The 66,310-nt window shown below is 52.4% G+C and overlaps 6 protein-coding genes across 11 annotated transcripts in view; 5 read left to right on the top strand and 1 right to left on the bottom strand.

Annotated features, from left to right (window-relative positions):
* PLEKHG2 (pleckstrin homology and RhoGEF domain containing G2) overlaps nucleotides 1-5,924 on the top strand; it is a 13,349-nt gene extending 7,425 nt beyond the window's left edge. For all 3 annotated transcript variants that reach the window (XM_060083466.1, XM_060083463.1, XM_060083465.1), the window contains exons 17-19: nucleotides 60-236; nucleotides 345-1,269; nucleotides 1,352-5,924. In XM_060083466.1, the coding sequence (XP_059939449.1) occupies nucleotides 60-236; nucleotides 345-1,269; nucleotides 1,352-2,922 (2,673 nt within the window). In that variant the 3' untranslated portion in view covers nucleotides 2,923-5,924. The remainder of the gene's footprint in view (nucleotides 1-59; nucleotides 237-344; nucleotides 1,270-1,351) is intronic.
* A 1,357-nt stretch (nucleotides 5,925-7,281) lies between these two features.
* RPS16 (ribosomal protein S16) lies at nucleotides 7,282-9,862 on the bottom strand. Of its 2 annotated transcripts, XM_060083711.1 has the most exons (5): nucleotides 9,753-9,862; nucleotides 9,514-9,615; nucleotides 7,777-7,873; nucleotides 7,628-7,675; nucleotides 7,282-7,489 (listed from the first exon to the last, which is right to left on the bottom strand). In XM_060083711.1, exons 1-5 carry the CDS (start codon nucleotides 9,798-9,800, stop codon nucleotides 7,344-7,346), a joined length of 441 nt encoding a protein of 146 aa, XP_059939694.1. In that variant the 5' UTR covers nucleotides 9,801-9,862; the 3' UTR covers nucleotides 7,282-7,343. The 2 variants fall into 2 exon arrangements, with proteins under 2 accessions (XP_059939694.1, XP_059939693.1); XM_060083710.1 differs by having other exon boundaries at nucleotides 7,628-7,873.
* Nucleotides 9,799-13,594, top strand: LOC132479577 (uncharacterized). The gene is made up of 5 exons (XM_060083120.1): nucleotides 9,799-9,971; nucleotides 10,103-10,179; nucleotides 12,046-12,195; nucleotides 12,330-12,373; nucleotides 13,340-13,594. Exons 1-5 carry the CDS (start codon nucleotides 9,799-9,801, stop codon nucleotides 13,592-13,594), a joined length of 699 nt encoding a protein of 232 aa, XP_059939103.1.
* A 2,884-nt stretch (nucleotides 13,595-16,478) lies between these two features.
* On the top strand, nucleotides 16,479-43,199 carry SUPT5H (SPT5 homolog, DSIF elongation factor subunit). 2 transcript variants are annotated; one of them, XM_060083277.1, is made up of 30 exons: nucleotides 16,479-16,554; nucleotides 16,826-16,903; nucleotides 21,326-21,491; nucleotides 25,073-25,138; nucleotides 25,667-25,678; nucleotides 26,204-26,273; nucleotides 26,370-26,438; nucleotides 26,548-26,613; nucleotides 26,906-26,936; nucleotides 27,675-27,743; nucleotides 31,611-31,862; nucleotides 33,049-33,138; nucleotides 33,247-33,317; nucleotides 34,895-35,000; nucleotides 35,232-35,325; nucleotides 35,414-35,550; nucleotides 35,983-36,138; nucleotides 36,238-36,384; nucleotides 37,248-37,394; nucleotides 37,481-37,606; nucleotides 38,489-38,573; nucleotides 38,897-39,016; nucleotides 39,101-39,203; nucleotides 39,287-39,414; nucleotides 39,506-39,611; nucleotides 40,066-40,224; nucleotides 40,343-40,511; nucleotides 40,627-40,830; nucleotides 42,595-42,690; nucleotides 42,778-43,199. In XM_060083277.1, exons 2-30 carry the CDS (start codon nucleotides 16,829-16,831, stop codon nucleotides 42,919-42,921), a joined length of 3,264 nt encoding a protein of 1,087 aa, XP_059939260.1. In that variant the 5' UTR covers nucleotides 16,479-16,554; nucleotides 16,826-16,828; the 3' UTR covers nucleotides 42,922-43,199. The 2 variants fall into 2 exon arrangements, with proteins under 2 accessions (XP_059939260.1, XP_059939261.1); XM_060083278.1 differs by lacking the exon at nucleotides 25,667-25,678.
* A 1,258-nt stretch (nucleotides 43,200-44,457) lies between these two features.
* TIMM50 (translocase of inner mitochondrial membrane 50) lies at nucleotides 44,458-51,523 on the top strand. 2 transcript variants are annotated; one of them, XM_060083565.1, is made up of 12 exons: nucleotides 44,471-44,601; nucleotides 44,752-44,877; nucleotides 45,531-45,687; nucleotides 46,214-46,245; nucleotides 46,461-46,482; nucleotides 47,954-48,012; nucleotides 48,105-48,224; nucleotides 48,627-48,731; nucleotides 48,843-48,941; nucleotides 49,925-50,081; nucleotides 50,423-50,529; nucleotides 51,314-51,523. In XM_060083565.1, the coding sequence occupies exons 1-12, from the start codon at nucleotides 44,494-44,496 to the stop codon at nucleotides 51,413-51,415; spliced, it is 1,194 nt and encodes a 397-aa protein (XP_059939548.1). In that variant the 5' UTR covers nucleotides 44,471-44,493; the 3' UTR covers nucleotides 51,416-51,523. The 2 variants fall into 2 exon arrangements, with proteins under 2 accessions (XP_059939549.1, XP_059939548.1); XM_060083566.1 differs by lacking the exon at nucleotides 44,752-44,877 and having other exon boundaries at nucleotides 44,458-44,601.
* Nucleotides 51,524-56,635: 5,112 nt separating this feature from the next.
* On the top strand, nucleotides 56,636-65,543 carry DLL3 (delta like canonical Notch ligand 3). The gene is made up of 9 exons (XM_060084416.1): nucleotides 56,636-56,704; nucleotides 56,832-57,113; nucleotides 57,968-58,025; nucleotides 58,956-59,198; nucleotides 60,126-60,343; nucleotides 61,425-61,647; nucleotides 63,192-63,771; nucleotides 64,022-64,106; nucleotides 64,449-65,543. Exons 1-9 carry the CDS (start codon nucleotides 56,636-56,638, stop codon nucleotides 64,452-64,454), a joined length of 1,764 nt encoding a protein of 587 aa, XP_059940399.1. The 3' UTR covers nucleotides 64,455-65,543.
* The last annotated feature ends 767 nt before the right edge of the window (nucleotides 65,544-66,310 follow it).

Genomic DNA, 66,310 nt, shown 5'->3' with positions numbered 1-66,310 from the left:
TGAGGGAGGAGGGGGATGGGGCCCGGGACTCCCGCCCTCCTTCCTTTCCTTCCTCACAGCACACTGGCAGTGAGGGGGAGCTCTACCCGCCCTTAGAGCCTCTGCCACCAGTTCCAGCTTCTGAACCCCCTGAGGACCTGGAGGACACTGGGCCCCCCACGCTGGACCCCTCTGGGACCTCAATCACTGAAGAAATCCTGGAGCTGCTGAACCAAAGAGGCCTCCGGGATCCAGGGGTGAGCCGGGCATCCCCTCACGGTGTCCTTGGGGCTCTGGGCCTGCGCAGGCACAGCCTGGGGGTCAGGGGGGCCAACCCACCCTGATACCTTTGGCTTCTTCCTCAGTGCCCACTACAGCCACCCCCCCATGACATTCCCAAGTTCCCCGGAGATTCCCAAGTGCCAGGCGACAGTGACACCCTCGCATTCCAAGCCCTGCCCAGCCGGGACTCTTCAGAAGAGGAGGAGGAAGAAGAGCTGGATATGGATGAACGGGGCCCTTCCCCACTCCACGTCCTAGAGGGGCTCGAAAGTTCCAGTGCGGCTGAAATTCCTGACATTCCCAGCCTTTCCAAAAATCCTGATGTACCCAACCTCCCTGAAATTCCCAGCCTTTCTGAAATTCCCCAAATGCCCCGCCTTCCCAGTCTCTCTGACATCTCCAGTGTTTTTGAAATGCCCTGCCTTCCAGCCATACCTAGTGTCCCCGACATTCCTAGTCTTTCCAGCGCTCCCACCCTCCCCTGTGACTCCTGGCTCCAGGGACCGCTGCAGGAGCCGGATGAGGCTCTAGCCACCAGGAGAGAACTCTTCCCTGGAAGCAGTTCTGGAAAACTGGGAGAGCCCTCCTCAGAAAGCAGGGCAGGGCAAGAGGAGGGTGAAGGAGTATCATACCCAGATTTCCAGCCCCGGGATGCCACCCAAGATCAGGAATTCCCAGATGAGCTGGAGTTCCGCTCTTGCTCAGAAATCCGGAGCGCCTGGCAGGCACTGGAGCAGGGGCAGCTGGCCCGGCCAGGTTTCCCAGAGCCACTGCTGATCCTGGAAGATTCAGATCTAAGTGGAGGCAGCAGAAGCGGGAAAGCAGGAGCCCCAGCTTCAGAGAGGTCAGCGTCCCGAGTGCGAGAGTTGGCCCGGCTTTACAGCGAGCGGATCCAGCAGATGCAGCGGGCTGAGACCCGGGCATCAGCCAACGCCCCCCGCCGCCGGCCACGGGCTCTGGCCCAGCCGCAGCTGTTGCCCTGCCTGCCCCGTGAGCAGGCTGAGCCAGGTGAGGTCCAGGTGTGTGGTTGGCAGACACAGCCCATGTGGGGGCATCCATCCTAACTCGATCCACCTTTCTTTGCATACAGGGCCCCTGCCTGCCTTTGGACATGTGCTCGTATGTGAGCTGGCCTTCCCGCTGACCTGTGCCCAGGAATCTGTCCCCCTAAGCCCTGCTGCCCAGGTTCAAATTGCCACAGCTGTGACTAAGCAGGGAGGCTGCCTGGACGGCCAGGGTCTAAATGTTTCAAGTTTGCCTGAGCAAGACCATCTGGGCATCCAGGTTCCAGCTGCTACCCCTCTGCCTGAGCAAGGAGGCCTCTGGAATATCCGGATTCCAGCCACCACACCTTTGCCCACGCAGGAAGGCCCCCCCAACGGCCAGATGCCAGCTATTAAAACTTTGCCGGATCAAGAAGGCCACCCGGAAATCCAAGTTCCAGCTGCCACTCCTTTGCCCGAGCATAGAGGCCACGTGGATATACCGGTTCCATCTACCACCTCTTTTCCTGAGCAAGGATGCCACGTGGACATCCAAGTTCCAGTCACCCCAGCTTTGCCTAAGCGGGGAAGTTGCTCTGATGTCATGGTTTTAGCCGCCACTCCTACGCCCGAGCAAGAAGGCCACCTGGACAGCCAGAACCCAACCAACACCCCGTTAACTAAGCAAGGAGATTCTAGGGATGTTCCGGTCCCAGCCACTGCCTGTGGCCAAGCCGTCGATCCTTTGCTTATACACAGAAGCAGCCTGGACCCTCAGATCCCAGCTGACACCCCACTGCCCTTGCAACATGACCTCCCCGACATTCAGGTTCCGGGTACCTCACCTTTCCCTGCACATGGAGGCCACCTAGACCATCAGACCCCAGCCAACACTCTGCCGTCCTTGCCCCAGGACCTCCCACACGTACAGGTTCCAGCTGCCACACCTTTCCCGCAGCCACAAGGCCTCACGGACACCCAGGTCCAAGCCCTCCCACCTTTGCCCCAGCAGGGAGGCCTCCCGGACATCCAGGGTCCAGCTGCTGTGCCTCTGCTTGAGGAGCAAAGCCTCACAGACCTGCAGGTTCAGAAACTGACACCTTTGTTGGCGCAGAAGAGCCTCACCAACGACCACGTTCCAGCTGCCCCGCCTCTGCCTGGGCGAGGAGGCCCTCGGGACATTCAGGGCCTGTTACCCACCCGAGTCCAGACCACGGTGGTTTTGTCTAAACAAGGAGGCCACGCGGTCTCTCACGTTGCCAGGTCAGAGTCTTCAGACTTGAGCCCACCCCACAGTCCCCAACTCGCAACCCGGCAGCTCCTGGGCTCCAACGCAGCTGCCCTCTCAAGATACCTGGCAGCCTCATACATTAGCCAGAGCCTGGCGCGGCGGCAAGGGCCTGGAGGAGAGGCTCCCCCAGCTTCCCGGGGCCCTTGGTCCTCCTCCGCCCCCACGTCACGGGCACCTTCACCACCACCCCAGCCTCAACCCCCAGTGCCCCCAGCCAGGAGGCTCAGCTATGCCACCACGGTCAACATCCATGTCGGGGGTGGCGGTCGGCTACAGCCAGCCAAGGCCCAGGTCAGGTTGAACCACCCTGCTCTCTTGGCAACCCCCCAGGAATCGGTGGGCCTTCGCAGAGCCCAGGGGGCTCCCGATGCCCCTTTCCACATGTGAGCCAGGATGTCGGGCTTCTTGAAAAGCAGAGACTTCAACCAGATGCCACAGACGCTCAGAATTCACCCCGAAGTCCAGACGCTGAACGCAGGTCTAAAAATTGCCACAGCTTTCCAACACCTGGAGTCTTTGGCGAATGGGCCTTATTACTTAACCTGGATTAACCCAGCAGGGATGGGGAAGGGGATGTCATTAATATTTTGTTAATTAATATTATGAAATTATGTATCTTTCCCCATTCTGGGGGCCGTGGGGGATGACAGAAGACAACAATGAATGGGAAGGTCTGATACAGCACCAATCAGTCGTTCTGAAAATTTGGGGAATCTCAGACTCCTTTGAGAATTACTGAAGACTGGACCCATTACAGTTTGGTGTATGATTTTAGAGGGTTTATGAACTGCTTGATGCCTATCCAGGAAGGCCAAGTTAAGAAGCTTTTTCCCAAGCAGATCCCTCAAAATTCATTCCCTTAGTTTATCCAGTTGATGTGTCCCACTATCATCTATTCCTCTCATCTACTTAGCCAATTCTATCCACCCAGCTATCTCTCTGTCATCTCTCTCTGTCCATCCGTCTTCCAGTCCATCATCCCACCCATGTCTTGCTTCATTCAACTTTCTCTACCCTATTCATCCATCATCCTACCCCACCCCCCATCTAGCACCCATTCCTCCTTCAATCCACTCATCTATTATCCCACCTGTGCATCTTCTCCAACCAACTCTCTCCATTCATCCATTTGTCCCTCCGTATTCCCATCTATGTCCATTCATTCATACATCTCATCACTCAACCATCTCCTAATCCATCAAGCCAGCCGTCCATTTAACCATCTCTACCACCATCCATCCAACCATTTTAATCTCTTTACATCCATCCCTCCTTAATTGGATTCTTCTGGGTCTTGGTACTACAAAATTTCAGAGACAGTTCCCTGCTAATGCCAAAATGGATCAGGTTTGGGGTTCTGGCAGAAGTGTCCCACATCTGCCTTACTTCTCTTGGCAACCACTCTCCACCCTCCTAAGTATTCCAGTTCTTGTACCCACCCATCGAATTCTTGTGTCAGATCTCTTAACTCCCTCTCTCTAGTTGGGGACCTCTACAGTGCCTCAATATTCCCCCACACCCCACAGTAATTCAGGTCTTAGGGACAAAGGCCTTTATATTAAGATCGTTCTGTCCTCCCAGCAGTGGTATGCCCAGTGAGCAGCACAATTTAAGCAGTTTCTTTGGTGGAAGCACTTAACCTCTTGTGCTTTAGTGCATCATCTATTTAGTCTTCCCTGGAATTCTCTCAGACACCACAGCATCATGGCTGAGTTGGAAGTCCTAGCTTTTCTAGTACTTGCTGTGTTAACTGCCCTCCGAGCCTGGGTTTCCTCATCTGTACAATGAGGACAGCAATATCTGCCTCGCAGGATCATCGTAAAGTTTCAGTGAGCGTATCCTTACTTCCCAAACATATTTAAGCCTAACTCATCGAGGCAGTGTTCAAATCAGATGCCCCAGGATCCAGTCCCAACCCATGGAATGAGAACCTCCAAAGGCAGGAGCCTAAGAATCTGGTTTTTAACAGTCAATTAACGGCAACAACAAAAAATGCTGTTATAGTACTAACTGCATACCACAGGCATTAGTCACTTTATTTGAACTCGTTCACTTTGAGTCCTCACAACATCCCTAAAAGGCAAGTGAGGATGATTTTTACTCCCCACTTTAGAGATGAGGAAACTGAGGCACAGAGAGGATAAGGGACTTGCCCAAACAAGTGGGAAGGAGCAGAACTGGGACTCATCCACACTGCCAAGCCCGTTGGCACTTTTACTGAGTGTGTCAGTCGCTATTCTTGTCACTGGGGGCACAACAGGGAACAATTCCATGCCCACAAGGGGCTTGCAGCCTGGTGCTCCAAAGGCCCTAGGTAATTGGTCATTAGCTGGGTAAACTGAATAAGTCCTGGCTCAATACGCATTAGCTGCCGGCTTCTATTCAGTTACTGAGTGGTCACCATGCCATACACTGGGGCCTAGGCTGAGTCGGCTTCTTGGCCTGGACCTGCTCCACCGCAGCCTCCCGACAAAGGTCAGGACTGAGGCTGGCCCTCCCCTCTTCCGCCCCCGGCTGCACATTCCCAGCTGAAAGAAAGTTCCCAGCCTGGCCTGGGCTCCCAGCGGTGCCGGAATTCCTGGTATTTGAGGAGGCAGCGGGGAGGAAGGAGGCTGTCTGCTCCAAGGCTTGCAGTGAGGAAGGCGAGGCAAGCCCCCTTGGCCACTCCAGAGGCGGCCCAGCTGTGCCTCTGGGAGGGGGCTAGGAGTCTCAGTAAGGGGGTCTCCGGACCCCGTGGGAAAACCCTGCGCACTAGGCCTGCGTCGGGCCCTCCTACTCCCTCTGCCCCTGAATTCCATTCCTCCTGCCTGCCCAACTCCTACCTCTGCGTCATGACCCCAGCTCCAACGCCTCCTCAGAATACCTTTCTTGCTGGTCTACTACAGCCTGCCTTTTGTAAACTGTCTTTAGAGCTGCATTTAAGACAGGCTTGAAAAGGGAAAGGGCAGCCGTCCACTGCCTTCTCTGAGACATTGCTGCCCTCCTTGGGATGTTTAGGTTAATGCCAGCCAAGCCCAGTTACCCCGAGTTAACTCCAGCTCCAGTGCAAAACTTGGTGAGGTAGTTACTTAGCCACTAGGCTTTCTCACCAGCTAACACGAAGACACCTGTCGCCAACCTCACAGGGATGCTGTGAACACTTCGCCTGGCAACCAGCTGGAGCTCAATCAACCCCGCTCCCCGTCTGCAGGCAGCACTTCATTTGTATGTTTTCTCTGTGCACCAATGCTGTCCCGCAGAAGTTTCCTGTCAGTGATGACGTTCTCCTCAGTGCAGCCCAGCTTGGCGGCCACACGTGGCTACGGTTTGGGTAGGGCAGACATACAAAAAAGGGCAACTAGTCAGTAAATCCCAAGATCCTTCTTGTATAAAGAAAATTTGTGAAACTACTCCTTGATTAAGTGTGTGATGATGTTCTTGCCAGTACGCTCAGCAGGGGGAGTAGTGAGGAAGCCCACCTGGGGGCAGATCGCTTAAGTATCCAGGTTGGCTGCAAAGGCTGGTATGGAAGCACAGATGCCCTTCCCACCCCAATGATGTTCACTAGCTTCCGTTAAAAATGGGGAAAGAGGGCTTCCCTGGTGGCACAGTGGTTGAGAGCCCGCCTGCCGATGCAGGGGGACATGGGTTCGTGCCCCAGTCCGGGAAGATCCCACATGCCGCGGAGCAGCTGGGCCCGTGAGCCATGGCCCCTGAGCCTGCGCATCTGGCTCCACAATGGGAGAGGCCACAACAGTGAGAGGCCCGCATACTGGGGGGGGGGGGAGGGGAATGGGGAAAGAAACTGAAGGCAACTCAGTTCACAAACAGCACTTCCCTATACATATACCAGGGCCGTCCCACAGAACTCTCTTCCATGACGGGAATGCTCTATCATCTCTGCAGCCCAGTGGTAGCAACTGAGAGCCCATCTATGTCAGCTGTTATCATCCCATGGCAGACACAACAGATGAACAAGTCCTCAGACCTTTATGTTCCCAGGCCCATAAGGACAGTCACCACACTGAGCGTGTAACTGGGACCTGCTTTAAGGAAGCCATGGGGAGTGGCAGACTTCTCAGGAGTTACTGTTGACATCCTGAAGGATGTGGCCAATCGGGGGGAAATCATGCACCCATCCACAGTGGGGTGGTTACAGCCCCCTGCCCCAATGTCAGTCCTATCTACACTACAGGTTGGCATTAAGAAAAATTCTTTTCCCAACACAGGCATGGATGGCTCTTAGTTGCTGACTTAAAGACTCCATCCAGGCAGTTTCTCCTCACTTTGTAGTAAAGATTATTGATCTTCCACATTTCCCCTGCTCTTCCCTGACATGTCATTAAAACAACAGCAAAGAGACTTGCTGGTGGCGCAGTGGCTAACACTCCACATTCCCAATGCAAGGGGCCTGGGTTGGATCCCTGGTCAGGGAACTAGATCCCACATACCGCAACTAAGACCCGGCACAGCCACATAAATATTTAAAATAAATTAAAAAATAAAACAACAGCAAAAAGATTGGGAAAAAAAAAACTCACAAGGATACCCCAACACAACCAATGACCTAGAACCACGCCCACCTCAGCTGTGCCAACACACTGAACTCTACTGGAGGTGCACAGAAACTGAGACCAGGTCTGCTCCCACCAGCCTCTCCAACCCAACCCATCTCCTACCCCGAGTGGTAGCCTCTAGAAAGGCTTCTGGGGCATCTCTTGCATTCCTTTTAGACAAAGACCACCACAGAAGACCACAACATAGTCCTTAAAACCTTAAATCCCATAACGTTTTTATTATAAAGGTGAACCCTGATCTTTATGATGGGCTTATCGGTAGGATTTCTGGTAGCGAGCACGGGCACCAGGACCTCCAAACTTTTTGGATTCGCAGCGACGGGGATCAGCTACCAGCAGGGTCCGGTCATACTGGATGAGGATGTCTTTGATCTCCTTCTTGGAAGCCTCATCCACGTCTGGGGATTAAAGTATGGGTGAAGATTTAGATATGCCAGGAAGTGTCCTCCTGCTCTTTGTGACTAAATGCAAGAGTGCCAGAGCTAGACCTTGACCTGCCCCCACCCACCTGATGGGAAGGACCCACCCTCACTCACATTTCTGGTAATAGGCCACCAAGGCTTTGGAGATGGACTGGCGGATTGCTGTGCGAAAGAAACACACACACAAAAAAGGTACATCAGCTTTAGGAACACCCAAGGGTAGGACCCACCTTCCACCCATGTGCCCAGTTCCTGGGACTCACCGTAAATCTGAGCTACGTGACCACCACCCTTCACTCGGACACGAATGTCAACACCAGCAAATCGCTCCTTGCCCAGAAGCAGAACAGGTTCCAGTAGCTAGAACAACAGAAAGCATGACAGGATTTTAGATCACAACCCGGGCAGCCAAGCCACCTCACTGAACATTCCTCCCCAACTCTCTCCAAGTAGCTTCGGCCACCACTGGCCTCAAAGTATTAGTGGAAGAGGGCTGGGCTGTTACTCAAGGCACTCGGCACAGCCAGCAAAGCAGGGAGGTTTCCAGAACAGAAGAGATTGCTGAAGGCAACCTGAAACTTGAGGTGGGCTCCCTCCTCTGTGTTTCCCTCTGGACATCAGATTACCTATCTTTAAGACTGATTCTTAGAATGCTGGCACTTTAGCCCAACACTAAGGAAAACCTCTGCAGCCACTAAGGCTGCCCCAAACAGTGAAAAGCCACTCCTGAGCTATGTCACATGCTTTCCCCACCTGAGCTCTGTGCCCTCCCTTTGAGCCTCACAGATTTCCAGATTACAACTATGTTATAACCCTACTTTGTTTTCCCTACTTCAGGCCTCAGCTCACAAGTCTCCCCCGACCCTGCTCTGACGCTTCCACCCAGGTTTGAGCCAGAAACCTTCTCTGGGTTCCTCTACGGCAGCTCTGACTACTTTGGAGCAGTGTCTGGTACTGGGGTCCAATGTGTCTCCCCCACTGGATTGGGAGCTCTGTGAGGGCAGGCCCTGAAGCCAGCAGGGTCACTGATTTGTCTCCAGCGCTCAACACAGGCTGCACACACAAAGCCTTTGAGTAAACTGACAGTAAGAATAAGCCACAATACTCAATTATCTGCTATACAAAGGAATCTCAGACACCACCTTATCAAGTTTTAACTAACCCTGCAACGGAGACGTTACTCTCACCTTTAAAAGCAATAGACTTGACAAATGCATTCTCACACACACGAACAACCTCACAAGGAGAGTCCAATTTACCCTCACAACAGCCCTCCAAGGTAAGAATCATTCCTCTTTTACAGAAAAGGTAAGTTACTGCCTCAAATCACACAGCCAGAAACGGCAGAAATCAAACTCGGATCTCTGTCCATTCTGAGCCAAAGAAACTGAGACCTTCCAATAAAACTTTATTCAGGGAGAAAAAAAAAAACAAACTGAGGCTCAGACAGGAAGAGGAGGAACTCCTTTCACAGCCAAGCACAACAAACTCAAATTCTTGTTCTTATAATGCTTATTAACTATGTACAATATTCTAACTCTACTTTAATCACAATGTTTTGAAAAACAAAACATTGATTCCTGTTGTCGGAGAGTGTACTATGCTAAAAGTCAAAACATTAAGATATAAACAACCTTATGTCCCCCATTAACTTACTGCAAGAAATCAGACCACATAAACTCGGGTAATCCCCATGCCATCCGGTCCCCAAAATTGAGAGAGCTTCCAAATAACCCAATTAAGCACGTGTTTAATCTTCAACATCCACGTTTCCACTCTCAATTCAAGCTTTTATAACATCGCCTGAACCCCCAACACCCGACTCCATTCATCGACAAATACCCCATTTTTCTGTCCCCTACTCAGCTTCTAAACGTCCCACTGTTGACACCAGACCCTTCAGCTTCCAAGATCGACGAGCTCCAGGAACCCACTTACTCCAACATCTCCATCTCCAGAACCCTCCACTCAACCCAAACAACCATCCTCAATTCCGGCACCTTGTACTGCAGCGTGCGAGGTTCGATCATCTCCAGGGGTCGCCCGTTCACCTTAATGAGGCCGTTACCTCTTTTACAGTGCGCCACGGCCGTGGCCGTCTTCTGCGGAAAGCGAAGAGAAAACAACGGAGCCACGTGAGCTCCGGGCCCCGGCTCCCAAGTCGACCCCAGACACCTGCCCACAAGCCTCTCCCCGACCCAGGCCTCCCCTCGCCCATACCATCGGGAGCCCGGCTTACCTTGCGTCCGAAGACCTGCACCGACTGCAGAGGGCCCTTGGACGGCATGGCTGCTGACGTTCACAAGAGCTCCTCACCGCGCGGCGCCGCAACCGGAAAAGGAAAGTACGGGCCCTCCCTGGCTGCTTTTCAGGGTCTGCGCAGGCGCGTTGTGCTCACCTTCGCGACAGGAGGGAGTTTTACGGCTCGTGGGCGGGGCTTTGGATTGGCGGCGGGAAGGTGGGTCCAGAGAGCGGAGGGGGCGGGACCCAGGAGCGGAAGGGGCGTGGCTTGAAGGGTGTCGGGGGCTGACAGAGAAGGGTGAGGACAAGCCGAAATTCACATCCTTGGTCTTCATTGATCACCTCCAGTTCTCATTTGCATTTAGGCTCTTTAATAACCTCTTTCCGCTTCCATACGCAACCGATTATCACCCTCTTCGAAGGAGGTTTGTGTTACTGCTTCATCATCGGCAATCTTCTTCCCCTCTGGAGTTCCCTTCCGAGAAACCTGGCAGGATTCAGACTCCCCCTACGTCCTAGAACCCACCTCCTTAGAGAGTCCCCCCAGAATCCTCTTCCTCTTAGAGCTCCCTACCCCGAAGTCTGGCTTTCACCAGAACTTCCTTTCTTTTAGAGTCTCCTCCTGCCAGAATTTGTCTCTAAGAGGTCTTCTCCCAAATCCCCCTCCTCAGAATCCTCACACTAGACTCCTTCTTTCCCTGAATCTCCCTCCACTCAGGGCCCTTTCCCCCCACATAATTCTCCCCAGAATCTTTCTCTCCTCAGACCCACGAGCCCTAGAATCCCCCTTCTTAAGAAGCTCCTTCTCCCCCAATCCGCTTTTCCCGCAACTGTCCCCCTAGAACCCGTTTTCACAGAATCATCACTTTCAGAGGCCCCGCCCTCAAAATCTACCTTTCCCAAGAATTTGTTTTCCTTCAGAGCCTCCTCTCCCCAGCAATTGTCTCCCCTGAAATTTGCCTCCCCACTAGAATCCCCCACTCCTTGGAGACCCTCCCTCCAAAATTCCACTCTTCAGAGTCTCTGAGAACCCTCTTTCTCCAGACCCCCCCAAATCACCCTCCTCTCTAGGCCCCTCCCACACAGAATTCTCTATCCCAGGGGTCCCCAACCCTCAGGATCTAACGCCTGGTGATCTGAGGTGGAGCTGATGTAATAATAATAGAAATAAAGTGCACAATAAATGTAATGCACTTGAATCACCCCGAAACCATTCTCATCCCCACCCCAGGTCCTTGGAAAAATTGTCTTCCACGAAAACGGTCCCTGGTGCCAAAAAGGTTGGGGACCACTGCTCTAACCCCAGTCCCCCCAGCCCATCTGAGGAACCTCAGGATTGGGTAGCTCCCTGGCTCCCCACCACTCAGGATGCTCCCTCCCTAGCCCAGAGCTTCCTCTCAGGGCTGCAGGGAGCCCACCGTTGCCTCAGTTTCTCTGGCAGCACTGGGTCTGGAGTCCAAAGTGCAAAGGGGTGTGGTGGCTCACCTGTTCCTGGAGGGCCCAAGACAGGGTGGAGATTGGTGGGCGGGTCGGGGGCCAGAGGGAGGATCCTGCAGCTCAGAATCCAGCTCCTAAAGGGTGAGAGAGGGAGAGGAGCCAGGCCCCGGGGAGAGAGGAAGGGAAGACCCAGAGGCTGACTTGGAGGGACCCACGGACAGATACACAGCACAAGAGAGAGACAGGCACACTTGGAGGTGAAGGCAAAGACGGGACCAACAGAGGAGAGGAAAAAGAGAGACACCAGGTCAGTCAAAGATAGAGCCAGGAGACACAAGTGATAGAGATCCAGAGGCAGAGAGGCCAACCCTCAGAGAAAGAAGATGGGCAGGTACAGGCAGGCACGAAGATTCCAAGACACTTTCAACAGAAATAGAAGTAGAAAGCAGAGCAGAGACTCCCAAATATGCACCTGCAGACACAGATAAAGGCTAACACTGGCGTTTTCCAGTGAGAAGACAGGCCACAGAATGCACACACTTTCACACACTCTGTACTGCCTTATGGGCCTCTTTGGGGGGTAGGGGAAGCTTCCAAACTCTCCAGTCTCTCCACGGTGATCCTCGTAGCCTCGCTAAGTCTGGTATCTTGGGTGGGGGGGAAAGAAGGGGGTCTGGGAGTCCCCTGACCTAGGTCCTCCCTACTCTAGGGTCACCATCTCCCCCAGCCTCTTGGAGTACATTTCCTGGGTATCTGTGGATTGAGTAAAGCTGGAAGGGAGGGAAAGGGGGCAATTCCCCTCACCTATTCCAGTTTTCCAACTTGCTCCCACTCTCTGTACCTCTCATTTCCAGGACCCCAGGCCGGAACCAGAGAAAGTCTGGGGGTGGGCAGGGTGCCCATCTGGACCATCCTCCTGCTGGTGCCGCCCTTGGGAGGCCTAGGACCACCCTTCTGCCCAAGGGAGACTTTCTACTTCCTCATTGCCATCATGAAGGTGCTGATGAGGAGGGAGGGAAGAGCCAGCAGACAGGGGCAGGCTAGTTAGGGAGTGGGTGGGGGGCATGTTTGAGGAAGGGTCAGTCTCCCCCCCCCCACCCCCAAGATCTGATTTTACTCCCTACCCGGCCATTGTAAGGAAGCAAAAATGATGGCACTCTTTACACCGCAGATGATCTTTTGGTGAGTATCTCATTAGCTCCTTACTGAAGTTGGAAGTTTAGGGAGAACCCACTAGGCTCAGAACACGCACATGTTAAGGCCAGGAGACAGGCAGGCTGGTATTCTGGCTGACCAGCTCCTGACCCACCCCAGCCTTGACAAATATATATGGCTGCGTTGTGTCTTCACTGCTGCACGCAGGCTTTCTCTAGTTGCAGGGAGCCGGGGCTACTCTTCATTGAGCAGCACGGGCTTCTCATTGCGGTGGCTCCTCTTGATGCAGAGCACGGGCTCTAGGCCTGTAGGCTTTAGTGGCTGTGGCACTTGGGCTCAGTGGTTGTGGCACATGGACTTAGTTGCTCCGCGGCCTGTGGGATCTTCCCGGATCAGGGCTCAAACCCGTGTCCCCTGCATTGGCAGGCGGATTCTTAACCACTGCGCCACCAGGGACGTCCAACAAATATATTTTATTCACTGCTGTCTCTAACACCTACTACAGTGACTGGCACATAATCACAACACAGGATGATGGTGATGATTACAGCTGTTCTTATATAGTGCTTACCCTGTACCAGGTACTGGGCAGTATATTAGCTTAATTACTCTTCACGCTGACCCTATGAGGTAAACAAGGCCATCATGTATGGATGTGAAGGTGTACACTGCACAAGAATCCCACATCTACAAGGACAGTATTCTCATCCTGGATATATTTGTCAGTTTCCGACAGACGGCAGTAAAGTATCTTGTTCTAACAAAATCAGCACTTAGAAGTACTTTAAGGAAGGAGTGTCTTTTTCTAACTTACACAGGTGCACTTCCAGTAAGGTAGAAGGTAGGGATTATTCAGAGCTCCACTTTACAGATGAGGAAACTGAGGCTCAGAGAGGTGAAGGGGCTTGTCCCAGGCCACAGGTCAGAAATTGTGGGGGTGAGGACTTGGGATCAGCCCTTGCCCAGAGACACCAGATCATTCTGTCCCCACAGGTGTGTCCTGCTGAGGCTCTAGGCTGCTTCTGGCTGGAGCTGTCTGTGATTGGGTTTGAGGAGGGCCCATCCATGGAGACTGCTGTGTTCCGGCTACAGCGCCTATTGGATGCCCTGGGGTCCTGGCTGTGGGTGACTGGCTGGGGCCCTTGTCCACCCTGTGGAGGATACCCTCAGAGACCTGTCCATCTTTTTCTGGCCAAACTCTTGGAGTTAAAACAGGGGGCTTGTGCTCAGCATCTGCCCTCAGCATGAACCTGGGAGGATACAGACTCCCTGGTACTCCCGGAGAGGCTGCGTGGAGAGAGGGAGAGGAGATTTGGTCTCCAGCCCCTGTTCCCAAACCCCAAGCCTTCTCCTTCTAGGCCAGAGGACCTCACCTGGAGCCCCAGAAGCCAGGGGAAGAGGAGAGAAGGTAAAAAATAAGGTGAGATCTGAAGCCTGAAGTCTCTGACCTACTGGGGCAGAGGGTTGGATAAATTGCCCACACCTGTCCCCGTTGGTCTCCGTCTCTTTCAGACACTCCCTCCTCTCTCCTCTTCCAGGAAGGGACCGAGAATTGCACACCTGTCCTCCAAACTCATCCCCATCCCTTGAGGACAGGAAGAGTCTTGTGGCTCACATTCCTGGCTGCAAATAGTCACCACCTGGAAAACTTTTAAGTGATGCTGATGGCCAGGTCCCAGCCCAGAGAATTTGACAATTGGTCTCTGGTGAATCCTGAACATCTATATATGTATTTTTTGAATTTCATTTATTTTTTTTATACAGCAGGTTCTTATTAGTTATCTATTTTATACATATTAGTGTATATATGTCAATCCCAATCTCCCAGTTCATCCCACCCCCACCACCACCCCCTGCCACTTTCCCCCCTTGGTGTCCATACGTTTGTTCTCTACATCTGTGTCTCTATTTCTGCCCTGCAAACCGGTTCATCTGTACCATTTTTCTAGGTTCCACATATATGCGTTAATATACGATATTTGCTGAACATCTATATTTTTAAAATCAACTCTATTGAGGCATAATTTACATACATTTTTTAAAATATAAATTTATTTATTCATTTATTTATTTTTGGCTGCGTTGGTTCTTTGTTGCTGCGCGCGGGCTTTCTCTAGTTGCGGTGAGCAGGGGCTACTCTTCGTTGAGGTGCGCGGGCTTCTCATTGCGGTGGCTTCTCTTGTTGCCAAGCACGGGCTCTAGGCATGCAGGCTTCAGTAGTTGTGGCACGCGGGCTCAGTAGTTGTGGCGCATGGGCTTAGTTGCTCCGCGGCATGTGGGATCTTCCTGGACCAGGGCTTAAACCCGTGTCCCCTGCATTGGCAGGTGGATTCTTTCTTTTTTTTTTTTTTTTTTTTTTTTGCGGTACGCGGGCCTCTCACTGTTGTGGCCTCTCCTGTTGCGGCCTCTCCCGTTGCGGAGCACAGGCTCCAGAAGCGCAGGCTCAGCGGCCATGGCTCACGGGCCTAGCCGCTTTGCAGCATGCGGGATCTTCCCGGACCAGGGCACGAACCTGTGTCCCCTGCATTGGCAGGCGGACTCTCAACCACTGCGCCACCAGCGAAGCCCGGCAGGTGGACTCTTAACCACTGCGCCACCAGGGAAGCCCCTACATACATTTTAAGTGTACATTTCAATGAGTTCTGACGAATGGATATATACCACCACATTTCCATCACCCCAAAGCATTCCTTTATGCCTCTTCCCAGTCTCCATCTCTAGTCCTAGACACTCACTAATCTGCTTTCTGTTTGTATAGATTAGCTTCGCCTGCTCTAGAATTTCATATGAATGGAATAATATTGTACGTATCCTAGTGTCTGGCTTCTTTCACTCAGCTAATGTTTTTCAGATTCATTCATATGTGTATCAATAGCTTGTTATTATTCCATTGCATGTATGTACTGCAACTTGTTTATCCATTGTCTTCATGATGCACATTGGGTTGTTTCCAGTTTGGGGCTATTATACATCTCTCTCTCTTATCTTCTCAACTATTCTGATGTGCTGCCAGGTTGAGAGTTGAGAACCACTGATACACCAAAGAAGAGCTTTCCACAGGGAGAAAATGACAGTTCCTGCTCCTTCCTGGAGTAAATGTCTTCCTGCAGAAGTGTCAATAGGCATTTTTATGTGGACTCCTATTTTAAAGAACTGCTGTTTAAAGAAACCAAGCTTATAGAAGGGGAAACTTTTTTTTTTTTTTTTTTTGGCCTCACCCTGTGGCACGTGGGATCTTAGTTCCCCAACCAAGGATGGAACCCACGCCCCCTGCAGAGTCTTAACCACTGGAAGGCCAGGGAATTCCCGGGGAAACATTTCTATTGTGTGCGCAGCCCCTCCCCAATCTGTCTTGGGTTCATTTGGGGGTTGGAGGGGAGACTGTATGCTTATGCAGAGATGCACCTGTGATGTATACTCACTCCATGGACTATGAACCTGCTGCCAGTCCAACAGCAACTCATTCCCTTTTAACTAAATAGATGTATATTATATTTCTGTAAATTGAATCCGGATGTCTCAATGCTTATGTGGGAAATTTTAGCAATGTGTTCTAAAAGCTTCGATTACTTTTTCCTCCATCAGGTTAATTTTTCATCTCTCTACCTCATCATACCTGGTTGTCTTTGCCATCTCTCTGACAAATAATTACTACTATGTAAATTCACATTTCAGTCAATTTAGGGAGATTGCTAAGGAAAACAAGGGCTTTGGGGTTACCTAACTTGGGGAGGAGTCTTAGGTCTGCCACTTTGCAGTTACATAGTTTATTTTTGAGATTCGGTTACCTTGTCTGCAAAGTAGGGGTATCTACCTCCTAGGAATGTTTCAGAGGCTGTGAGATAAAGTCTGATTTATATGCAAATTTGTTATTATTTGCTAATCCCTTGCTTCCTCACGGCTTGGCACACCACGTTAGTGATCTGGACTAAATTCAAGCAAGCACTTATTTCTGACTAGAAAAGGCCGATCCCAGAGTGTTATAACACTCCGATTTGACCATCCCAAGATGTCAGCTCCACGCTCTACTTTAAGACAACTCTGCCACTCTCAAGACGGCGTCCTGGAAGTGCGTCACCGGGGATGAGCCCCAGAAATCTCGCGTTAGGCGGGGCCAAGTGGTAGGTTCTCGCGAGAGCGCACGTCAGTCTCAGCCAGGCGTCGTGTGAATTGCAGCTGGTGCCGAAGGCGGAGGTGGCACCTGAGCGGTGAGCCGTTGGGTTGGAGGCCGTGGTGGCAGGCCCGGGAATCGCCGGGGGCCAAGGAGGTGTAGAGACCTGATTAGGGGACTCGGGAGGTATAGCGGGTGGCGTGTGTCGGGGGGTGGTCCCCTTTCGGGATCACAGTTGCCGGAACGTGGCTGCCGGAAGCGCGCTGAGGGGTTTTTCTTCTCTTCGGGAACCCGAGGGGAAACTGAGGCTCGGGGTGGGGCTCGGAACTGGGGGAAGCGCTGAGGCCGCCGTATTTTCCTGCGAGCAGAAGATGTCGGACAGCGAAGACAGCAACTTCTCCGAGGAGGAGGACAGCGAGCGCAGCAGTGACGGCGAGGAGGCCGAGGTCTGTGGCTGGGACGCTGGGGAAGGCATTGCTCCTGGGGACAGGACCAGAGCAGAACGGCCCATGTGGGAGCTTAGCGGGGATCAGAAGGAGCTCTGGCCTCTGGGAGCTTCCAGGTTGTCGGGAGAGATAGGGAAGTAGGCAAGCCCAAGTCAAGCAGAGGCTCAGGTGCTGGAGGTCGGGGATGTTCCAGGTCCAGTGAAATAACAAGTGATGTGTTTGAAGGACTTGGCATATAGTAAGAACTCACTATTAGTTTTTATTTTTAGGTGTGCTCAGTCATTCCAGAAATATACTTCTAGTGTCTACTACATGCTAGACGCACTTCTTTACCCTTGGGCTACACCAGTAAACAAAACAGATTTTTAGAATCTGTCTTTGCTCTGGTGAAGGTAAACAAACATAACTGAGAAGTAAATCATTTAGTTAGCTAGAAGGCACTCTGGAGAAGAGTAGAGTAGAGAAGGGGAATAGGGAGTGCTGGTTGCACTTTGAGTAGGGTGATCAGGGTGATCATGGTGAGTCTGGGAGGGTGACATTTGGAAAAAGATTTGTGAGGTGAGTGAGTGAGTCATGTCATGTGGAAGAAGGGTGTTCCAGTAATGGGGAACTGCAAGTGCAAAGTTGGGAGCATGTCTGTGGTGTTCAGAAAGTAACAAGAAGTTCAGTTTGGCTGGATCAGAGTGAGTGCAACATAGAAGTAACAGGAGCCAGATCTTGTCGAATCTTAAAGGCTGTGGTGAGGAATTTGTCCTTAACTGAGTGAGATGAAGCCATGAGAAGGTTTTGAGCAAAGGAAGCATGTGATCTAATATTTTGAAAGGATCACTTTAGCTTCAACCCTAAGGGGTCTGTTGAATGTCACTGTTTTAGGAACCAAATACACATTTCCTGGGACATATCTGATTTCAAATATTATTTTATTGGCTATTAGCCTGTTTTATTTATTTCTCATTTACTCATTTGTTGAACAGGTAAATGTTTGAGCATCTATTGCTATGTTCCAGACACTTCCTAGGTGTTGGAGAGAGTGGAGCAAGGCAAATTTCTGCCTTCACAGAGTTTACACTTAGTAGGCAACAATTACAAACAAATAGATGGGAGTATGATTATAGAAACATTAACTTATTGCTTAAGTTAGTTGCCAACACTTGTAGAAATTTCATGTAAAAATCAAGCTTTCTTGCTTTTCTGGGACAATGGGAGGAGCCAGCAATCTGAGTGACACCCACAGCAGCCGTTTTCTCAAGAAGTGGCACCCCCTCTTTAAAGTTAGGAATTTTCTCCAGTTCCCGGGATATATTAATTGCCATTTGTCATCATGCAGATTTAAGAAAAGGAAAGATTTCATAAACCTGTGTTCTGGAAAACATCAGGTAGGTGAAGAGTGCCATAGGTTTCCCTTGAGCTGCCCTACTTATTTAGTTTCCTCTTTGCCCTCTGCAGGCATTTGATTGTCAATCCTTGTTGTGTCCTTTGGGGAGTCCTCAGCTTGCCGTGGTGGGAATGGGACGAGGGAAGATGGCACGAAGGGCCTTTACTTGAAGCTGTCTCACTGAGTCCTTGGTCTCTGACTCATGGCTTCAAGACACTTTGCTTGTGGTTAAAGCCTGAGGGTAATGAGACCCTCATGAGCTCTCTGTCTTGAGGTGGAGGTAGTTTTATAAGCAGATGGTTACTCCAGGGGATGCTGAGGACGGACTGTGTAAGAGCACGTTCAAGCCCTGAGGTAACATAGAGATAGTAGTGAGAGCTATCTCCTCAGAGGATGCGGAGCCAGGTCTGGAGAGAAGACTGCTGGGACTGAGCCAGGGGGATGATGGCAGGGTTCCTAGAAGTCAGGCTGTGGTCCTCTTGTAGTTTGAGTTGTTAAAGTAAGGGACATCGTGGGCTAATTAGGATTCTGTATTAAGCAAATAGAATTGACCCTTGAACACGACGGATTTGAACTGCTTGGGTCCATTTATATGTGGATTTTTGTTCAATAGTAAATTGTACTACATGATCCAAGATTGGTTGGATCCTGAGATGCAGAACCGTGGATACGGAGGAACCTTGTATTCGGAGGGCTGGCCATAAGTTATGTGTGGATTTTTGACTACACAGAGGGTTGAAGCCCCTAACCCCCATGTTATTCAAGGGTCAGCCTTATTTTTTTAAAGTCATTTTCTGTTCCCAGCCCCAGGCTGGGTGGTGCGTTAGGGACCCAGCAATGCCTGAGCTAGCATGGGCCTTTCACTTAGGGAGCTCGGTGGTCAGGGCTGTGATGGAGGAGGCCCAGAGAGTTGTGAGCCCAGAGAATGTGCCTGACTTTCCCTCGTGGGGAGAGGGCAGGCATCACTTCCTGGGCATCACTTCCTGGAAGAGAGGCTATTTTGATTGAAGTATGAACAAGAGGCAGAAGAGAAAGGCTTTTTATGCTGAGGACCGGCACGGATGATGGACAGTGCGATGAGAACGTGCTGCGAGCGGTTCAGTGTGGCTCAAACCTAGCATTTAGGAGGGGGAGCCCAGCGAGGCGGGATGAGAGGGAGAGGCAGAGGGTACAGTGTGCACTCCCAGACCAGGCTGCTAGGGAGCTGGTTCTTTACCTGAGGGCAGTAGGGAGCCGTGGCTGTGTTTTAAGCAGGGGACCAAATGATCAGATTCGTGTTTTTTTGTTTTGTTTTGGTTTGGTTTGTGTTTGTTTTTTGGCCGCATGGTGCGGCGTGTGGGATCTTAGTTCCCTGACCAGGGATTGAACCCGTGCCCCCTGCAGAAGTGTGGAGTCTTAACCACTGGACCGCCAAGGAAGTCCCCCAGATTCGTGTTTTAGGTCATAGTTTCCCAAAACTGTAGGATGTTTTCCGGGTGAGGAGTAATGAGAAGTGCTTTTAGGTGGAATAAGCATAAGACCTGAAGCGACATTGACTCATTTAGTGAGAAAGTTATTTTCTTTTTAGTTGCACACCCTGTCCTTTAATTGGGTCATGGAGAAAGTTTCACTTTAGTGCTACTGTGTCTTGAACACCTTTCTGAAATTTGCTAGTCTCTGTGTTTGGGAGGGAGAACAGGCCTTAAACTTAGCCTGCAGCAGGCGACAATATCATGTTGGGACTTAGTAACATTGTTTTCATTGCTTTGCTTTTATCTTTATGGTTACTTTCTGTTTATAACTAGCTAACCTTTAAAGAGTTTTAACTTCTGAAACATTTCAAAACAAAAAAGTTTGCCTCAGAAGTAAAAATTTTAGTGAATTTAAAGAAAACATTAGATAAATGGGTTGTACCGATGTGGACATGGCAAGAAGTCATGAAGTTAATGAGGGAAAGGTTGAAGTTTGGGGAACACTGTTTTGTGTGGGTCATTTCCTTTTGTGGTTTGTATGAAAAACAGGGATTGGAGGCCAAGAGACAAGAAAGGAAGCTGGGGCAAGGATTCAGATTTAGAGGACAATGTTCTAGCCTAGGCTAGGGGCTGTGCAGGTGGGGAAGAAGGGACGGATTGAAGAGATGATGCTCAAAAAGCAGAAAGGTCAAGAATTTGGTGCCTAATGGGAGCTAGAGGAGGCAAGCACAGGTCTAGAGGAAGACACAGAGGCCAGTTGGGGGTGTGGTGGTTGTGAAGGGCTCAGAGGACATCTGAGGAAGGTATCCAGGAGGCTGCTGGCACAGGAGGGTCTCTAGTTCTGGAAAAAAGTAGGGGACTGGAGACAGATGGGATGTCATCTACAGAGACAGTAGGTGAGATCGTGGAAGGTAAAATGGCCAGGAAGAGAGTGCATGGAGGGAGAAGGAAAGTGGGCCCTTGGTTGAACCCTGGTGATTGAAGCCAGTATTTGAGAGGTGAGCACAGTAAAGGGAGCCTTCAGAGGAGCGGGCGGAGAGGTTGGAGAAAAGCCAGGAGAGTGCAATGTGGCGGACACCAAGGGAAGAGCATTTGCCTGCATAGAGAGTGGTCGGTGGTGTGAGAGGTCTTATAGGTAAGGACCAAAGAATGTCCATAGAATAGCTGTGAGAGGCGATCAGTGGCCTTGGCAGCAGTGTAGACTGGAAACAGATGTGGGAGTCGATGTCACAGAGATGTCCACCACAGCCAAGGGAGTGGATGAGATGGCCCGGGGGAGCTGTAGCATGGAAAGAGACAAGAGCCAAGGACCAAACCCAATGGAGTGATAACATTTAAAGGCTCCGGGAAGGCTAGCAAGGAGATCTAGTTGGGGGTGGGGTCAGCTCCCAGATATTGGTTGGGTGGATGGTGTTGCTGTCACTGAGATAGGATGGCTACCAGGGAGGCCTGGCCGGCGGGGAAGGGCATGTATGCAGAGCAGAGGGGGCTGTGATCGTCCAGGCAGAGCTGAGGTCAGATTTAGGGGTGGAGAGCATGGTGTCTGGATTTGGGGGGTTCAGTACACTGGTGCCCCAACCCTACCTGACCCTGCAGGTAGAGGAGGAGCGGCGGAGTGCAGCAGGTAGTGAGAAGGAGGAAGAGCCTGAGGAAGAAGAGGAGGAGGAAGAGGAGGAGGAATATGATGAGGAAGAGGAGGAGGAAGATGATGACCGGCCCCCCAAGAAACCCCGCCATGGCGGCTTCATTCTCGATGAGGCTGGTATGTGACAGGGCTGGCGAGTGCTGAGCAGAGGCTGGACTTCCACCTTCAGTTCTATTTCTCCAATGTACTTTTTAAACATTTTCTTTTGGTAAATGTCAAGCACACAATCGTAGGGGAGTTTACAGAGCCCCGTGTGCCGTCACCTGACATCAGTAGTGAGCAGCTCAGTGCCGCACCTGCTTTCTTATTTCCTCCTCACTCCCACCCACCACTGGATGATGTGGAAGCCAATCCCAAGTACATAATTTAACCCCCAAAGATTTCATATGTATTCCTATAAGATAGATCCTTTTAAAACCCAGTTACAATGCCATTAGCCTCCTTTAAAAAACTACTAATCGTGAAAAGCTCAGATGACCTAGAAGTAGGCAGCCGGACGGGGTAGCGGAGGCTGACAGGTGCAGGTCCCTTCTGGCCTCTCTCTGCTCTTTTCTCCACGTGGCCCTGGGCAAGTTGCTGCCTGTCTGTCTGAGCCTCTTTTCCCCCTTGTACAGGGGGACAGGCAGTTCTGCCTACTTCAGCAGGGATATTTTGGGGATTTGGGGGACTACGCATGTAAAGCATGTCAAGGTGATGGCAGCCCAAAGTATAATGCCCAGCCTGCAGTAGGCCCTCGGAAAACAGGGTTATTATTTATATTACATAGACCCACAGTGTCTCTGCTGTTGTGTAACTGCTTTTCTCTTCAATGCTTGTGGAAGTAGATATAACATAGATAGTTTAGGTTAAATGAGTTAATTCTTGTAAGGAAAGTTTTCTGAACATTTGGCAAGTACTCTGTAAATTTTAGCTGCTCTCATCATCATCATCATCATCATTGTTGAAATATCTGTTTTTTCCAGTGGCTGCACATTGTTCCATTCTGTGATGTGCTTTATTGAACCAGTCTCTTGTGGGACATTGATGTTGTTTGAAGTTCTCAGTAGTATAAGTAACACTGCCGTGAGCATCTTCATATAACATTTAGACTCACATATGCAAGTTATTACCTAGATCAGGCGTTCTTAATCTTTTTTGTACCGTGACCCCTTTTGGAGACTGGTGAAACCTATGGAAGTGTGATTCCCTGACCCTTCTCAGAATCATTTTCTGAAATGCATTAAAAAAAAATGCATAGGGGCTTCCCTGGTGGCGCAGTGGTTGGGAGTCCACCTGCCGATGCAGGGGACACGTGTTCGTGCCCCAGTCCGGGAAGATCCCACATACCGCGGAGCGGCTGGGCCCGTGAGCCATGGCCGCTGAGCCTGCGCGTCCGGAGCCTGTGCTCTGCAACGGGAGAGGCCACAACAGTGAGAGGCCCGCGTACCGCAAAAAAAAAAAAATACATAGGATTCCAAAGAAAACAATTATATTGAAATACAGTATCTAAATAGTAAGAGAACATTGTGATGTATGTGCTTCTTTTTTAGCACATTGAAATAACAAGATTTAGTGGAGGCTCTGTTAAGAATCTAATTTTGAAGTAACACTGTGAGTAATATTTTGAGATATTTATAGCTGTACTGTGCTATGAAAATATCAGATTTCATGGCTAACACTACTGTGGTTTGTTGCCATTGCGCATAATTGATGTAAATACTAAATTTCACTTAGAGATTAGTGAAAATGAAGATGTAGTCTTTTCATCTAACACAGACGTGGCAGATTTTTTACATGGTAAATCCCTATAAGTCAAATTGCTGGACAATGGGGATGCATATGTTTTTAAAGCTTTTTGATATCTTTGGCCAAATATCAGCTCCTGAAAAAGTCACTACTTGATACTCCCACCATCCATAGATGAGAATGCTTGTTTCCCACACGCAGGTAAAGAGGAGCGACTTGAAACACCACCCTTCATTTTCTTGGGACCTTCTTACCTGAGGGGAAACCAGGGAACAGAGGGGCAGGAGATGCTCTAGGTATTCCTGGTTCTCAGAGAGCTTCAGCCCTTTTCTGAAAGGCTGAGTGGGAGGGAGTCCTTGCTTAGAGAGAAAGTCTTAGACAGCAGATGGGCTCAGATCAAGAGAACGGATAACATGCCATGTGACAAAGATGTGGGCCACTAGGGACACCCACTTGGTGGTGGTGGGAGTGACATTCAGCACTGCCTGTGGCGGTGCCCATTAACATCTACCACATCAGGACCCTAGATCCAGCAATTCCCTTTTAGGAGTTCACCCCACAGGTACATGAGGATACAAGAACAAAGACACTTGCTGCGATCCTGTTTGCAGTTTCAAATGTTTGGTGACCTAAATGTCCATCGATGATAAGGGCCTGGTATAATGAACTATAGGACAGATAGTGAGGCGTGTGCTGCTGTGGAAGAGCTCCAAGCTACTAGTATTGCTTTAAAAAAGAGGGTGGGACAGAACAGTGTGTTTAAAAAATTGTGTGGAAGGGGACTTCCTTGTTGGCGCAGTGGTTAAGAATCCGCCTGCCAATGCAAGGGACACGGGTTCGAGCCCCGGTCCGGGAAGATCCCACATGCCGCGGAGCAACTAAGTCCATGCGCCACAACTACTGAGCCTGCGTGCCACAACTCCTGAAGCCTGTGCGCCTAGAGCCCGTGCTCTGCAACAAGAGAAGCCACCGCAGTGAGAAGCACGCAACCACAATGAAGAGTAGCCCCCGCTCACCACAGCTAGAGGAAGCCCACGCGCAGCAACAAAGACCCAATGCAGCTATAAATAAACAAATAAATAAATAATACATAAGTTTATAGAAAAAAAATTGTGTGAAGGGAAAATAGTGGTGGGGGGTTTATATGCATTTATATAAGGTCAGATTACCTCTAGACTAGAAGCTGGTCACACAGTTGCATCTGAGAAAGGGGACTGAATGGGGTTAGAAATGGGAGGGAGACTCACTGTACACTTGCATCCTCTGTACACTTTGGATTTTTTCGTTGTGTGTTGTTTCAGTTTTTAGTGTAATATTCGATACATACAAAAGAGTATATGTTATGTAGTGGAGAGGTGAAGCACATGGACCTTGGAGCCAGACTGCCTCTCAGGTGTCAGAGCGTCTTTAGGCAAGTTAGGTGACCTCTCTGGGTCTCAGAGCCCTTACTGTAAAATTAGAACAATGGTGGTACCTCCCTTAGGGTTGCCAGGATGATTCAATGAGGAATTTGGAAAGTACTTAGAGGAGGGCAGGGCACACAGTACGCTGTCAGTAAGGGTTGGCTGTTACAAATGTAAGCGAATAATAATAAAACCAACAAACCACAAACCCTATCTTTAAAAAAACAAAAACAAAAAAACCCTATATACCAATTTTCCCTTCCCTTGATATTTGGGAGGGAACTTTTCTGCTTCCTTGTTTTTATCTTATTTTTAAAATGGATCTGTGGGTGGTAGGGGGAGGGATGACTTCTAGAGTCAGGCGGATCTGCACATTAGACCTGACCCTGCTGCTTGAAGCACTTCTGAGGCTTTGGGTGAGAGCCTCACCTGTCCGAGCCTCAGTGTCCTGACCTGTGAGGTGGGGATTTGTGGTGCCTGTTGCCCAGAGGAGATGTTTCCTGGGAGCTGTTGTCATGAGGTCATCTTTTCCCTGGATGCCCCCCTGACCACCTGGTGTTCCCGTTCCAGATGTGGACGATGAGTATGAGGATGAGGACCAGTGGGAGGATGGAGCAGAAGACATCCTGGAGAAAGGTGTGTGTGGGCCCCACCTCTGGGAGACCGCTGGGGGTGTGGCCGAGAGGGTCTTGAGAGCCTACCCCCACCCCCATGCCCGGAGCCACCCCAACCCACACCCTCCTCACCTTGCTTCTTTCTGTCGTTGCCAGAGAGGCCAGCTCCGCACCCTTTTCCTTTTAGGCCCATGAGTTGGGGGGATGGGGGCTGTGGGGAGAGGACTCTGGGCTCCTAGGGCCCCAGTGAATCCCTTCTGGGGGCTGTGGGGGTGGGACAGGCTCTATCCCAAGATACCCCCCACTTCCTGGGCCAGTGCCACCCCTTCCCTGTTACTTTTCCGTTCTGTGCGCCTCATACATTTCGGCTTCTCCCCCACCACCTGGTGCCTGGCCTTTACTTTTGATTTTCAACCTTCTTGTGTCCCTCCCTTCCCCTTCCCCCAACCCATTGGTTGATTTCGCTGCTATAATTTGGCTCATACTTTGTCTGCCCTCGCCCACCACCACCACCACCACCACCACCACCACCTCCTCTTCCTCCAAGTAGAAGAGATTGAAGGTAAGAACCTGAAAAGTGTGCTTCCCCGGCCCTCCTCCCATATCCTGACATCTCCTCCTTCCTGCCTGTGGCACCCTCCCTCACCCCGACCCCTCCCCGGCCCCGGGGGCTCTGACTCGCGTAGGGTCCAGAGGCAGGGGGTCTGGGGCCAGGTCTCCAGCAGTTGTTGGCCTGGGAAAGCGTGTATGTGTTTATGTGTGCGTGTATGTGTGAGTGTGAGCATTGCCGGTAGCAGGGTGAAGGGGTGGGGGGGCTGGGACGGAGTTCAGGATGTGCTTAGGCAGTGGCGATGAGATGGGGAACAGCTGGGTGTCCCCAACTGCTGGGCCCCATCCCCAAGGAGGACACTGAGAAGCAGGATGCTGAGTAGGCCAGAATAGGAAGGTGAGGGTTACGGGTTTCCTCAGTGAGGTATCTGCCGCCCCAGGACCCACCTCTGACCCCCTTAACCCCCACCGCTTTCTCCAGGCCCCTGCTTGCTCTTCATCTCCCCTTACTCACCCCATCTGCCCATTTTTTTTGCAGCCTCCAATATCGACAATGTTGTCTTGGATGAAGACCGTTCCGGGGCTCGCCGCCTACAAAACCTCTGGAGGTAAGCAGTGAGGGGAAAGGGAGGTTTGGGGGCAGGTCAGCCCACCCTCCTCTCCCCAACCTTCAATTCTTGTTTACTTTCCCCCTCACACCCCAGGGACCAGCGAGAAGAAGAACTGGGCGAGTATTACATGAAGAAATATGCAAAGTCATCTGTGGGAGAGACGTAAGGGTGTGGGCTGGGCTGATGGGAGGCTGGGAGCCGGTGGTTCCTCTCTGAGAAGGGTCAGGGGTCTGACAGACCCCTTCCTTCCTGACGGCCTTTCTCTCTCCAGGGTGTATGGAGGATCCGATGAGCTCTCGGATGACATCACCCAGCAGCAGCTGCTCCCGGGAGTCAAGTAAGGGGGTGGGACAGGAGGGCCGAGGTGGGAATTTTTACTGGGGTGATGTGCCCACACGGCTCACTCTCTGAAATAAATCAGGTCACAGTGTCACACAGACAGAGTGGTGGATGATGGGGAAAGAGGGGAAGGGCAGATTGGCACTGTTCTCCTTCTCTCTGCTTATGGATGGAAGGATGGAGAAGGGAGAGGGTGTGGAGGGAGAGGACGAAGGATGGGTGTGGTGATTTGTATGTTTCATGATGAGGAGACAGTTTCACTAAAAGGCTTCCTTTTCCTCTCCTGTCAGGGACCCCAATCTGTGGACTGTCAAATGTAAGGTATGTGCTCTGGCCTCACGGCCTGGGGGAGGCAGGGGAATGGGAGAGGCGGCCTCGTTGGGGGGAACTCTCCTTCCATCTTTCCTGGGTCTCCTTGATCTGTCCGTCTCTTCCTTCTGTCTGCCTCTACATCCTTCTCTCTCCCCCCACCCTCCTCCTCCCCTCCCCTCTCCCTCCCTCACTCAGTGTCTCCTCCCTGTTTTTCTTGCTGTCCATTACTCTTGCTCTGTAATCTCTCCATCTCTCTTGCTCCTCTCTCTCTCCTACTTTGTCTTTCTTGTGGCCACGCCACGTGGCTTGCAGGATCTTAGTTCCTCAACCAGGGATCGAACCCAGGCCCCTGGCAGTGAGAGCGCCAAGTCCAACCACTGGACCGCCAGGGCATTCCTGCTGTCTTACCCCATCTTTTTTGCCTGATGATTCTTTCTTTCTTTTTTTCATTGAGGTATAGTTGGCTTACAATATTATGTAAATTTCAGGTGTTCAATATAGTGATTCACAATATTTTAAAGTTACTCCATTTATAGTTATTAGAAAATATGGGCTATGTCCCCTGTGTTGTACAATGTATCCTTAAAGCTTTGTTTTATTTTGTACATAGTGGTTTGTACCTCTTACTCCCCTACCCTTACCTTGCCCTCCCCCGACTCTGTCTTTCTTGCCGCTGTCTCCTGCCCCCTTTTCTATGTCCTGTTCTCCATCTTGTCATTTCTCTTAAGTCTGCCTTTCTTCTTCCAGATTGGGGAGGAGCGGGCCACAGCCATTTCCTTGATGCGCAAGTTCATTGCCTACCAGTTCACAGACACGGTAAGTCGGGTAGGCAGGCAGCTTGTGGGTGAGAGACAGGTAAAGCCCAGAGTGAGGGACAGTACAGGTTCAGGGGTACCAGGTACCCCTTGCACTGAGCAGCACTGCCTGGTAGGTGAGCTGCTTCAGCTAGAAAATGGCCACTTTCTGGATCAAAGTGTTCTTCATGCCTGACAGAGATACTGTCTTCATTCTCTCTGCATTTCTGGCAGGATTCCCCAGCCTCTGCACCCCTCTGGAAGTCAGCCATCTAGCTCCCTGAGCCTTCTCTGCCTGAGAACGAGTTCTGCCTGTTCACCAACCCTGGTGGGCAGCTGTCACCCTCTTACTGTTTGGTTGGGAGTCCCTATTGGCTAAGTGCATCACAGAACAGGCCTTTTGGGAGGAGAATTCCTTCCTTCTCTCTTTCACTCAGTTATCAAAATCCGCTGAGCCCCTCCTCTGGGCTGGTCCCGGCATTGGGAGGTGCTGAGGATACAGCTGTGACAGTGCCAGAGCTGGTCCCTGCCCCTTAAGGGCTCATTCACACACAACACACAAAACATGAAGTCATGCCGGCTGCATGCAAGGCAGCAGATGCTGCATTAAGGGCACAGATTTTTCTTTAGACTCCTGGGTTTTGAATCCTGCCCCTGCTGCTTCCTCACTGTGTGACCTCTATCAAGCCGCTTCCCCTCGTTGCGCCCCTTAATTGCCCCTCAGCATCATTAGGATTAAGTATATTTGAATAGGTCCAACCCTTAGCCGGGACTTGTTCTGCAGCTTGTGTTCAGTAAATGTAATTGTTGTCATAGGCGTAATTGTTAGTTTTGGAACCAGGGCGTGCTGGTTGGTAACTTTCTCACTGAATATGATTTGTGTTAGGCTGAGTGCATAGCTTTTACCTGCCAAAACAGTGGGTGTGTGTCAGTGGGACCAAGTGGACGGTTGCAGGATTTGCAAATCATGATTTTGAATGTGCTCAAACTTCTACCCTGTGCCCTGGGCAAGATTCTAGTGACCCCATTTGAGATGGGACTGAAGTGGTACATGTATATCATGAAAGCCAAAATCTCTCCATACCCAAGTCCCATTTTTCAGAAGTAATTACTGTCGGTTTGTGTGTCTTTCCAGACCATCTTCTCTGCATATTGAAAATAGGTATTTAAAAAAAATAAAATGGTATTATCTACGTATCATTTTGCAGAGAGCCTTTTGTCAATACCATAGTCCTCTTTCCATGACAGTAAACATAAGGTGGTTTCCATTTTTCACTATCACAACGAATACGGAAACAAACTAGGTGCTTTTTAAAAAATTGAAATATAATTCACATAGTGTATGAAAGCATGTTGCTGGATTTGGTCTTCTATTTCATTAAAGATTTTTGCATCTATGTTTTTTTTTTTTTTTCTTTTTGCGGTATGCGGGCCTCTCACTGTTGTGGCCTCTCCCGTTGCGGAGCACAGGCTCCGGATGCGCAGGCCCAGCGGCCATGGCTCACGGGCCCAGCCGCTCCGCGGCATATGGGATCCTCCCAGATCGGGGCACGAACCCGTATCCCCTGCATCGGCAGGCGGACTCTCAACCACTGCGCCACCAGGGAGGCCCTGCATCTATGTTTATAAGGGATGTTGGTCTGTAATTTTCTTATGATGTCTTTGTCTGGTTTTGGTATCAGGGTAATAATGGATTCATAGGATTAATAGGGAATGTTCCCCCCTTTTCTATTTTTTGGAAGAGTTTGTGAAGGAGTGGTATTAATTTTTTAGATGTTTGGTGGATTTCACCAGTGAAGCCGTCTAATCCTGGGCTTTGGGTGTGTGTGTGTGTCTGTGAGAGAGTGTGTGTGTGTGTGTGTGTATGTATGTTTTTTGCTTATTAATTCAATATCTTTACCTCTTATAGGTCCATTCACATTTTCTATTTCTTTTTGAGTCAGTTGTAGTAATTTATGTCTTTCTACAAAACATTCATTTCCTTTAGGTTATCTAATTTATTGGCATGCGGTTATTCATAGTATGCCTTAAAATTCTGTAAGTTTGGTTGGTTGTAATGTCCTTTCTTTCATTCCTGATTTTGGTAATTTGAGCTTTTTCTTTTTTTTCTTGGTCAGTCTGGCTAAAGGTTTGTCAAATTTGTTGATCTTTTCAAAGAACCAACTTTTGGTTTTGATGGCCTTCTCTTGTTTTTCTAACCTCTATTTTACTTATTTCCACTCTGATCTTTATTATTTCTTCCTTCTGCTTGCTTTGGGATTAATTTCCTCTTTCTCTTCTAGTTTCTTAAAGTGGAAGGTTAGGTTATTGATTTGAAAAAAAACTTTTTTTTTTTTTTTTTTTTTTTTTTTTTTGCGGTATGCGGGCCTCTCACTGTTGTGGCCTCTCCCGTTGCGGAGCACAGGCTCCGGATGCGCAGGCCCAGCGGCCATGGCTCACGGGCCCAGCCGCTCCGCGGCATATGGGATCCTCCCAGACCGGGGCACGAACCCGTATCCCCTGCATCGGCAGGCGGACTCTCAACCACTGCGCCACCAGGGAGGCCCAAAAAACTTTTTTTTAAGTTGGTGTTTACAGCTGTAAATTTACCTCTAAGCACGGCTTTCTCTGCATCCCATAAATTTAGTATGTTGTGTTTTTGTTTTCATCATCTCAAAATATTTAAAAATTTCCCTCACGATTTCTTCTTTGACCCACTGGTTACTTAGAAGTGTGTTCCGCATATTTGTGAACCTTGTAAATTTCCTTTGATTTCTGACTTCATTCTGTGTGGTTGAAGAATATATTATACTTGATATGATTTCATTCCTTTTACATTTGAGACTTGTGTTGTAGCCTAACATATGGTTTATCCTGGAGAGTGTTCAGTGTAACCCTGAGAATTCCACTGCTGTTTGACAGAGTGTTCTAGCTATAGATGTCTGTTAGGTCTTGTTGGTTTGTTGCTCAAGTGTTCTGTTTTCTTGTTGATCTTCTGTCTAATTGTTCTATCCATTGTTGAAGGTGGGGTATTGTAGTCTCCAGTTATTATTGGTGAATTACCAATTTCTCTCTTCATTACTGTTGGGTTTTGCTTCCTATAGTTTGAGTCTCTGTTGTTAGGTTCATATATATTTATAATTCTTATATCTTCTTGATGGATTGAACTTTTTATCATTATTAAATGTCCTCTGTCTCTGGTAACAATTTTTGTCTTTAAGTCTGCTCTGCTGTTAGTATAGTCACTCCAGCTCTCTTTGGTTCTAGTTGCTTTTTCCACAGAACGTATGTTGGATATCTTTCTGTGTCACTACATATAGATCCATCTCATTGTTTTTTTAAGTACTACATTGTATTTCATGGTACAGGCAGACCTCGGAGATACTGGTTCCAGACCCTCACAATAAAGTGAATATCATAGTAAAGCAAGTCACATGAATTTTTTTGTTCCCCACTGCATGCAACAGTTATGTTTACACTATACTGTATTCTGTTAAGTGTGTCGTAGCATTATGTCTAGAAAAAACAATGTACGTACCTTAACTAAAAAGTAATTGCTGTTGGGAAAATGGCACCGATAGACTTGCTCCCTGCAGAGCTGTCACAAACCTTTAGTTGTAAAAACCACAATAGCTACAAAGTGCTATAAAGCCAAAGAGCAGTAAAACGAGTTATGTCTGTATGGTTATTCCATAACTTAACAAGTCCCTCTTTGGGGGCATTTTAAAATTTCCAGTCTTGTTTGTTTTCTATGCTAAATGGCTCTGCAGTGAATGTCCCTGGGTGGGGGTCATTGCACAAACATGTTTCTGTGGGATAAATTCCTAGAAGAGAGACTGCTGAGGTGGTGGTCATTCCTGGTACCAGCAGTCGTGTCTCACTGTCTCTTTTCACTGGCTTGGCCCTCCAGCCCCTGCAGATTAAGTCAGTAGTGGCACCAGAGCATGTGAAGGGCTACATCTATGTGGAGGCCTACAAGCAGACCCATGTGAAGCAGGCCATCGAGGGCGTGGGCAACCTGCGGCTTGGCTACTGGAACCAGCAGATGGTGCCCATCAAGGAGATGACAGATGTGCTCAAAGTGGTGAAGGAGGTGGCCAACCTGAAACCAAAATCCTGGGTCCGCCTCAAGCGGGGCATCTATAAGGACGACATCGCTCAGGTGTCTGGGGCCGGGCTGGGCTGGGGCGGCCGAGGAGGCCAGGGCTCTCTGTTCTGTCCTCCCCTCCTTTCTCTTCGTCCTTTCCAGCCCCCTGACTAGTGCAGAGAGCAGAACCCCACACGGATCAGGTGATGCAGAGTCCGGACTTTGTTGCGAGCACACAGGAAACGGGTGACCATCTTCTGTGCATGTTGAGTAAAGATCTGAAGGTGGCGAGGGAGTGAGCCACGCGGAGTTCTCGGGGGAAGGGGTGTGGCAGAAGGCAGCCCATGAGCTAGGACCATCACTGGCCAAAGCAGAGTGAATGAGGGTGAGAGTGGCAGGAGATGAGCTCAGGGAGGCAACGGGGCCTGTGACTCCTCCTAGAGCCTTGGCTTTTACTGGAGTCAGATGGGAGGGTTCTAAGGGATACGGCGTGGCTTGGATTTTGATAGGATTACGCTGCTGACTGCATTGGGACTAGACCGCTGGTTCTCAAGCAGGGGTTCCCCCAGGGGACGCTGCATAGTGAATGGAGACACCTCTGGTCGTTTCACCTGGGGAGGGAGTTGAGTCTGCTATCTAGGGGCTAGAAGCCAGGGGTGCTGCTAACATCTGTCAGGGCGTGGGACGGCCGCCACAACAAAGGCTTACCCGGATGAGAAACCCTGCAGTAGACTCGATGGACCACGGGAGCAGGGAGACCAGTAAGGAGACCTGCTGCCGCAGCCTGGGTGGCAGGTGATGGTAGGACAGGACGGAGGCTGCGGTAGTAGAGGAGGGGGGAGAGGTCAGAAGTTTTGAAGGCACAGCTGACCGGTTTGCTACCAGGTTGGATATGGGTGTAAGAGAAAAAAAGGAGCGAAGAATGCCTCCCACGTTGTGTGCCTGAGCAGAAGGAAGGATGGAGAGGGACAAGATGGGGAGAGGAGTGGGTTTGGGGCAATCAGGAGGTTAGTTGCAGTTATGCTGGGTGTGCGGGACCTTCTAGGCATCCAGGTGGAGACGTCAGGATGGCAGTGGATACTCAGTTTCAGAATGGAGGGAAGACAGGCTAGAGAGTGAATTTGGGGGACTTGTCAGCAGTTTCATTTCTTCCCCATCACCCTCTGTCCCTTGCCCTTCCTGGCATCTCCTTTCCCTTTCTGTGTCTGGGGTCAGGAGGGGAGGGCTGGGCCCCTGCTGACCACCTGTCTGGCCTTCTCAGGTGGATTACGTGGAGCCCAGCCAAAACACCATCTCCCTAAAGATGATCCCGCGCATCGACTACGACCGCATCAAGGCCCGAATGAGCTTGGTATCGTGGGGACGTGCTGCCGGTGGGGAGAGGGGGTGATTGACACCCCTGCTGGTGGCCAAGCCCTCGTCCCTCACCCTTCCTACTCATGCCCCTTTTCCTGCACAGAAAGACTGGTTTGCCAAAAGGAAGAAGTTTAAGCGGCCTCCACAGAGGCTGTTTGATGCAGAGAAGATCAGGTGAGTGTCCTTGGGCTGGGCCAGGCCGGGTGCCCAGAGCTGTGGTGTAGGATGTGCCTTTGCAGGTTCCCCCACAGGGCTGGGCTCCCGGAGCCATCCATAGTTTGTGAGTGGTTAGCTTGGCAGTATAGCCTTAGCCACGTTATTTAACATCCTTGTGCCTTGGTTTCCTCTGCTGCAAAGATTATAATAGTAACCCCCACTTCCTAGGATTGTATTGAGACTCAAATGATTTAATATGCATGTGTACCCAGAACAACACTCGACACCTAGTAAGTGTGATTAATGGTATCACATATTGAAATGAGATTTATCGACACATCAGGCTTTATAAAGTCTCTTACCCTCATCTCCTGATGCCTGGACACCTCAGTTGTGGGTACAGAGCCCCTTCCACTCAGGGTGTCTCCCTCCCGCTCCCCGCTGGATAGAGCATTGGAGCAGCCCAGGGTTTCCAGTGTTCCAGGGCTGCTGGGGGCTCCAGCAGGAGGGCAGGAGAGGAGGAGGTGGAGAAACAAGAGCCAGTGACACTTTTCCTCTGGTCCTGTTCTGGAAACACATCATGAGCAGCCAGTTTTTCATTCTGTTAAAGGCTGGACTGTAGAATGAGCCTTTTGATTTGCCAGGCTGGGCTAATACCTCCAGCCCAGGCCAGATTAATACTTCACGTGCCTGAATTGGACTCATTTACACCAGTGGTCTCCACCCGTCTGGACATCCCCTGCTGAGCACAAGCTAGAGTGACCCTTCCCTGCCCCCCAGTAGCCGGTCTGACGCAGTGCCCAGACACGCGCAGCTGAGCAGTCTCGCCTCTTGCCAAATGTAGCGTGTGAATGAGAAGATGATTGAGCAGTTGGCAGGAGGAGCTCAGCCTGCTCCCCAGCGCTCCCTTTTTGAGAGCGCGGCAGGCTTTCCCTCCCCACTCTAGAAGCACTGGCAGGAACTAAGGTCCCGCTGTCCCACATGCAGGGCCAGTAGAGTTAAGCACAGGCTTGGGAGTCCCGCCCCCATGCATTTGAATCTTGACTCTCAGACTCAAGGGCTCAGGCCATGTTGGCCATGTGGTGTGCCCTCCCTGAGCCTCGTTCTCTCATTTCCCTGGAAACAAGGCTCATATTACTGATGTCATGGGCTTTGGGGAGGAGTCAGTGAGGTCATATGTGTCCGTGAGTGTTAACTGTTAGCAGCGTCTGAGACTTTGTCTAGCTAGTACTCACCGAGTGCCTGCGGTGTGCCAGGCCCTATTATAGGGGAAATAGTGAATAAAAGATGCTAAGTCCTCCCCTTCTGGAGCTGCCATTCTAGTTAGGAAAATGGGTCAAACTTGCTGTAGTGGAAAATAAAGCAGGGACGGGGGGCAGCAGGGTGCAAGAAGGTGGGTGCTGTGCGCCCTTCCGTTGAGGCGGGGCCTTCGGGCTTTGTGAGAGGTCACTCTCGCCAAGGGGTGTGTGTTTTGGGAGGGGATGGCTCAGGCATCCTGTGTTCTTTTCCCCCTTTGCCAGCAGAGGAGACTGAGGTACAGCCAGATTCTCCTCTTAACCTCCACTTCCAATGTTCTCTCCCCCACAAACTCCCAGGTCCCTGGGGGGTGATGTCGCCTCTGATGGTGACTTCCTCATCTTCGAGGGGAACCGTTACAGCCGGAAGGGCTTTCTGTTCAAGAGCTTTGCCATGTCTGCTGTGGTGAGGGTCCCAGAGGGGGTCGTGCTAATGGCGGTGGGAAGCGGGGAGCCCAAGCTTTCTCCCTCCTGCAGTCCAGGCCCCAGAGCAGTGGGTTATCTGGGCTTGTCTTGGATCCTCAAGTTAGGAGTATCCCCAGGGGATTGATCTCACCATCTCTCCAGTCCCCTCAGCTGGGCTGTGACGCTGACTTTCATCCACTTCCTTCTCTCCCTCTTGTCTCTTGGGGCTCAGATCACGGAGGGTGTGAAGCCCACACTCTCTGAGCTGGAGAAATTTGAGGACCAGCCAGAGGGTATCGACCTCGAGGTGGTGACCGAAAGCACAGGTATTTGGTCCCGGTCAGTAACCCAGGCCAAGGAGGGGGCGGCCCATGGTGAGCAGCCCTCAATTTAGCCCTGTGCCTCCCCCCACAGGGAAGGAGCGGGAACACAACTTCCAACCTGGGGACAACGTGGAGGTGTGTGAGGGTGAGCTCATCAACCTGCAGGGCAAGATCCTCAGCGTGGATGGCAACAAGATCACCATCATGCCCAAGCACGAGGACCTCAAGGTGGGTACCATGCTGCCTGTATGTACGTGGTGGGTTAAGGGCATGACGAAACCGTGGAGTAATCTTGAGGTCACTGGTTTTAGTTTGCTTAGGGGTGGTTGTGTCTGAGGCTTATCTAGGCCCAACATGGTGTGTCTGGGGTGAGGCTGTCTCCAGGTGGGTCTGAGGAGGTGTCTAGTCTGGTGTCATATGTCTTGGGGACAGGCTGTCTCTGTGCGGGGTAAAGGGTTGTCCAGGCTGATATCCTGAGTCTCCGGGGCAGGCTGAGGTTGGTCCAGGTGGCCTGGGGTAGTCTGTGGTTGGGGGTGTGAGCCTGGAGTGGGTTTTGGCCAGGGTCTTTCTGAGACTACGAGTGGAATCTGAAGATGGGTGGACAGATGGGTTGTGATGACTTCCCCTGACTTGCTCGTTGTCCTCACACCCGATCCCTAGGACATGCTGGAGTTCCCGGCCCAGGAACTTCGGAAGTACTTCAAGATGGGGGACCACGTGAAGGTGATTGCCGGCCGGTTTGAGGGCGACACAGGCCTCATTGTGCGGGTGGAGGAGAACTTCGTCATCCTCTTCTCTGACCTCACCATGCATGAGGTAGCTAGCGGAAGGCTGGGAGTGGGGTGGATGTGCCAGGAGGAGACCGAGGCCAATGAGCCACGTGGACCCTGCTTCACCCTTTCCCATCTCCCACAGCTGAAGGTGCTCCCCCGGGACCTGCAGCTCTGCTCGGAGACGGCATCAGGTGTGGATGTCGGGGGCCAGCATGAATGGGGGGAGCTGGTGCAGCTGGACCCCCAGACCGTGGGTGTCATCGTGCGACTGGAGCGGGAGACCTTCCAGGTATGTGTGCTGCACGCAGAGGCAAGCTTACTTTAGGGGCTTCCTCTCCCTCCAGCTCCTCATCCTGGGAGGTGGCCAAGCATGGTGACTAAGATCCCAGACTGCTCAGGGTTGCAGACCTGGCTCTGTCACCCATGGCCAGCTGTGTGATATCAGGCAGGTGCGTGTCATTTACCCTCTCTGTGCCTCGGTATCACACCCTGTGAAAAGAAGATAGCAGCAGCATGTACTTCGTTAGTTGTGACTGAATCCGTGATATCAGATACGTACCCAGGCATTCGGTGCTTTCTCAAGGGCTGGGTGCTGCTGGCGCCTTCCTCCCCATCACCGTGCACGTGGGAGCCACAGAGCGTAAATGCTTAGGACCCTGGGCTCTGGATTCACCTCTCAGCTCTGTTGCTCTGTGCTGTATGACCCTGGGCTAGTAACTTGCTCTCTCTGGGCCTGAGATTTCCCCTCTGTAAAATGGGAATTGTGACAACATCCATCTCAGAGGGAAATTTTGAGGCCTCAGTGAAATCTTGTGTGAAGAATTTAGCATGGGTCTGGCACAGAGTGATGGGTAGACGTTAGCTATTATGTTAACATCTGTTCCTCTGCTCATCTCTCAGGTCCCTGATGCTCAGTTGGAATGGAGGCTCCTCCCAGAGGGTGTTTTGGAATGACTGGGGACATTTTCGGTTGACCCAGTATCTGGGGGGTGGTTCCCTGACATTACCTGCCCCAGAGTCAGGGAGTCTAGACGTCCTGCAGAGCTTGCGACAGTTTCCTACAGGAATAATCATCCCACTGTAGGGAAGCCCTGCTCCACATCACCCCTTTCTACTCTCATCCCCTCAGTATCCCCTCCCCTCCCTCCATAGGTGCTGAACATGTATGGGAAGGTGGTGACTGTCAGGCACCAGGCTGTGACCCGGAAGAAGGACAACCGCTTTGCCGTGGCCCTGGACTCAGAGCAGAACAACATCCATGTGAAAGACATTGTCAAGGTCATTGATGGCCCCCACTCAGTGAGTATAAGCTCCTGCCCGTCTGTCACATCTGAAAGAGTTGGGGTGGGGCATGGCCACGAGAGTGACTGTCCTTCCCCATCCAGGGCCGGGAGGGCGAGATTCGCCATCTATTCCGCAGCTTCGCCTTCCTGCATTGCAAGAAACTGGTAGAGAACGGGGGCATGTTTGTCTGCAAGACCCGCCATCTGGTGCTGGCAGGGGGCTCGAAGGTGAGACAGGCATGGTGGCACCCTGTCTGTTGGCTACCTGACTCGGCGCTCTGACCAACCCTGGCCCCAGGAGTGACAAGAAGGGGCTTGTGGAGGATTAGGAGAACAAGTGTCAGTGTCAGGTCCTTGGCAAAGTATGGAAAAACGGTTATTGGGATACTGAGCCGTTTACCAAATCATTGGTTCATTCAGTTTTATTGTGCACCTGCTAGGTGCTTGACACTGGAGGTACGGCAGTGAACAAGACAGAAAAATCTCTGCCTTTCTAGTGCTGCTGCTCTGGAGATGAACAGATAAATAAATACATGCATAGTACTGCTGGGGCTGATGGCAAGCACTGTGAAGAAAAATAAAACGGGACAAGGAGATAGAGAATGCTGGGGGCTGCTGCAGGTGGCATTTGAGCAGAGACCTGAAGGAAGGGTCAGAGAGCCACCTGAATGTCTCAGGGGAAAGCAAAGTTCCTGAGGTGGGATTTATAGGGAAGTTGTACAGAACCAGGTATCAGAAAGGAAATCAAACCTGGGATCTGGGGAGCTGGGACCAGGAGATGGTTTTCTCAGGCCCTGCAGGTGGAATGCTGAATTCCCATGGCTTGCAGTTTCTGTGTCACTGGGGGTTTAAATTCCTGACTACCACATTTTAGTCTCACTCCTTGCCCAAGGGAGGCCTGGGCCTCTTGATTGACAGGCCCACAATGGCATAGGGGTGACTGTTTTCCCAAAGGGAAATTGAGGCATTGTGACCAGAAAGAGGGAGGCATGGCTGCTGGGCAGGTTCAATCAGGAACTGTTCCCAAATGGCAGCAGGCAGTGTGGTGCAGGGGCTGGGAGCCTGTTACACAGGCCCTGCCTTCCCGTTCACTTCTTGCCCTTTCCCCAGCCGCGAGATGTGACCAACTTCACAGTAGGTGGCTTTGCCCCTATGAGCCCCCGGATCAGCAGCCCCATGCACCCCAGTGCTGGAGGTGAGGGGAATTTGGGGTGGGGATGTGTCTGGGGGGTGGAAGAGAGAGGCTGTTCAGCCCACACTCACTGAGTGTCTGCTCTGGGCTGGCCCGACCATGGTGGGGCTCACAGCCCGGGGGAGACCCGACCCCCACCACAGTGCAGCCCAGGGTGGCTAGGGCGGTGATGGGAAAGCCCAGGCCTCTGGTGGGGGGCCCCCAGAGGAGCCTCCTAACCCAAGGGTGGAGGGAGTCAGGTGAACAGGGGGCTGGAGGGTACCCTGACTGTGGGCACAGCACATGAGAGGATGGCCCCGGGGACTGGTGACAGTCTTCTTCCCCAGGTCAGCGTGGTGGCTTTGGCAGCCCGGGTGGCGGCAGTGGCGGCATGAGCAGGGGCCGGGGGCGGAGAGACAACGAGCTCATCGGCCAGACTGTGCGCATCTCCCAGGGGCCTTACAAAGGTGACCTGCGAGGCTGTGTGGAGGCCTGGGGAGGGGCACGGTGAAGGAGAGCCCACCCGGCCTGACCTCCTGCCTCCCCACCAGGCTACATTGGCGTGGTAAAAGATGCCACGGAGTCCACAGCCCGCGTGGAGCTGCACTCCACCTGCCAGACCATCTCAGTGGACCGTCAGCGCCTCACCACGGTGTACGGGCCAGGGCAGGCCTGGGAGGGAGGTTGTTGGGTGGTGCAAGGGCCCTACTTACCCCACTTGTTCTCTGTGTCTACAGGGGCTCACGGCGCCCGGGCGGCATGACCTCGACCTACGGGCGGACACCCATGTATGGCTCTCAGACGCCCATGTACGGTTCTGGCTCCCGCACGCCCATGTACGGCTCTCAGACACCTCTCCAGGATGGTGAGCACTCCCAGGGGATGGGGATGAGGGACAATGTGGGGGGATCTGGAGCCAGGACAGAACTGATGGACACACATCTCTCCCGTTCCAGGTAGTCGCACCCCGCATTATGGCTCTCAGACACCCCTGCATGATGGCAGCCGCACTCCTGCCCAGAGTGGGGCCTGGGACCCCAACAATCCTAACACACCGTCACGGTGAGGGCCAGGAGCTGGGGGCTGGGGCAGGGTTCCCTGAGCCACTGGGTGTGTGTGCCCATGTGCGTGAATGGTTCTGCTGTGTTTCTGTGGGATGGATGGGCCTGTGTGGTCCACCCTGAGTTCTCTCCTCCCAGCCCCAGGCTGGTCATGTGAAGGGGTAGGCAAGGCTGGGGCTGGGGGCAAAGTAATCTCTCCAGCTCCCATCGTAGTAGCGTGCTGTGGTCAAGACCTGGGCTTGGAGACAAATTGTGTGATCTTGGTCATGTGACTTCGGGCAACCTCATCTCTATTTCCCAAGTCTCCTCACCTGTGAAATGGAGGCCTCTGGATGGGGCTGTTTGTGAGGATGAAGTTGCCTTGGTTTTGCCTGGTGTTCAGCGCTGTTCTGGAAGCATTTGCTGTATCACTGCGATCACCACAGTCATTCTCAACAGACGTCTCTCCCCAACAGGGCTGAGGAAGAATATGAGTACGCGTTCGATGATGAGCCTACCCCATCCCCACAGGCCTATGGGGGCACCCCCAATCCCCAAACACCTGGCTACCCAGACCCCTCGTCCCCGCAGGTCAACCCACAGTACAACCCGCAGACGCCAGGGACGCCAGCCATGTGAGTCCACTGGGGCTAGCCCTTATCAACCGCTGTCCAAACCCTCCCCACTGCCACCACCTCCTTCTCTCCCCTTCTAATGCCCCCAGCTAATGCCCCCGCCTCCTTGTCTCTGCAGGTACAACACAGACCAGTTCTCCCCCTATGCAGCCCCCTCCCCGCAAGGCTCCTACCAGCCCAGCCCCAGCCCCCAGAGCTACCACCAGGTGGCGCCAAGCCCAGCAGGCTACCAGAACACCCACTCCCCAGCCAGCTACCACCCCACCCCCTCGCCCATGGCCTATCAGGTACTGCTCACTTGGCACGCCCTTGAGGGTGGTGGGCTAGGATGGGCCTTGGACCTATAGGGACAACCAGGCCAAATAACCTGTTCCCAATGACCCCATCCCTTTTTCCCTACAGGCCAGCCCCAGCCCGAGCCCTGTTGGCTATAGTCCGATGACACCTGGAGCTCCCTCCCCTGGTGGCTACAACCCGCATACACCGGGCTCAGGCATTGAGCAGAACTCCAGCGACTGGGTGACCACTGACATCCAGGTGAAGGTGCGGGACACCTACCTGGATACACAAGTGGTGGGGCAGACAGGCGTCATCCGCAGTGTCACGGTAAGTGCCCAGGCTGGTGGGTGGGCAGGCATCCCTTCCTTTGGGGTCCCCAGTCTCTCTGGTTACTGTTTTCTGTTTTCTTTTTAACTGTCTATCCCCATTTTCCAGTACTCATTTATAGCTGGAAAAATAGATGTGGAAAGGTTTGGCATGTAAGCTCTACAGGGCAGGGACTTCTGCCTTTTGTGCACATGGCTGGGCCCCCAACGGCCTGGGACAGTGACTGGCACCCAGGAGTGTGGTTACTTTTTGACATACTCTTCTGAGATCAGTTCAGTAACATGGACTAAGTGCTCCTCTGTGCCAGGCTTCGGCTTAGCGCCAGGCACCCACGCCCCCTGGGCGTTCCCAGCTCCAGCTCTGCTGGCCTCTCTCCATTCTTCTCAGTCACTGAATTCTCTGCGGCCTCAGGGCCTTTGCTTATTACTTTCCTCTGTCTAGAACTCTCTTCCTGCCATTCTTTGTCTAGTTAACTCCTGCTCATCCTGCAAGAAAGCACTTGGGCTGTCTCAGATCTGTCTCTTATGGGTCCATGTAATTCTTTTTCATGTTATCTACCTGTTTAAAAGCTTAAAGTTTACCCTGGTATGGTTCTTTGATTACCAAGCCTATATTTTCTTCCCAAGTAGCCCCAGTTCCTAGATGAGGGACTGACACCTTGTTGGCCCTTCAGTAAATACTAATTGAATTAATTAAACACCAGAGAGGAAGACAGCTCCAGGCCCTACCCTCACAGATTTCACATTCCAGTGGGAGAGACAGACACGTTTCCAGACAGTGACAGACCAAGTGGCCAGAGCTGGGATATGGGAAGCCCAGAGGACAAGGGGAGCTATGTGAACCCAGGGAGGCACCTTATCCAACTTTGGAAGGGATCAGGGAGGGCTTCCAGGAGAAGGTGACATCTGCGCTGAGACCTGAAGAATGAACAGGAGTAAGCCGAGAGAAATGGCTGGGGAAGGGGTTGAGTGTGTTCTAGATAGAGTGCATGTGCAAAGGCCTGGAGGTGAAGGAAAGCCTGGCACATTTGGGGGGTTGAAGTCTCTTCATTGTGGCTGGAACATAAAGATTCAAGGGGGAAGGTGAGTGATGAGGCCAGAGGAGTGGCTGGAGCTGGTCACATGCCAGCCTGGGGAACTTGGATTGTGTCCTCAGGGCACTAGCGGGTGGTGGAGGAATCTAAGCAGGGGAGTGGTGGGATCAGATCTGTGGTTTGGAATCAATTCACTATGTTGCTCTGTCATAGTTGGATCGGGCTGGGAGCCCAGAGGGAGGTCAGGCTGTACTACAGGGCTGGGGAGAGGAGAGGAAGGAGGGAGGTGGGAGAGACCCTCGGAGGCTGAATGGACAGGCCACAGAGCTGGAGGTTGTTGGTGAAGTTGCTGACTAAGACGAGGTCTAGAGCTCTGGCTGGTGCCAGGGACCGTGGGGCCATCCTTGAGACGGAGACCCAGGATGAGAAGCGAGTGTGGGGAAGAAACTGAGGCCAGTTTGGGGCACGATGAGTCAAGAGCCTGAGAAACAGTCTCCCTTTTGGCCTAAGTTAGCTTCATGCTGGAGCTTCCCTTGCTGAACTGATCACCCTGCCCCCATACACCACAGACCCCAGGCCTTGGAACCAGGCCCAGCCTTCACCTTTCCTGCCCCTGTGTCACTTTGGGAAAGTGACTTCTTAGAATAAGCCCTGATCCTATGTCCCTCGAGGTGGGGTATCAGTCCTGTGTTGGGAGCAGGCCAGGCTGACCAGGCTGTCCCCACCCCCAGGGAGGCATGTGCTCCGTATACCTGAAGGACAGCGAGAAGGTTGTCAGCATCTCCAGTGAGCACCTGGAGCCCATCACCCCGACCAAGAACAACAAGGTAAGGGAGGACAAAGGGATGTGGGGACATTGGGCTGCTGCCAAGGACCGTGACCCCATGTGTCGTGTCGTCCCTGCCCCCCCCCAGGTGAAGGTGATCCTGGGTGAGGATCGGGAAGCCACAGGTGTCCTGCTGAGCATTGATGGCGAGGATGGCATAGTCCGCATGGACCTTGATGAACAGCTCAAGATCCTCAACCTCCGCTTCCTGGGGAAGCTCCTGGAGGCCTGAGGCAGGCAGGGTGGACTTGGGCAGATGAATCTGGTAGATGGAGAGTGTCCCTCCTTCCTTTCCTGGCCCTTGGCTCTGACACAGGATCTGGGGCCCTGGAGCAGGGCTAGCCGGGTTGATCAGGATTTCTTTTATTTTCCTTTCTGGGTTCCTGTCTCCCTCCCTGATATTCATGGGAATCAGAGTAGAGTCGACAGGGAGGGTCCCCACCTTGTACTCCACCTTCCCCAGCTTTCTTTTGTGTTACGGTCTTTCAATAAAAAGCTGTTTGGTCAAAAGTCGTGCGTGTGTGTGTGTGTGTGTGTGTGTTCTGGTTTGTAAGTGGGGTCATTTGCAGACCCCACTTCCATGCTGTGTGGTCTTAGGCAAATAACAGTCCTACAAAAGCCTGTTTCGCCATCTAGAAAATGATACTCCCTACCCCAGAGGGCTGTTGAATGTATAAGACATTGGAAAGAGATTATTAGAACAGAGCCTGCCATGTGATTGACAAAGTTATATCTTACTCATGCTCGAGTTAAGTGAAAATCACTGAGTATCCCTCAGGAAACCTAAATTGCTCCTTTGGAGCAGGTTACAGCATTTGATAGTTTTTTCTCTTGAGCCCACATAGCAGTGACACCAGAATTGCCGTAGCTTGTGTAAGGGCGTGGGGATGGGGAGCAGTGTGGAGAGTGGGCTTAGTACTTGACCTTCCTTCACTTTCCTCATTTGATATTCACATGTCTCTTTACAGATGTAATATAAACTGTATTATAAAATAGTTCAGATGTTTAAAAAGGTATGTCAGGAGCACCCATGTCCCCACCACCCAGCATAGGAACCATATGTGTACCAGATAGGAAGGACCCACTTGAGCAGCACACCCAGTCCATTCCCTTCCAGAAGTAACCGCACCCTGAATCCTGTCTTTTCCTAACTTTGTACATTTACTACCTTAGTAAATGTCCCTAAATGTTGTGTGGTGATTTACATGTTTTCAAAGTTTACATAAACAGTATCAGACTTGTTTTCCTCTCAAAATAATTTGAGGAAGATTCATCGTGGTTCCTGTAGCCTCTAATTCATGGATTTCCTCTTAATACCCCGAGTCCGCCAGATATGGGCAGCTGTTCTTTTGGCTGAACCTCCACGAAACTGGCTGGTTTGCCAGACCCATTTTAAGAAGCTCACGGGAAGAGGGGCAAGAAAGGGTTCGGAGAATGGGAGGGAAGACGGATGAGGCCTCTGGGCCGCACGTGAGTAAGAACGTGTGTGAAGGTGGCTTTCAGGTTTTAGGACAAAGCAGGCAGCCACCGGGTTCCTCCGTAGGGCTCCCGCTTCACCTCGGAGCAGTGGGTGTCCGGCGCCGACCTGGAGCGTGGGCGGTGGAACGCCGTCCGGCGCGAGGGGGGCGTGGTGCCGGCTGTCTACCAGTCCTAGTTGGAGCGCCCGCGGCAGTGCGCCCGCAACCCTTTGTCTCTCTCGGGCTCCCGTCCACCCGCCCCTCCCCTACACCACCCATTGGCCGCGGCCCCGGCCCGGGGCGGGGAGAGAGAGTGAGGGGGCGGGGTAGCGTGGCGTCAGCGCAAGATGGCGGCCTCAGCGGCGCCGTTCCTGCGGTTGTGGAGCGGGCTCCGGCAAGGCGCGCGGGGGCTGTGCGCGAGGCTCGCGACGCCGCCCCCTCGGGCCCCGGACCAGGTGAGCGGGGTGGGGGTGGGGGTGGCCTCCGGGTGCTGGGGCTCCTTCCAGGCGGACCGTCGCCGCCCGGAGGTTCTGGGACGCAGCACCTCAGGGTGCTGAATGGAACACCGCCAGCATTTTGGGTCTCTTCCCCGCTTCCCGGGGTAGGCAGCGCTTGCGTCCCGGGCTAGATGCTTTGGGGCTCAAGTGCGTCCTCTGGACCCCACCTCCTCGACCGCACGTGGGCGCCGGGGGAGGGGAGTCATCTGTTCCCCCATCTCAGTGACTGTTCAGGTAATACTTGAGGGGGAGGAGCCCGGGACGCTGGAGTCCCAGCTTGGCCTTGCGGGTATTTTCCCCGCGGTGGTGGTGGTGGTGGTGGTGGTGGTGAGGTAGATGTTCGGGCTTTTGATTTGACCTGCCTCCATCTTGACAGAGTCCCAGTCATTCTGACCTTCGGGTCCATTACTTCCGTGCCCTAAGCCCCAGCAAGCGATTGCCCCTCTGGCGCCGCTCCCATTCTCTCCCCCTCCATACCCCGCTACTGTGAGCCCCAGGCGTCCGGAGGACTTAACTCCCCGTCCTGTCCCCTTGAGTGTCCTTCATTGTCTTGCTCCAGGAATCCCAGTGTTCAGCCAGGCTCCCTCATCTTATCTCCCTGCCCTGCTTTTTCCGGCTCCAGGCCCTCCAATTTTTTGCCTTGGGATCCCAGGCACCAGAGCTTGTCAACTCTTGAACCCCTGGGATCCTGGCGCCAGACAGTTTAGTTCTTGACCCTTCTGAGAGACCCAATCTCCTGCCTGCCCCTCCAGGCACACAACACCTGGAGGCCATGTGGGTGGCTGCTTCTTGGCTCCCAACCTCGATTCTTCTCAGACCAGGGTGCCCAAACCACCCTGACCTTCTTTCTCTCCTCTCTTGGCCAACCTACCCCCTTTCGGTTGCAGGCTACAGAGATTGGGAGCCGAGCAGGCACTAAGGCCCAGGCCCAGGGGCCACAGCAGCAGAGGAACTCGGAGGGTCCCAGCTATGCCAAAAAAGTCGCACTCTGGCTTGCTGGGCTGCTCGGGGCTGGTGGGACCGTGAGCGTCATCTATATTTTTGGTGAGGAACATGCCCTTGCCCACCAGTTTTGTTCTGTTGGCCCTCCGTTCTGCTTGGGAACTTCCCCCTCTTTCCCCTAAGGGCTTCACCCGTCTTCATTCCCTGGCTCCTCCCTCAGTAGGGCAGCCAACTAGAATTTGGAAATGAGGGAAGTCTCCCTACTACTCCTCTACTCAACGTTCTACTCTTTCTAGTTGGTTCCTGCACTAAGCTATGAGGAGTCAATTGGAAGAGAAGGAAGGATAGGCTGGGCCCACCCCGCTAAGCTACCTCTTCCCTCAGCACCCAAAACTCCAGCCTTCCCCCTAGTCCCTTCATTCCTCAGAGACCCAGGAGACTTTGCCCCAGCCCTTGTCTCAGAGGCCCAGGTATCCTGGCTACCAGCCCCCTCCTCTCTCTCAGGAGGCCATGATGCTCTAGCCCGCTTCCCTCAGGCCCAGGAGGCTAGGCCCCCTGCCCTTTTCCTTCCTTAAAACCCAGGAGACTGGATCCTCAGTCCTCTCATTCATCACTATCTGCCTTACAGGAAACAACTCTGTGGATGAAAATGGTGCCAAGGTGAGCGGGAGAGAGACCCAGAGCCTTACCAGGGGTCCCATCCTGTGGGTCTCCTCCCATTTGGCCTGTTCAGGCTCATTTCTGGTCTGGGGTGAACCTCTCCCTCCCAGGGACCTTTGCCTACTCTTCCCAGGGCCCTGGAGATTCCTTTTCTGGGTGTGATGGGGTTCTGCCTTTGCCATCCCAAACCCTCCATTTTTCTCTCTACCTCCCAGATTCCCGATGAATTCGACAACGGTGAGTAAATAAGCACAGATCCTGGGGTCCCCTGACCCTCTCTACTGTGCCCTCCCCATTTGGTGCTCCCCCACCCCTCCATTGGGAGGTAGGGGAGTCAGCAGCTGGATGGCTTGGGGGGAGGGGCATACAAAACTCCAGTCCCCTTCCCTGGCCCCTCAGCCCAAGAGCAGATGGTCAGGGACAGATAGATGGGGGAGGGGAATCCTAGGTGGGTGGGAGTGCTTGGGGAGAACTGGGCTTTCTATTGCCAGACACATGACTTCCTGGGCCTTAGATCTGAGCATCTGCAGCCCCTCACCCCCTTCTTTATGACAGCCTCTTTTTTTCCCACCAGGCCCCTACCCCATCCAACTCCTCATTTCCGAAACAATGCCTCCTTCCTTCCTCCCCCTTCTGATTAACCAGCTCTTAGGGAGCTTCTGACAAGTTGGATAGTAGAGAGTAGTTGTCAATTCTATCACACCTGGTCCCTCCCAAGAGAAATATACAACTGGTAGGTCCAGAAAGCCACTTGTTTGTGGTAGGGATGTTTGCAAACTGGCATGTTAGTACATTGATTGTTTTAAACTAGGCAGGTAGGTAAGTATGCTGTTTTAACTGGGCGGATGTGAATCATACTGGTTTAAACAAGGCAGTATACTGATTTAAGTTGGGCAGGTAAACTTGTAGTTTTAAAGTGTGTGTGTTTATTAGCTTAAGTGGTGTTTCGATATTTTGGTTTCAAAAAGGCAGGCCCACAGACAGTAGTTTAACTGCACTAAAAATATTATATTGAAACAGGTAGTCATGTAAGATTTCTGTTTTAAACTGGATTTGGTGTGTTCATCTATCCAAGATTTGTCAACCTCAGCCATTCTGATACTATAGATCATATAATTCTTTGTTGTAGGGGAGTGTCCTATGCATTGTAGGATGTTTAGCAGCATCCTGGGCCTCTATCCACTAGATGCCAGTATTGTGACAGTGAAAAATATCTCCAGACATTGGAGAATTTTCTGGGAAGTGAGGAACAAAACTGCTTCTAGTTGAGAACCACTGGTTTAAAGTATACAGACGTGTGTATATGTTTATCGTGGCTTAACTAGATTTCACATATTTGCTTAAAGTGGGCACATCTGGAAACCTAGAGGTTCAAAATGGACTAAATATACTGGCATAATGTCAGCAGATTTATTTATATGTATGTGGGATTTAAGTGGGCAGATGTATAAGCATTCTATTTTATATATGGGGTGGTGTGTGGATATAAGTATTCAGATTAAAACTTGACAGGTGAATAAAAACATTGTTCCTACCTGGCAGTTAGTTATGTCATTGCTTTTTACCTTTGTACTCGGAAATGAGCTGTTTCAAACCAGGTAGGCATGTAGACCTATTTGTATCTGGTAGATAAATAAACCCCTGGTTTGTCCAGGAGGTTGAGCAGTGGCTTATCTTGGAATCCTCTTGTGCCCTGGTGTTCTCCTAGATCCAATTCTGGTACAGCAGTTGCGCCGGACATACAAATATTTCAAAGATTATAGACAGGTGAGCAGGAGCCCTGGGCCCAGTCCCTATCCCTTCACCTCCAGCCTCCTGCCTCCTTGTCTGAGTGCCCCCATTACATCTCTCTTTCACAGATGATCATCGAACCCACCAGCCCCTGCCTTCTCCCAGACCCTCTGCGGGAGCCGTACTACCAACCACCGTACACGCTGGTCTTGGAGCTCACTGGCGTCCTCTTGCACCCTGAGTGGTCGGTGTGTCCTGGGAAAGGCAGCGGGTTAGGGACACCAGATAGGGCTGGGTGGCCGGCTTGTGATGATGTGGTTAAGAGCATAGACTCTGGAGCCAGGCTGGGGTTCAGCCCCAGTTCCACTCTGTGATCCAGGGGAAGAGGTATCACCCCTCATTGCCTTGCTTCCCTCAACTGTGCTACTCCGCAGCCCGGAGGTGGTTGTAAGTGTGCCTTGGCACACAGTAAGTGCAATAGGGGAGTCACATCCTCCATACTCCTAGACCCTCAGTCACAGCCGTGTACTCCTGGACCCCTCCGAGAGCCACAGAGATTTCCAGGAATCCCCTGAGACTGGGTCTTTGTCCTCTTGGGGCTACAGGGGCCTCCGGGTCTCAGTGTTTCACTGTTCTCACTGCCTTTCCAGCTGGCCACTGGCTGGAGGTTTAAGAAGCGTCCAGGCATCGAGACCTTATTCCAGCAGCTCGCCCCTTTGTATGAAATCGTCATCTTTACATCAGAGACTGGCATGGTGAGGCCCCCAGGGCGGCCTGGGGGGGATGGTCGACATGGCAGGAGGTGAGGGAGAACTGCAGGGCCAAGGCTTAGCCTGACCTTGTTCTCCCCCCCCGCCACCCCCCAGACTGCCTTTCCACTCATCGACAGCGTGGACCCCCACGGCTTCATCTCCTACCGCCTGTTCCGGGACGCCACGAGATACATGGATGGACACCATGTTAAGGTGCCATGTGGGGGCCATGGTGGGGCTCTGGGATTTGGGGGAGGGCTAGCACTTCCCAGAGGAAAGAGGACCTAGCTCTGACCCCAGCCTCAACCTGTTTCTGGTTGAGAAGCAACCGGCTGCTTCTGGTTCTGCCCCAGGTCTGATTCTGGTAGGACACTAGCCTGCCGCCAGCCTAGGCTGGCCCTCTACGCCCTTTTCTCTGTCCCAGAATCTGGGAGTGGGAGCAAGGGGAAGTGGGGTCTCTCCAAAGAAAACAGTTGGGAGTACGGGGTAGGGACATGAAATTTGGAAGTGGATTTTTGTTTCTGTATCTGCAGCTGAGTGTCTCTGGGACTATGTAATTGTAATAGTTTAACTGAGACTGTGTTGGAATTTGACTTGGGGTCTGTTGCTGTGACCAATGACATATCCAGGGGTCCAGGAGTCTGTGGGGCTGTGAATGGGTCTCTTTGTGGGTCTTTGTCCAGGTATCCATGGGTCTTGGTGTCTGTTGGGTTTCTGAGTGTGTCTTGGTGGGTCTGGGGGTCTGTGTAGTTTTTCAGGGTTCAGAAGGACATGGGCTATGATTGAGGGTCTTGAAGGGTCTGTCTGGGTACCTGTCTTTGTGTGACTGACTCCCTGTGTGTTGCTGTGGATCAGTCTGCACCTCTGTCTGTGAGAAGTTGACAAATGTACAGCTTGTCACAATCACCTGGGGCAGTGGTTACATACACGAGTGCCCACCTCCCTCCCCAGGGAACCTCCAGATCGGCCTGCCTGTGCGCCAGGCCCGGGTCCAGGAACCCGTGTGACCAGCTCCTCTGCCCCCGGCCAGCTTTGATGTCTTCATCCCAGCCTGGCCTTCGGGAGGCCCTGTCGTGATGATCCCAGTGTGTGATACCAAGTGCACGTGTAGTCTGTCCACCTCTCTCTCCCTCTGTGGGTTCCTGGTGGGAAGGGAAGGAGCACAGGCCTTGACCTGACCTGTCACCCACTTCCAGGACATTTCGTGTCTGAATCGGGACCCAGCCCGAGTAGTAGTCGTGGACTGCAAGAAGGAAGCCTTCCGCCTACAGCCCTACAACGGCGTCGCCCTGCGGCCCTGGAATGGCAACTCCGATGACCGGGTCTTATTGGACCTATCTGCCTTCCTGAAGAGTGAGGCTGACCCCTGACCTCCTGGCCTCTGACCCTGGAGCCCTTGACATTCAAGAGGAATGATAAGATGCTTGATTCTGGCTTGTTTTTTTTTGTGAAACCAGGGACTTGCAATGCAGGAGATCCATGAGCATCTTGCAGTCTTTAGAAGCTTCTTAGAATGTTTGGGATGCTCCTCTTGAATGTTTAGGGGATGCCTGGGAATATTCAGGGGAATCCCTTTTAGACTGCTGAGAAATGTTCCACGTAGCTCTGACCCCACCCCAGTCTGACCTTGACCCTTGCGGGCCCTGTCTCCCTCTGACCGTCAGCTGGCTGACCCCCACCTGCTATCCCCACAGCCATTGCTCTGAATGGTGTGGAGGATGTCCGAACTGTGCTGGAGCACTACGCCCTGGAGGAAGACCCACTGGAGGCTTTCAAGCAGAGGCAAAGCCGGCTGGAACAGGTGAGTCCTCAGCTTCCCAGCGTGGGTGGGGGGTGTCACCCTCAGTTACCCAGGCTCTTGAAGGCGGAGCCCTGGGGCAGCCTGTCTCCACTCCGGCTGTGTGACCTTGAGCAACTACCTTCCCTGTCACACCACCCGTCCCCGGGGGCCCTTTAATGAGGGGCACATTGATTCTGCAGCCTGCGCTGAGCACAGGAGGCAGGAAACGCCAAGCATTTGAGATAGGTCCAGAGGCCTTGATGGTCTGGGGGTCCTGGTATTTTGTAGGGTCGGGGTTTGGATCAGGTCCGGGAAGAGAGATCCTTGGACACTTGGCCCAAGGGTTTGGGCAAGGAGTTCTGATGATCTGTGATCCTCTAATTTGTAAGTGGGGATAAGAATATGAATTGAGTCTGAGAAAGAGATTCCCAGGAGTCTAGGCTGAGGTTGATTGAGTTTGGGGTTGTGTTCCTGGCTAGAGCTCCTGAGTACCCAAAGGAGGAATCCCTGGAGATTTGGGCCTGGGATCCCTCAGCATCCAGACAGGGGTCTTAGGGCTCAAGACTGGGCACTGGGGGCTTAGGGAGCAACATGTTGTAGTCCAGTGTAGGGCCTGGGATAGGTTCCCAGGGTTCAGGGGACAGGCCCCCTGGGATTTGAGTCTGGGCTTCTGTGGCTCAAAGCTGGCTTTTGCCAGTGTCTGAACTGGGTCCTTAGGGTCTGGGTGCATCCTGTGTCTGGGCTGGGCAAAGGTTTAAGGAAGGTGGTCCCTGGGCTGACTCTCCCTCTCTGCCCCCAACTCCAGGAGGAGCAGCAGCGCCTGGCTGAGCTCTCCAAATCCAGCAAGCAGAACCTCTTCTTTGGCTCCCTTACCAGCCGCTTGTGGCCTCGCTCCAAACAGCCCTGACCTCTAGGCCGCCTCAAACTCAGTGCCTGGGTTCTGGGCCTCAGGCCCAGTGCTCCCAGACCACGGCTTGGCCAACCACATGTCCAATAAAGTTCATCCCAGACGCCACACTGCTGTGTCCGGAGAGTCTCCAGATGGGGGCATCAGGGTGCAGTGTGGGACTCTTCGGGGGTCGTCCCACAGTGGCTGATCAGCTGCCAAGCAGTGAGGGCACTCTGGTGGGTGATGGTTGGTTTTTAACTCTGGCCTGGGAATCCAAAAGCCTGGGTAGGGCCCTGCCCTAGCCGTGTCTTCCCATGTGCCATGCGGTCTGCGAAAGTGCATCTCCCTCTTTGGCCCTGGATTCCCTGTGGAAAAGAGGAGAGAGGACGGCACTGTGGGTTGAAATACAGGTAGCCGCCAGGCTGCTGTGTAAATGTGTGAAGTGTGGGCGCATGGGGCTTCGGTGGACCAGAGGCCCCGCCCAATCTCAGGAGGGCAGTTGCTGCTCAGCTCTGCCAGCCATGGCCCTGTGGGAAGGTGGGCCTAGAGTTGCTTGATCTTCTGGTTTTTCAGTAGAAGCCAGGAAAGGGGTGGTTATATTAAATCTCCCAATTTAAAAATGTTGGCTCCTAACTAAAACAGACTGTAGCAGCACTCTGCGATGGAACTTTCCACGATGCGTACCCCGTGTCATGTATCTGCACTGTCCGGTAGAGCAGCCAGTGGCCTCATGGGACCATTGAGTACTTGAGATGTGGCAAGGGTAACTGAGGGATGAGATTTTTAATTTTGTTTCATTTTAATTAATTTAAATAGCTGCATGTGACTACTGGCTCCTGCAATGGACAGCACATTTGGGTATTATTTAAGAGTGTTGAGTTCCAGACTGTTTTTTTTTTGGCCGCGCAGCAGCACAGCATATGGGATCTTAGTTCCCTGACCAGGGATCAAAGCCTGCTGCAGTGGAAACGCGGGGTCTTAACCACTGGGCCACCAGAGAAGTCCCTCCAGACTTTTATAAACCCAAATCCAAGTTCGGATCCAAGCTCTATACCACGTCCTGACTTGTGTGATCACAAGCAAACGAGCAAGTTACTTCCCCTCTCGGTGCCTCAGTTTCCACGTCTGTGAAATAATAGTATCTACCTCATAGGCTAGGCTTGAAGGCTGAGTGAGGACCCCCAGGTAGGCACTCAGATGGTAGCTGTATGCACCTTGGGAGCACCTTTCTGCCTCCCTTTCCTCATCTCTAAAATGGGGGCGATGATAATATCCATCGTAGTGGAGTGGCTGCGAGGAGTAAATGGGACAGCTCATGCTCAGGCTGCATGTATATTCAGTGGGGCTTATTGTTACCAGGCCATGTTGGTTCTTCCCAGACTGAAATATCCTGTACCATTTTGGCAGTTGCCTGCCCCCTGGCTGTCTCAGCCTCTCCTGCTCCAGCCAGCATTTAGTGCTAGTACCAGTTAGATACTTTTAAAAACCCTTCCCTGGTGTCTGTGAAAATAATTAAAATGTATTTGAAACTGTGTGGGCCAGATTGAACTTGAACTCTAGATTTTTAAACAAGGCTCACAGATGTCTACAAATAAGTAACATTTGCAGCCCTCCACCCCCACCCTGAGGTGTACCATTTGTAATCCAGGAGAGAGTTTCCTCAATATCCTCAGGATTCCCTAGCTTGAGAGCATCTGCAGGATTGAGGGAGGGCCTGTGTTTCCTTTGCAGGTAGCTTTGAGTGTTGGAAACTCCTAACTGAAAGCAAGGTATTTGGGGAACATGATCCTGGGGAGAGGGTTTGTGGATGGAGGGAGCCACCACAAGTGAGTGCTTGCCGACCACGGGGGGGTGACCCATGGGACCTTCTGAGGAGCCTTTTGAAATGTGACTCAGATCTGTCCATCCACGGGGCATGAAAGGAGGAAGTATGTTTGTCCATTGGCCTGTGGCCCTGGGGGTTATGGTTAGCACTCTGGGTGGCACATGCTTCAGTGTCCCGTGGGTTCCTCCAAGCCCTCTCCCCGACATTGAGGCTGGTTCAGGGATGGTGCTGTCAGGTCACACCTGCTTAAAGCTGGATGGGAGGAGAGGGTTCGACTTGCGCCAGGTGGCCTGTGAGACGCTGCTTACGTGATATGGCGTAGGATGTTTATATCAAATGCTCGGTGCTAGGGCTGCATTAGGGCGTCATCCAGTGGGCAGGATTGGGCCAGTGTTAAGGCATATCCCAGCAGGGGCTGAATTCCCAGGTTGCATGCCACTTGCAAGCCCGGTGACCCTGGGCAAGGTTTCAAGCATGTCAGTTTGCTCGTTCATAAGAGGTTAATAATAGTACCTCTCATTTGCTTACTCAACAAGTATTTCCTAAGTACTGACTGCCAGGCCTCATTTTAGGCACAAGGGTGTATTGGTGAACAAACTAGAGGAAAAACTCTAGAAAAAAAGCTGATGTTCTCATGGAGGAGACAGAAAGTGGTCAGGTATTTCTCGGGGTAGAATAAATGCATACAGAAAAGCATGGTAAGGAGATAGAATGGTTTGGGAACAGGAGTGCTGTTTTAGATTGAATGGGACAGTCAGAGAAGGCCTCTTGGGAGGGTGTATTTGAGCAGAGACCAGAATGAAATGAGACAAACCATGGGGATATCTGGGTGTGCCGGGCATGGTCACCCCAGGGCCTTTGCACTTGCTATGCCCTCTGCCATGAATGTTTTTTTCCCAGGATCCATATAGCTCACTCCCTCCCCTCCTTCAGGTCTTTGCAGATGTCACCTCAGCATAGCCTTCTGTGGGCTCTTAGGTGGGCACATAAGGAAAAGTCCTAGATAGCCAAAACGATGCTTGGAAATCCCTTAAAGTACACATACAGACTTGAGAGAATTCACATGAAACACTCATGCCTGGCACAAACCCTCAATAAAGGCTGGCTATTTTTACAATCTTTAAAATTTTTGAGATATCTCAGACCTGGAAACTGTTACCTCCCCAGTTATTATCCAGGGCAGGAATTTGCCTTCTCCCACAGCTTCTAATAGCTGTCCAAATCTCATTTGAATAGTTCCTATAATGGGAGGCTCACTCCTTCACCTACCCCAGTACAGGCCCTAATTTGCCTCCTAGTAACTGGGGTCCACAGGGTCTGGCTCTGCTTTGGGGCCACAGAACCTGTTTGAGTAGGGGGATGTGGAGGGAGGGCCTTAAACGTCAACCTTAGAGTTTCAGAAGCTGGAAGGCACTGGGGAGCCATGGAAAAGTCTATGTAGGAGAGGATCATGGTCAGATTTGTGCTTAGAAAGACCTCATAGGCCAGAGTGGTTGGGGCTGGGATAGAGGAGTCCCCAGGGGCTGTGGGAACTCAGAAGAGGTGACTGACCCCCTTGGGGGTGTTAGGGAAGGCCTCCTACAGGACGTGAAGTCTGTATGGTAAGAACAGAATTTAAAAAGAAGGAAGTGGAAAGAATATATCAAGTAGAAGAAAAATCTGTGCAAAGGAACCTGGGATGTTCTGCACAATTGACCACGGCCCTTCCCTGTTCAAAACCCTTCCATGGGGCTTCCCTGGTGGCGCAGTGGTTGAGAGTCCGCCTGCCGATGCAGGGGACACGGGTTCATGTCCCGGTCCGGGAAGATCCCACATGCCGCGGAGCGGCTGGGCCTGTGAGCCATGGCCGCTGAGCCTGCGCGCCCCGAGCCTGTGCTCCGCGACGGGAGAGGCCACAGCAGTGAGAGGCCCGTGTACCGAAAAACAAAAAAACAAAAAAACCCTTCCATGACTCCCGTCCTCAGGATTATGAGAAAACTGTTTAGATTGAGTTCTTTCATTCATTAAAAATGACTGAGCACTTACTGTATGCCTGGCTCTACTGGGCTGTGCTTTATTGAGCACCTTCTCCAAAAGAAAAGTATGTACGTATATAATTGAACCTGTATTTCCCCCTATAATTATTAGCTTCTAAGTGTTAAATTTTTTTATTCTGGAAAAAAAAAAAGTTTACTCCATCTAAAGGGCTTTGCTCAGCACCTGGCACAGAGTAAATGATTAGGACCGGAGGGCTGGAACATCTGCTCTAACCGGCTTTCCTTGCATTGGTCCTGGAATACTAAGGAGCTTCTGGAGGGCGCGGGGTGCCCCCCCCCATTCATCCTGGAGTGAGGGAGCGGGCCCCTGATCTGTGAGGACCGAATTTCCTGCCCATTTGCTGCTCACACCTTCCGGAGGCCAAACGGGGCAGCCCAGCTGCGGCCCAAAGGGGGAGGGGCGCGGCCGCCCAGCAGATGGCAGCATTTACATACAGCTGGGAGCCCCCCTCTGAGGCGGGGGCTCCTCGCCCTGGTGTCTGGTGCATCCGTGATGCGGGTTTGGTGAGGGTGGCTTTGTTTTGGGGAGGGGAAACACACTCGAGCATGCTCGCGCGCGCGCGCGCACACACACACAAACACACGGGTCCACAAAGAACACTGGATCTTCATCGTATCCACACGGCTACACTCATGGACCTCCCACACCCAGCCTCCTTCACACACAAACCCTCAGCCATTCACAACCTTGCACAGACCTTACCACACACAAACACACACACAGCCACCTAGAGGCACCTGCACAGACCACAAAGTCACAGGTTCCTGTGACTACACATAGTGGTCCAGGAGCTAACACATTTTTGTACACCTGCAGAGAGAAGCATCTACACAGCCACAGAATCTCAAAAGTCACACAACCATGAAATCATGTACAACCATGAAATCATGTACATCTCCATTCTCCCATGCAGGTGTGTGCGTGCGTGTATACACACGCACACACAGAGAATCTTAGAATTATTTACAACCTCACAAAGACTTAACCATATACAATTTCAGGCACATGTGGAGCCACACAATCTGACCTAGACACACAATCACAGTCATGTACACCCTCCAGTAGCTCTTGCTCACACACCACACATACTCAGAGTTTTAAAATCATATCCAACCTCACACACAAGCTTAACCCCCCAACCCCACCCTATCCTCAGCCACACAAATCATGCCCACAACCGCATGTAAGATGTACACTCACTGCATTGCCTGTGGCCACGACACAGTCTCATGGCTGCTCCAGCACGTTCTCCTTCCCCTGCGACCTCCTCCCCTAGGGTCCCCTGAAGCCGGCGACTGCCCGAAGGGGCGGAGCTGTCCTCTCAGATATAAGTCTCCGGAGCCAGCAGCTGCGGCTCCCAAGACCTCCGGAAGGCCATGGTCTCCCCGCAGATGCCCCAGCTCCTCTCCCCGACGGTGATCCTGGCGCTCTTTTTCCTTCCCCAGGTCGGAGCCCAAGTAGAAAGGGTGGATGGGAGGGTGTGCAACCCGGGAGTCTTGGGGAGGGGGCGCGGGGCGGATGAGATGTCTGGGTCCCCGCAGTCCCCTCACCCTGTACCCCTTTCCGCCCCAGACACGGCCGGCCGGCGTCTTCGAGCTGCAGATCCACTCTTTCGGGCCAGGACCAGGCCCGGGCGCCCCGCGATCCCCCTGCAAGGCCGGGGACACCTGCCGCCTCTTCTTCAGGGTCTGCCTGAAGCCAGGGATCTCCGAGGAGGCCGCCGAGTCTCCGTGCACCCTGGGGGCGGCGCTGAGTGCGCGCGGACCGGTCTATACTGCGCAGCCCGGAGCGCCAGCGCCTGACTTGCCCCTGCCAGACGGCCTCATGCGCGTGCCCTTCCGGGACGCCTGGCCGGTGAGACCCAGCCCCGGGGCACGCCCGTACTGGGGGCCTTACCCAAACCTCGACTGCCATCTGCCCTCCAGCTTCAAAGACCCTGCCCCCTGGGGACCCCAAATTCCCAGTAACTCCATCATCTGGAATCTCACATTCTCAGACCCATAAACCCTACCCATAAACCCAAATTTTCTGATTCCGAATTTCCCTCTAGGGATCCCAGATCACAGCCTTGCATGCCTGGAACCCTGAATTCCCAGAACCCCAAACTCACCTTCTAGAAATCCTCAATTCACAGGACCCTACCCCTGTTCCTTGGGGATCCTTAAACACTGGTATCCTCATCTTTGTCCCCAAATTTCCTTGCACCTAGGGAGACTTTCACACTCTGTCTTGGGGAGCCCCAATATCCTCTCACCTTATCTCTTCTCAGACCTTGCAGTTGGGGCCTGTATCCATGACTTTTTCACCTCCAAAATCCTATTTCCCATCCCACAACCCCAAAAGCATAAAGGTGAAGAGAATTGTTTTTGAATTCTAGACACTTATGCTTTTGGGCAAGTGACTTTCCCTTTTCTAGCCTCAGTATCCTCATCTGTAAAATGGGATCATCATGGTACATTATAGTGGTCCCTTTTGAGAGATTCAACCAGGTATCTTGAGTATAGTGCTTACCACATAGTAAGTACTCAATAAAGAAAGGCAAAACAGTCATTCCTTGCCTGGGCCAGCCTCTGGGAATTGTCCCTTGCCTGTCTGGCCCCTGGAATGGTCGTCACTCTTTACCTCTTAAAATCTGGCCTTCATTGAGTACCTACCTGCCCTGACCACTGTCTTCATTCTTCTCTCTCCACCTTCCTCCACCCAACCAGGGCACCTTCTCTCTCATCATTGAAACCTGGAGAGAGGAGTTAGGAGAACAGATTGGAGGTGAGTATCTTCAATTCTGGGACTTCAGTGTAGAGTGTGGGAGATCCAGGGAGTTGGGGCCCGATGTGAGGTCCAGGAGGGTGACATGGGGCTGTCTGTAGGGTGGGGCATTCATGGGATTGCTGGACCCATGATGTCATCACAGCTCCCGGAGTGTGGTGCTGGGTGTTGACAACCCCAGGGCTCTTGGCATGTCGACACAGAAATGTCCTGATACCAGGCAAAGCGGGGTGGGGGCAGGGAGAGGCGGGAAGAAGCTCTCTTACTATCTTGGAGTCGAAGCAACAGCGTTTCACAGTCCTGCCCTGTCATCATCTGATTTTGAGAACCCAGGGTACAATATGAGTTACTTTCTGGTTCTTGTAGGCAAAGCTCTGTCACCTTGTCCATATAGAGGGCCTCAGGACCCCTTTGGGATGTTGCAGTTTCACCAGAGAGGTTTCAAGGAGGGATATGGGATGATCTTAACCTTAATTCGAGGGAGACTTTGATGCTATATAAGGCCCAGAGGAAGGGTTCTGTCACCATTTTGATATAGGAAAAGCCTGAGGCACAATTTGGGGGTGTTTTTGACCTCACTTCAAAGACCTGTCATTGCCCCTTGGCCATATTAGGGATATTATATGTCTCAGGATGTTAGGGGTCTCATAACTACTTTAATATACAAAAATTCTGGGGCAAAATATAGGGCCACTTCGTCTTCTCTGGGAGAACTGTTATCATCATGATGGTCATAGGGTTCGCGTCATCGAAGATCCCAGGGCGCATTAGGGGAGTTTGCAGCCTTGCTAAGTAACTGCCATTCTCAGGACTCAAAAGGGGTGTTTTGGCTTCGTTAAGATGGGAAAGGAGAGTGCAAGCCTGCGCGCTCCGTCTCCATCCCAAGACCGAGGCGGGCCGCAGCCTAGCACATCTCCCTTCTCACCGCAGGGCCCGCTTGGAGCCTGCTGGCGCGCGTAGCGGGCCGGCGTCGCCTGGCGGCCGGGGGCCCGTGGGCCCGGGACGTGCAGCGCGCAGGCGTCTGGGAGCTGCGCTTCTCCTACCGCGCGCGCTGCGAGCCGCCGGCCGTTGGGGCCGCATGCGCGCGCCTCTGCCGCTCGCGCGGCGCCCCCTCACGGTGTGGCCCGGAACTGCGCCCCTGCCCGCAGATTGAGGACAAATGCGAGGCACCGCGTGAGTCCTGCGTTCAAACCCACCCCATCCCGTCACGGCCCCTCCGGCTCCTTTCACAACCTAGTTACCCTCTTCAGGGCACTGGGGACCTGAGAACCCCTCGCCAGCTTCATTCATGGTCTTCAGCCCGCTCCCATGATCCAGCTACCACTCTCTGGGAAACTAAGGACCCTAGACTTCTCTCCAGCCCTGCCTGGGCACTCCAGCCCCCTTCCCTCTTCCCAGCACACTTGTCTCCCCAAATAAGGGCCGCACACCCATTTCCCATCCTTGTACCCCCAGTTCCTCCCCTAATCCATACCCACACCCCTTTCCAGATGCTCGGACCCCAAAGCTCTTCTAATTCTGGGGCCCTCCCTACCCCCACTCAGGAGCTTTGGAAGCTCCTCCCATTCCCCCCAGGGGTTCCACCATCCTCCCTCCCTGTGGTTGCACTCTAGACCCCACTGCGTTCTAAAGCTTGGGATCCCCCAACCCACCCTAGATATCCCAATGTCTGAGCCCCACTGAAGCCCCTAGGACCCCCAGGCTTATCCAGATCCTCCCAGACCTCCCCTAATCCAAGGCCCTCCCACTTCTCCTGAAAGGCCAAGCGTCCCTCCTCAATCCTCTTCCTTCATTCTCCTCTCTCCAAGCTCAGACCTGGGAGCCCCCACTCCATTCTCCTTCCAAGAGCACAGACTCTGGAACTCACTGGTCTGGGTTCAGATCCTAGCTGTGCCACTTCCTAGCTGGGTAAATCACCCTGCCTCTCAGGGCCTCAGTTTCCCTGTCTGTAAACTGGGTGTTGCAATACCATCTAGCCCATTGGGTTGACAGTCACAAAGATGAAACAAGTGATGCACGGAAAGTGCTCAGAAATTTCTCTGATTTCCTATCCTCCCTTCATCAATATTCCTCTTCCCTCTGCCTCTCCTTCCCCCATAGCAGCATGTCGAGCAGGCTGCAGCCCAGAGCACGGCTTCTGTGAGCAGCCCGATGAATGTCGATGCCTGGAGGGCTGGACTGGGCCCCTCTGCACAATCCCTGTCTCCACCAGCAGCTGCCTCAGCCCCAGGGGCCCATCCTCTGCCACCACTGGATGCCTCGTACCCGGGCCTGGGCCCTGCGATGGGAATCCGTGTGCCAACGGAGGCAGCTGTAGTGTCAGTATCCCCACCCCCGCCGCCCCCCTCCCCCCCGATCCTGGGTAATCCTTTTCCCAGGGAGTCCCCTGTCTGGGACTCCATGAGACAACAGCCTGGTGGGGGAGGGGGGGCTGGGGAAGCTATCAGGGAGGGCTTCCTGGAGGTGTCCAGTCTGCATCTGGGGCCTTGAAGTAGGATGACGTGTTGGGGAGAGCAGCCCCAGTGGGTGGCACCTAAAGGTGTGGATGTGGGAATGATGAGGGATCCTATCGGGCCACAAACTGCCCCGCCTATGGGGTAGAGAACAAGTCAGAGCTCAAGGTAGGGGTGGTGGGGCCGAGTGGGTTGAGGATTAGGGAAGGGCGGGCATCAGAGAAGGCTTCCTGAAGATGGACCCGGGCTGGGGCTTCTGAAGTAAGCCCCATTTGGCAGACAGGAGGTGACTGGAGAAGCTAGACCGGACGAGTGGCCTGGGGGAAGCGAAGGTGTGGTGGTGGGAGTGAGCCTGGGATGAAGCAGAGCCTGGTGTGGGCCACCTGGACACTGCCACCACGGGACAGTGAGAAACACTCAGCGTTCAAGTTAGGGGGAGGGCCTGAGAAGGGGAGACCCAGGGAAGGCCCCATGGAGGAGGTGGGCTTAGAGCTAGGACTTGGAATTAGGCCTGGGCCATGCGGACAGCATCGGGGAGGGCAGACAGGGTGGGCAGCATTTGGCAGCAAAGGTGTAGAGGTGGGAACGGGATCTCTCTGGGCCTCCAGAGCGTCCCCTCTGTGGGGTTGGATGGGCAGACCCAGAAACGTGGAACAGAGAGGTTGTCTTGGCCTCAGGGACTTCCTCGGTGAGGCCGCTACACCCTAGGAGGTGGGACTAGACCAGGAGCAGCCCCCCAATGGTCAAGACTGAGGAAGGGGGGACTTCCCTGGCAGTCCAGTGGTTAAGACTCCGTGCTTTCACTGCAGGAGGCACGGGTTCAATCCCTGATCAGGGAACTAAGATCCCTCATGCTGCACCCGGCGGCCAAAAAAAAAAAAAGACTAAGGAGAGGGATGGGATTTCTAAGGAGATGCTGATCCAAAGTCCTCTTGCCTGTGCCCAGGAGACCCCGGGGTCCTTCGAATGCACCTGTCCCCGTGGGTTCTACGGGTTGCGGTGTGAGGTGAGCGGGGTGACATGTGCGGATGGACCTTGCTTCAACGGCGGCTTGTGTGTGGGAGGTGCAGACCCCGACTCTGCCTACATCTGCCGTTGCCCGCCCGGTTTCCAAGGCTCCAATTGTGAGAAGAGGGTGGACCGGTGCAGCCTGCAGCCATGCCGGAATGGTGAGGTGGGGAGGACAGAGCGGTGGGGGAGGGGAGTGGGGGTCCCTGCATGGTCAGTGGGCAAGAGCAGGGCTTGGCTCACACAGTCCCGGGTGGGGATCCTGACTTTGTCTCCTCTCGGCCTGTGGCTGGGCTCCCCTCTGCCCAGCCTCAGTTTACTCTTCTGTAAAACGGGCGAGGTGACATTCCTATCTCATAACTATTTGTTGAGCATCTACTGTGTGCCAGGCCCTGTTCCCGGGATACAGTAGGGAATGAGATGAAAACCCCCACCCTCGTAGAGCTGATGGAGCAGAGAGACAATAAAGAAGATCAATGAGTAAATATAGGAGGTTTTGTGGTGATAAAAACTAAGAAGAGGGAATCCCCTGGTGGTTAGGGCTCTGAGCTTCCACTGCAGGGGGCATGGGTTCAATCCCTGGTCGGGGAGCTAAGATCCCAAAAGCCATGAGGTGCCGCGAAAAATAAAATAAGACAAAACAAAAAAATGAAAAAAAAAAGAAAGCCAGAAGGGGGATGAGAAGTAGTGTGTATGGGGTGGCAGGTTGACATTTTAGCTAGAGTGGGTAAGGAAGACCATGCTGCAGGTAGGGAGGCAGCCATGTGGGGATCTGAGGGAAGAGTATGTTCCAGGCAGAGGGATGAACAAGTGCAAAGACCCTGAGGTAGGAATATGCCTGGTGTGTTCAGCATCGCAGGGAAGCCAGTGTGGTTGGGGCAGAGGGAGTGAGGGTAGGCTGGTGAGAGATGAGGTCAGGGAGGTGACTGGGACAGATCCTGTAGGGCTTCATGGGTTATGGGGAGGATTCGGATGTTACCCTGAGATGGAGCCAGAGGAGGGTTCTGAATAGTGGGGAGACCTGATTTGACATAGGTATTAAAATAGTAAATGAGACCATGAATATGAAGGGCTCAGCGCCCTCTTCTTTTAATACTAATTCTCTCGAAAACGCTCACTGAGTGTTCACTCTGGGCTGAGTGGTAGTGGGAACACAGCAGCGGTACATAGGGGTAGCAGTCCAGAGGGGAAGACAGAGTCGTCCTTAGGGCCCACAGTGGCCAGGGTGTGATGGCGGAGCGCAGGGTTGGGATGGAGGAAGAATCGGACGGCTATCTGGAGGAGGGGACACCTGAGCACAGACCTGGAGGATGAGCTCGAGAAGAGAACAGGTGAAGAGAATGAGAGAAAACGAGGAAGGGAAAAGGGAGAAGAAGGCACGGCCAAAGGCCAGGTGGTTCAAACCCGTCGTTCCAGAACTGTTGAAACTATTTCAGTACGGTTAAAGCCGAGAGAAAAAGAGACAGAGACCCAGAGAACCAAAGAGATGTGAGGCCGAGTTAATCCAAGACTTCACCAGGGGGAAAAGAGGCGGGCCGGTTTTCCAGGCAAACTCCCAGAGGCTGGCCCTAGAGTTAGACGGGCCCAGAGAAAAGATGAGGGCGGGGATCACCGAGCTGAGAAGAAATCGCGGGCGGGCTTGGGGCGGCGGGCTTGGGGGACTCCCCCCAGTCGGGCCGCGCCCCTGACACCCCCTTCCCCACAGGCGGGCTCTGCCTGGATCTGGGCCACGCCCTGCGCTGCCGCTGCCGCGCGGGCTTCGCGGGGCCACGCTGCGAGCACGACCTGGATGACTGCGCCAGCCGCGCCTGCGCCAATGGCGGCACCTGCCTGGAGGGCGGCGGCGCGCGCCGCTGCTCCTGCGCGCTGGGCTTCGGCGGCCGCGACTGCCGCGAGCGCGCCGACCCCTGCGCCGCGCGCCCCTGCGCCCATGGCGGGCGCTGCTACGCGCACTTCTCCGGGCTCGTCTGCGCCTGCGCGCCCGGCTACATGGGCGCGCGGTGCGAGTTCCCGGTTCACCCCGACGGCGCAGGAGCGATGCCCGTGGCCCCGCCGGGTCTGAGGCCCGGGGACCCGCAGCGTTTCCTTTTGCCACCGGCTTTGGGACTGCTGGTGGCCGCGGGCTTGGCCGGCTCTGCGCTCTTGCTGGTCCACGTGCGACGCCGTGGCCCTGGCCGGGATACTGGGTCTCGCTTGCTGGCGGGGACCCCGGAGCCATCGGTCCACGCGCTCCCTGATGCACTCAACAACATGAGGACGCGGGAAGGTGCCGGGGATGGCCCGAGGTGAGTGGCTTGGCCGCAGACGTAAGCCTTGTCCCTCTCGTCTGCTTGCATCAATCTCCGTAATGCAATTGGCCTGATTCCTTGATGGGCCTTCCTTGATTGGTCCCTTTCTCTTATCCCAGCTCCAACCTTTTTCTGGTTGGGTCGTTTCACAATTCCTCTGGTTGGCTTTGGGTTCCCTTCCTTGGTGGGTGGGAAAACAAGATATGAGAATTTAAAGTGTCTGGATCTTACTCTTTTCCTCCCGCAGCCCGTCCTCAGACTGGAATCGCCCTGAAGATGGAGACGCTCGTTCGGTTTACGTCATATCTGCTCCTTGTATCTACGCTCGGGAGGTAGTTACCCACCTTTCCCCACCCTGCGCACGTTGGGCATGCTGGGCAGAGGCAGCTCCTGCTTTTCCTGTAGATCTCCTTTATCTGTAAAATGAAGAGGGTAGTGTCTCTGGAAGGTCCTCTGCCCATTTTTCAGTTTTGACTTAATTTCGTTCTATCTTGCATGCCTTTTGCTATCGTTTTGAGCTACTTGGCATCTTCTCTTTGGATGATCTTTGGGCCTCAAGAGGTCACAGTGGGGAGCCTCAGCCAGAGCTTCTCCACTGATTTCCACTCACTGGGGAGAGGGAGGGAGAGGGAGGGGCAGACCTTTCTAATGCTTCCTACTTACTCTGTTTCTAGGCCTGAGCTGCCCCTTCTCCATCAGCACCTGGGGACAGAACCTGGATATTTTTGTATTCTCTGCTTCAGACACTTAGGAGTTCAAGCTGGAAGGGGTGATGGGGAGGATTTTACCATTGGAAGTTGTACATAATGGTTATTTATATCCTATCTCTTTTTCTCTCCCCATGTCTCCAGAGACATCTATAAAGGCTCTTAGTTTGATCAGCTTTGACTCATCAAGTTGAGTGCTTTGTATGTGGTTTTGGGGCTGAGGGGAGAGATTTTGTCTCCTGGGAAGAATAATAGACAGGACTCTACTGCAGGGGTCAGAAACAACTCAAAGTAGTTTAAATAAACAAGAGAATTTATTAGTTTATAAAAGTGAAAATCCTGTGGCAGGTGTAGCTTTAGCAGGGCTGGATGCAGGGGCTCTGTGTTTTCCTCCAGTTGTCTCTAGGATGACTTCATATGTAGACAGGCTTTCATTGGCCCTGGCTTATCACATGACCTTGCTCAAACTAGGGGCCAGGCAGTATGGCTTATTTTGATTGGCCAGGCTTGGCCATCTGTCTAGTGCGTGCATGGCAGGGATTAAGGTCAGCCTGTTCAAACCACATGGAATATGTGGGCAAAGGAGTGTCCCTTTCTGTATCAAAAATCAGCATTTGTTACTAGATATAAGTACTGTACCTGGCAGGCAAACGGACAGAACCAGTCAGAGCAGAAAGAAACTATTTTACAGAGGAATGGGAGGCTCAGAGAGTGAAGTAACTGCTGCAGCTCCTTCCTGATGAGATGGAACAAATCTAGGTAAGATCTAGCAGAGAGGGGGAACCTTCCTAAATTTGGGGACTATCGTAAGACAGTTCATCGCACATCTAATACTACTTCTACCACTGAAAATATAAAAAGCCTGCATCAGCCAATTTCTGCCAATCCTCCTTCCCCATTCTAGTGGGGAGTAGGCTGGGACAGTGCCCAAGCACTTTTGGAAATGAGCAAAATCATAGGAACTGAAGATGAGAGAACAGAGAAAAGTAACAAATGGAATATAGCAACAAATGAACAAAGGAGTCCTTTTATTAGAACATCAGCCAAGGTATCCACATGTTCTTTTAATTCATTCAACGATACCATATATTGAATAAATACTTATACATACGAATTCTCCTTTCAAGTTTCACTATATTGAATTTCTGTGTCATGAGAATTAACTGTACCATTAAGGAATATGGACATTGAAACAAAGGCCTACTATCAAATGATATTTAAATTGAGATTAAAGGCAGACATCAACACCAGTCCATTGTTCCTTCAAAGACAACGCGATATTCAGAGGCCGAGTCTTTGCTGCCTTGAACAAATTATACCACCTGCCGAGAGAGCAGAACTCAATTTAAAAGCAAAGATGGGAAACTGTGTTACACTCATCATGTATTTTTTTTTAAATTTATTTATTTTATGTATTTATTTTTAGCTGCATTGGGTGTTTGCTGCATGTGGGCTTTCTCTAGTTGGCGGTGAGCGTGGGCTACTCTTCATTGTGGTGCACGGGCTTCTCATTGCGGTGGCTTCTCTTCGTTGCAGAGCACGGGCTCTAGATGTGCGGGCTTCAGTAGTTGCGGCATGTGGGTTCAGTAGTTGTGGCTCGTGGGCTCTAGAGCACAGACTCAGTAGCAGTGGCACACAGGCTTAGTCGCTCTGTGGCATGTGGGATCTTCCCAGACCAGGGATCAAACTCGTGTTCCCTGCATTGGCAGGTGGGTTCTTAACCACTGCACCACCAGGGAAGTCCCTTCATCATGTTTGGTTTTTTGTTTTTTTTTTTTTTTTTTTCTGGTACGCGGGCCTCTCACTGTTGTGCCCTCTCCCGTTGCGGA

The sequence above is a fragment of the Mesoplodon densirostris genome, chromosome 19 (assembly GCF_025265405.1).
Source record: "Mesoplodon densirostris isolate mMesDen1 chromosome 19, mMesDen1 primary haplotype, whole genome shotgun sequence".
NCBI lineage: Eukaryota > Metazoa > Chordata > Mammalia > Artiodactyla > Ziphiidae > Mesoplodon > Mesoplodon densirostris.
The sequence above is the reverse complement of the archived record's forward strand: the minus strand, read 5'-3'. Positions and strand labels throughout refer to the sequence as shown.

What these genes read in the sequence shown, in the direction of transcription:
- DLL3 (XM_060084416.1), top strand. Translation starts at nt 56,636, where the DNA reads ATGGTCTCCCCGCAGATGCCCCAGCTCCTCTCCCCGACGGTGATCCTG. An exon ending in CGCTCTTTTTCCTTCCCCAG is followed by an intron (nt 56,705 to 56,831) that starts GTCGGAGCCCAA and finishes TTTCCGCCCCAG; the next exon opens with ACACGGCCGGCCGGCGTCTT. An exon ending in GTTAGGAGAACAGATTGGAG is followed by an intron (nt 58,026 to 58,955) that starts GTGAGTATCTTC and finishes TTCTCACCGCAG; the next exon opens with GGCCCGCTTGGAGCCTGCTG.
- SUPT5H (XM_060083277.1), top strand. Translation starts at nt 16,829, where the DNA reads ATGTCGGACAGCGAAGACAGCAACTTCTCCGAGGAGGAGGACAGCGAG. An exon ending in CTTCATTCTCGATGAGGCTG is followed by an intron (nt 21,492 to 25,072) that starts GTATGTGACAGG and finishes TTCCCGTTCCAG; the next exon opens with ATGTGGACGATGAGTATGAG. An exon ending in CATGCACCCCAGTGCTGGAG is followed by an intron (nt 38,574 to 38,896) that starts GTGAGGGGAATT and finishes CTTCTTCCCCAG; the next exon opens with GTCAGCGTGGTGGCTTTGGC.
- LOC132479577 (XM_060083120.1), top strand. Translation starts at nt 9,799, where the DNA reads ATGGCTGCTGACGTTCACAAGAGCTCCTCACCGCGCGGCGCCGCAACC. An exon ending in TGCCATCATGAAGGTGCTGA is followed by an intron (nt 12,196 to 12,329) that starts TGAGGAGGGAGG and finishes GGCCATTGTAAG; the next exon opens with GAAGCAAAAATGATGGCACT. An exon ending in ACACCGCAGATGATCTTTTG is followed by an intron (nt 12,374 to 13,339) that starts GTGAGTATCTCA and finishes CTGTCCCCACAG; the next exon opens with GTGTGTCCTGCTGAGGCTCT.
- TIMM50 (XM_060083565.1), top strand. Translation starts at nt 44,494, where the DNA reads ATGGCGGCCTCAGCGGCGCCGTTCCTGCGGTTGTGGAGCGGGCTCCGG. An exon ending in TGGATGAAAATGGTGCCAAG is followed by an intron (nt 46,246 to 46,460) that starts GTGAGCGGGAGA and finishes TCTACCTCCCAG; the next exon opens with ATTCCCGATGAATTCGACAA. An exon ending in TGGATGGACACCATGTTAAG is followed by an intron (nt 48,942 to 49,924) that starts GTGCCATGTGGG and finishes ACCCACTTCCAG; the next exon opens with GACATTTCGTGTCTGAATCG.
- RPS16 (XM_060083710.1), bottom strand. Translation starts at nt 9,800, where the DNA reads ATGCCGTCCAAGGGCCCTCTGCAGTCGGTGCAGGTCTTCGGACGCAAG. An exon ending in TGCAGGTCTTCGGACGCAAG is followed by an intron (nt 9,616 to 9,752) that starts GTAAGCCGGGCT and finishes CGCTTTCCGCAG; the next exon opens with AAGACGGCCACGGCCGTGGC. An exon ending in GGTGGCCTATTACCAGAAAT is followed by an intron (nt 7,490 to 7,627) that starts GTGAGTGAGGGT and finishes TTTAATCCCCAG; the next exon opens with ACGTGGATGAGGCTTCCAAG.